Consider the following 60948-nt stretch of genomic DNA (forward strand, 5'->3'; position numbering starts at 1 on the left):
TATTATTGTTTTTATATGTGTTACAGTATAAAGTGTTTTAAATGAAATGTAAGCAAGTGTACTTTCCTGTCTATTTTTCTCCTGATGGCCTCTGAATGTTTTCACCACTCTATCTGATTAAGGAACTTTTGTATCAAACAGTGTGCCATTTTTTTCCTGGTAATAATGTGCCACAAATAACATGAGAAAAACTGCTTGACTTGAATAGTCCTGTCCAAATATTAATAGATTCATTTCTCAATAGTTCTTGATCTGTTGAAAAAAATAAAAACAACCTCCTAGCCTATGACTTCATTAACTTTTCTGTGCCCCTCCTTTACCTGGCAAAACCCCACTTTGGGGAATGTTCTGAGAGCAGTCACCAAGTCATTGAGGAGTCTCTGACAGTGTAGCCTCAGCTCCTCAACCCCCTCAAACCCAGTGAGGGGATTCTCATGGAGATTTCCTTCTTGCAGGACTTTTTCACACATATTTCCATGGGAAGGGGTTGATCCAAGTCTACAATTTAACTCATTCATGCTGAACATACCTGTTCCTTAGATAGGAAACTCCATTAGTTCAAAACATCCAACTTAACCGTAGGCCTGTAAATGGCTTTGTGTTTGAAGGTACCCACAGTTAATTTTTAGAATTAATTCTGTCATTAAAATAATGTAAAGTTGAACAGTATAGTAGTATATGACAGATGCATTTATTTGAGTTTTTAAAAACTATTTTCTTTTTCAATTTAACAGAAAATTATTAACTCTTATCTGATTGTAATTTTTAGGAAATTGAGCTATCTCATGTGAAAAGTGAACTATTATCCCTTAAGGAGCAGCTTAAAATAGAGGTTGAAGAGAAGGTATGTCTTGTGGCATGACATGTAAAATTTTTTGGCTTAGCCTGTGGCTATATCATTTAGTACTATGGAGGAAATTTGGGTTGATTCCTCTCTCTCAGGACTTGTGTACACTAAAGAGCCTTTGCGAGTATAGATATTCTGGCAGAGCTATGCCAACAAAGCCCCCTGTTGGAGACAGGATATGCTGGCAAAAGGAGTCCAGCTGGCATAGCACTCCCCCAAATAGCATTAACTATGCTGACAAAACCAACAAGGAGTCCAGTGGCACCTTAAAGACTAACAGATTTATTTGGGCCTAAGCTTTTGTGGGTAAAAAACCACTTCTTCAGATGGTTCTTCTTCTTTTACCCACAAAAGCTTAGGCCCAAATAAATATGTTAGTCGTTAAGGTGCCACCAGACTCCTCGTTGATTTTGTGGATACAGACTAACATGGCTACCCCTCTGATACTATGCTGACAAAGCACTCTTCTGTCAGTATAGTTGTGTCTACACTGGGGGTTTTGCCACTATAGCTATGTCTGGTAGGGGGGTTCACTTTTTCACACTCCTAGCCCACATAGCAATGCTGGCAAAACTTTGTAGTGTAGACTAAGCCTCACTCTGTTCTCAAGAACTTGATGTGCTCTGAAGTCAGCATGCTTAGCTGAATTTAAGTCAAATTCCCATTGACCTACATGGGTCCAGGATTTCACCTTTGGCCTCTGAAGTAATCCAGTTGCAACTCTACAGAAGTTTTCTATACAAGAGTACAGGCATATGAAAAATGAAATTATATTTTGGACCCAGACATTTTAGCCTTTCCTTATCCAGATACAAACTGTTGGAGGAATGTTTGATGGTCTGAATCTTAGCATATAGATTGCTGAGCTTGTACCCTACCTTTTATTACAACTTCAAGCACTCTCATGGAATTTGTTGCTAAATGACTCATTCTAGCACAAGACCAGAACTGGCTAAACAATATGCAACAAATAATCTCATGAATTTAGCTTCATTTTTAGTTCATGACTTAGCTACAAACCGATTGCAATTTTTATTTATTTGCTCACTATTCGCAGTTGTTCAGTAGATTACTTGTGCAAATAAATTCTCTATTCATGTTGTGTAATTGTCAATGGACTGTTTAATGGGTCTGTTTATGTGCCTAAGTGCTTGCAGATTCAAGCCCTTAGTGAATAAAAGGGATCACAAATATTTGACAGAAAATTCATGAATACATTTTTGCTGTATTTACCTGACTCTGAAGAGGACAAAACTCCCTATGTGGCAGAACTCCATAAAAGTAAATGAATGAGAAACAGTCTGAAATAAAAAAAATCTTACTGCATAAATCAAAAACAAACAGTAATGAAAACTGGGTATGTAGGGACAGTAAGAGATGTATCCTTTCCCATATATAATTAAGATAAGTTAGTTAATTCTTATTTCCACTTTTTAAATATCTACTGAAGTCTGAAATGTAATTAAACGCTGCTTGTATATTGTTGTGTGTGTTTATAACTGAATGCTGAACATGTGTACTACTCCATTATTGTACAGAAGATATAGTCAGCTAAAATATTTGCAAATAGAGCATTTACTGTATCTTACACTACTCTGTTTTTTAAACAGGAAAACCTTGCAAGAGAAGCAAAAGAAAATGCGGTTTCTGAAAAAGAAAAAAAGCATAAGGTGGCTTTTTACTTTGATTTTTATAAAATGTGATGATTTGTGTTAGCAGGCATGTATAATTAAACTAAGGTTTCATACTAACTGAAAACATTGGCAAGTTGGCATTTATTAATATGTTATTGATTTTTAATATATTTTCATTTATTATTATTTTTAGAAAATACAAACATCCTTTATGGAGACTCCTAAAACCAGTTTAAAGCTTGCCTCTGCATCAGTTAATTCAAAAAAAAATTCATCCCAGAATTTCACATCTTTTAGAGAGAACAAATTGGAAAACAAAGAAATGTCTTCTTGGACACCTACTAAAAGTGTCTTGGTCACTCCATCATTAAAGGTCTGTTGCTTATTGGATAGTATATTATTTCCATGTTTTTGTTTTTATTTATTTTTTAAAATGTACTTTTCATTTTATTTTAAGGGCCCATGCTGATCTAATTGTCTCCGGAGACACTTTTTCACTTTTGATTAAGGAAAGCATAGGTTAAAAAAATTTACAGTATTTTTCATATGCGTATATTGGGGGATATTTAGGGAAGAACAAGTTTTTGAAAAGGGGAACAGGGCTCCAAGATTCTATTCCTGACTCCTGTTAGTTGTGTGATCATGGACAGGTCAGTTCACTCATCTCTGCCTCAGTCTACCCTTCAGTAAAATGGGGCTAGCAAAACCCATTTTACAGGGCTGTTGTGAGGCTTTATTTAATTATTGTCACAAGAGTTTTTTGACAATCTTGGTGGAAAAGTGCTGTGTGTCCTGCACTGCAGAAATGTTTCTAGTAAGTAGCAATAAATAAATACATTGCATGGCTATAATAGCATTACAGTGTTCATGGCTGTTCTATCATAGCCATAAAATAGGCTCTTTTTAAAATGTGAAAAACTCACATACAATTTTTACAGCATTTAACTAATACAATTCAAATATGTAAATAACTAAGGTCAACTTTATGCTGAATACATCTATGAGAATTTAAAATCAGCAATAAAATGTACTATTTAGAAAAGAAATCTAAAACCCTTTTCTCCTCTTCTGATAAATTTATAATATATTAAATGTTACCATAATAATAATTAATAAATAATAAACATGAAGGAGAATAAAGTGGCTAAGATGGTAAGTGTTAGCGTACTGTCTTCTGTATAATTCTTTGTTAAATGTGTTAACTATGTATTCATATTGTATACAGTATGAGGTAAATCCAGACCCTTCTTCTGTGGTTATGGTGTAGTTCTGCAGTACAAAATGAGGAGCCCAGAGCCCCTCTCCTGCCCACCCCCAGCCTCCCCACCCCAGCCTCAAGTCGCCTGAGCGCTCCCAACCCCGGAGCATTGGGCAGATGGGAACTGTGGCCTCCAGCATCCCCAGTGCTGGCTGGCTGGTGGCACGACCTGGAGGGCCAGGCAGGCAGCATGGCTCCTAGCTCTCCCAACCCCAGAACGCTGGGGGCAAGCGGGTAGCATGGCCCCCAGCCCCAGAGTACCAGTCGAGCGGGCAGGCAGCACGGCCCCCAGCCCCAGAGTGCCAGGCAGCGCACTCACAAAAGTAGTCCACCAGCCTCACTACCTAGATCTGACCTATCTTGGTAGATACTTTCTAAAGCCAGTAATAACGGTTTCAGTCATTTTAAGACAACAGCCAAGGATCGCTGATGAGAAAGCCAGCAGGTTTTTCCAAGTTTTTTGAACTTCAGTCCTATTGTATCTTCTATTTGTTTCCAAGATGTTCAGTCCTTTTGGACTCTTGCTGAAAAAAGAGTATAACAAAGCCATTCAATTTATGGCTTTGTAATGTCTTTTGAAGATTCTGCAGCTTGTATTAGCGCTAGCTGCACTAGATGGCCTCTTCAGTGTTTATAGGAGAGATTAGGGTTACACTTTTCTCTGAGTAAAGCTTGTACTCCACTGTGTCTTCCAGAGAAGTTTGTAGGTCCATCAAATGCACAAGCAGCCATCTGTTTGGGGTCCAATTGACAAGCATTTAACTCTTCTAAGATGTCACAGATGCAGCTGATGTCTTCTATAACCTGAACATCTAGAATGCATCTACTGGCCTAGCATGGACATCAAGATAACATACGCAGCGACTTAATACTTGATGCCTATTTGCATTGGTGCATTCATCAGCCACGTATGCACATTTATTGAATATGGTGAGAGAGTTCTTCACTTTTTCAACTGCTGAGTCTTTCACTGTTACAGCCCATGTTTCTAGACAGTCAACTGAGTTTTTTGCAGAAAGATAGCGAGCATTTGCCAGTCTTATTCGGAACTAGTGTCCAACTTCAGGGTTAATAAGTGACAATGCACTTAACATTGGCCTCCAGTTTGTAGTGTGTGGTATCTCTTGCTTAAATAGAAAGTATGATGCAACAGCCATGTTGGTTCACATAAACTGAGTTGTGTCTCCAACATTCTTAACAGCCTTATTAAGTACTTTTAAAACTGGGTTTGACAGTAACTGGCTCATAAGGCTTTCTGCATGTTGATGCGGTCCAGAGGCATGCTGTTTTGCAGCCTTTTCATGTAGGTTGTCAGTATTGGCTCTGCTGATCAGTCTGGCAAACCAAGCTCCTCCACTTGTACTATATAAATCCATGATATGCCCACATCTTGAATACTGCGTGCGGTTCTGGTCACCCCATTTCAAAAAAGATATATTGGAATTGGAAAAGGTACAGAGAAGGGCAACAAAAATGATTAGGGGGTATGGAACAGATTCCAAATGAGGAGAGATTAAAAAGACTGGGATTTTTTAGCTTGGAAAAGTGATGACTAAGAGGGGATATGATAGAGGCCTATAAAATCTTGACAGTACTTCTTCACACAATGCACAGTCACCTGTGGAACCTTTTGCCAGGGATGTTGTGAAGGCCAAAATTATAACAGGATTAAAAAAATAGATAAATTCATGGCGGTTAGGTCCATTAATAACTATTAGCCAGGATGGGCAGGTATTCAACACCGTGCTCTGAGTGTCCCTAGCCTCTGTTCGCCAGAAGCTGGGAGTGGATGACAGGGGATGGATCACTCGATGATTCCCTGTTCTATTCGTTCCCGCTGAAGCACCTGCCATTGGCCACTGTCGGAAGACAGGTTCTTCTTCAAGGAGTGTCCCTATGGGTGCTCCATTTTAGGTGTTTGTGCGCCCCTGCACTTCTAGTAGGAGATTTGCAGTAGCTGTGCCCCAGTTGTCTGTGCACGCGCGGTAGCCCTCTCTCACCCAGGGCCGGCTCTAGGTTTTTTGCCACCCCAAGCAAAAAAATTTTGGCTGCCCCCCACCCCAGCCCTGTGCTCCCCCCGGTGCCCCCCTGCCACCCAGCCCTGGGCTCTCCCCCCACACCTGCACCCTCCTGCTGCCCCAGCCCTGGGTCATTGTTAACTTGCTCCCAGGGCGGGTCATCAGCATCCCGCTCATGGCACTAGCAGGGGCGGAGGCTGCATCCACCTGACTCCTTCCCGGCGCCCAGGGGGGCCCTGACTCCGCCCGTGCCCCCCTCACCTCCAGCCGGTATGATGCTGGCAGGGTCAAGGTAAGCAGATGGGCTCTCAGGCCGCGCCTCAGCCCAGGGTCCCTCCAGCCGGGACTCCTGCCTCCAGGACCGGCCGGGAATTGGGAGGGCAGAGCCGGGGGGACCGCCCTGGCAGGAGGCTGAGGAGCCGGGGCAGGGCAGCCTCAGAGGGAGCGGCTGGCGGGGAACGGAGCCCCGGAGAGTGGGACGTGGGCCCCGCATGGCAGCGCCCCGGGCACCTTTCCCCTCTATGGCCCCTCTGCTGCTCCTGGCCGCCCTGCCGCAGTCCCTGGGCGGCTCGGGCTGTTTGGCCCAGCCCCGGCTGCGGCACTTGCAGGCAGCTCCGTGCGCCCTGCGGGGCGGCCCTCAGACCAAGTGTCCCGTGCTCCACGTGTCAGAGCCCGCTTTGGCCACCCGCTGCGGCTCTTCCACCTGGACCTAGGCGTCAGCTTGGAGGCCGAGACAGCGTCTACCTAGGTGAGTGCCCGCAGAGCTCCCCCCCCCAAAACAAACCAACCAACCAAACAAACAAACAAAAAAAGGATGGCCTGAATGCCGCCCCTGCAAATGTGCCGCTCCAAGCACCTGTTTGCTTTGCTGGTGCATAGAGCCGGCTCTGCTCTCACCACTCTGAGCAGCTACCCAGCGTGTGTGGACAACCACCCCCCGTTCTTTCTCTACTGCTGTTGGCTTCGGTCGGAACAACAACAGCGCCCTCAAAAATCTTGCTATTCCTTTAGTTCAACACTTATAGTTTTATCCTTTCTTTATTTACGTCTTCCTTCATTTTTTCTCTATTGAAAAAAAAAAACAACTCCCCCCTTTTCTCCCTTCTCTGGCGGAAATCTGCCTCACAGCCCAGAGGCACTTGGAAGGGACTATTCCCATTCCTTATTTGTGAACAGCCTCTTTGACATGCCTGGTTCTACAGGTTTTAAACTCTGCCTGACCTGTAGATTGTCAATACCAGTCTCAGATGGTCACTTGCAGTGTGTCCGTTGTCTGGTAGAGCGAGACATCGCACAGAAGTGCCACCACTTTAAAAAGCTGACAGTGAGGACTAGAAAAGCTAGGAATCTCCAGTTAAAACTTATGATGATGGAGAAATCCCTTCGACCTGCTTCTGATCCTGAGCACAGGACCCCTTCCTGCTAGCACTCACCCGCGGCGGCATCGGACATGGGATCATCTTCAAAAACAGCTGCAAAGGACCCAGTCCCGCAGAAAGCCACAAAAAAGCGGTCTCACTCCTCGCCTCAGCAAGAATCACCTCAGTAAAGGCGATCTCTGATCACCAAATCTGCTCCAGTACCGTCGGCACCCAGAGCTCCGGACCAAGAGGCACTGGGATGGCCCAAGGAGCAAAAGACCCCCCGCAGTCTAGCTCTAAGACAGGCACACTTAACAAAGCTAAGCCTGCTACCTTGGCACCAAGCAGCGCAATGGTGCCACCTCCTGCACCAATACATTGCAGCAAGTCTACAGCACCGGCGGCAATCACAATGATTTAGAACCAAAGCTTTCCTCCTCTGTTGGCACCGAGCCTACCCGTGCTGCAGCAGTTTGTTAGCCAGGCAGACCTCTTCAACACGTCTATTCCAGGAACGCCTCTATTTGGTACTGACAGTACCCCATGGTACTAATACACCTGCTGGCTCAGCCCCTCCTCTCTCCAGCGATGAGGAGGAGGAAGTAGGGGAAAGAATGTACACCCCTCACCATTCCTCGCCCAAACCTGGACCCTCACAACATCAAGACATAGCGTGGCAACCTCCGCAATGGGTGCGATGGGTGCACCCCCCATGGTCCTCCTACCTAACTGGCCATATTGGGAACCATGGGCGTTATACAGAACCCAGAACATGCAGCCCTCCAACCCATCCAGGTTCAGAACACCAAGATCACAGAGATCACCTTCACCTTCTGCCCCAGCCTCCCCAGAAGCTCTCGAGGAGGAAGCAGAAGCAATTGAAGAGCCACCAGACGGTGACACCATCCCACCCACCTACATCTCCTCTTCGTTTTCTGATGAAACAATAATGCCTCCTCCACCCACATCAGGCGATGACTTTAAATCCTTCCAGGAATTATTTAAACGAGTGGCTGACTCCTTCGACCTTCCCTTGGCAGAGCTGCTGGAGACACAGCATAAACTGACAGATGTTCTCCATACATTTCCTACTGCCAAGATTGCACTACCCATCAATGCTGCTATCATGGACCCGGCAAAAACTGTCTGGCAGACACCAGCTCCACCTTCTTGTAAAAGATCAGACAAGAAGTAGATCCGAGTTTTTGTTCACCCCCTGTACTCCTAATTCATTGGTGGGGGAGGCGGTTATTCAAAGGGGAAAAACAACATCTGGCTAGGACCACCCCTTATGATAAAGATTGGAAACGCCTAGATCTCTTTGGCAGGGTAGCCTGTTCTTCGGCGACCCTTCAGTTTCACATAGCAAACTATTCTGCGTTACTGACCAAATACACACGCAACATTTTTGCACAAATGGCAACTTTAATTGAACATCTTCCAACAGATAAAAAATAACAATATAAAGCTAACATAACAGAAGGCTCCCTCATTGCCAGAACAGCCTTACAGGCTTCCTTGGTCTCTGCTGACAAGGCAGCCCACTCCATCGCCACATCCATAGTCATGTGGAGCCATGTCCTGGCTCCACCTTTCAGGCTTCCCCAAGGAAGTTCAGGCGACGGTAGAGGACTTACCTTTCGAAGGTAAAAACTGTTCGCGGAAGGCACAGATGCAACCTTACACACACTCAAGGATTCCCATGCCATATTAAAAACCCTAGGAATATATGCCCCTTAGAACAAAAAGAAACATGGCAGATTTTATACCCAACGCTTCCCCGTATGCCCAACCTCAAAGAGATTATGACCAGCGCTGCAAACAACGTCAGATGAGATGCCAACAAGCCCCAGAGCAATCATCGACGTCTCAACCATCCACTTCCAGACAAGCATTTTGAAGTGTTGGTTGAGGACACGAGAGCCCCACATACTCCACTGCAGGTGTAAGCACTTAGACCTGATTATCCGTGATTTCAGTTCTAATGGTCACTTAACAAACCAAAAGACTCTCTATGGAGCTGTAACAGGGTCAGCACCCACCTTTCGTGGGCATCCCCTTTTCTTTGGCCAATAGTGCCTGCAAACATCGTTCTTTTCATGGAGGGGCACCCATCTCTCATGGATGGCCTCCTTTCTCTTGGTTAGGTTTGAGCCTGCTTTTCTTTTTTGGTCTTACATCAGGCTGGCGCCTGCTCTCACAAACACCCCCCTGACCGCTGGTTCTCTTGGCTGGTCTTAGGCAGCTCAACTCTGAGCCTTATAGGGGGCCACAAGTGGGCCCCGGGAAGAGGGGCAGGTCATGGACCCTGTTACACCTCTCCATAACAATCCCTGCAGGGAACATGGTCCCTCTGACTCCAGTTCCACTTATTATGATTAATCATCCCTATTTTGCACAACATTTTAATATAATAATTAAAAAACAAATAATTGATACCAAGACCCCTACTCTGTATCCCCTGAACCAGAGGTTGCTAGCACATAGTCGAGTTGGAGTCTTGTCTTTACCACAGAATCTGCTGGTTGCATAGTCTTTGAGATAGTTTGGTCTCCTCAAGAGGCAACCACACCAGAAGTGACCTATCTGTCTTCCTGTTATCAAGTCTAGCAAACTTGCTCTCTCTTTCGAGTCTTTGCCCTCTTGGTGTGGCCTCCGGATGGTTCTCTGTCATTGCATTATGTGATAATTATGTATTTCTGTAGGCTTGCTCTGGGTGTTGTGTCTCCTGGTTCACAAATGGCTCTTGTTCTTCAGATCAATTGTCCCTCTGGCATAGTCACCTCATATGACCTTCGTGCCACTGTGCCCCTCACAACTCTTTTAGTCCACTCTGTCTCGTTAATGTCTGTGTCCTTACAGGAGTACCTGTTATGGAGGAGAGTCTAGGAAAACATGGGCCCTCTGACGGCAGTTCCACAAATCACAATACAATTCAGACTTTGTACTCTGCTCTGGGTTTGGTCCTCCATTTATGAAATTAGCGTAACAACATAATCTTAAATATTTGGGTTTTTTTTTCTCCCCCAGACATATACTGTGAAGACTCCTCCAAAATATAAATTGCAAAGAGAAAGCATGAATCCACTTTCAGAAGAAGACATGAAGAAAAAAAGAAAAGTGCTTTTAGAGCTGGATACTCACTCAGATAGCTCAGAACACAATGACCTCCTGGTAAAAATTTCAAAATGAATAGCATCTATCACTGTTTATTCTGTCTGCACTCTTTGCTGTATCTCAGAATGTGTGTCCACCATTCAGGATATCATATACTTTACAAAATAAAAATATGTATGTGTGTGTATATTTAAGAAGTAACTTAGATTGTTAGTTTAGGTGTACATAATCAATAACTCTAGAACATGATCAGGGCACATCTACAGAAACATTATTATATATTCAGTTAATCATTGCAATTGCACTAAATAATATCTCTGGCATTTAACTGAATGTTGTTGAATTCATCAGGATGTATAGTAATTTTTTAACATTATTTTTCATGATTGAATGTTAATAAATATGGTAGCATAGAAAACATATATAGTTTATTATGTCTTTGATTATGTAACTTTCTTTTTAATTTAAGAGCATAGTCTCAGAGGAAGAAATGTTTAAAAAGCTGTACAAAAATTGTCCTCAAGCTTCTCGCTTATGTGTCATGACACCAAAAAAGGTATCATCTTAACTTTACTTCAGATCAGACTGCATACTTGAAAGATTTGGTTACAAAAATAAATGGATAGTTTTATTTTTGTTCTTAGATATCAACTCTGTCAACCATAAAATCTACTGGTGCTGCACTGAAACTTACAGCTATGAAAAAGATGCGAGAGACTGGATGGACTGCAGTTTCTAAAATGGACAGGAAAAGAAAAATGAAAGAAGCTGAAAAACTCTTTGCCTAAAATTAAAACTGAGCAATCAGTTAGGAATTTTCTGTTCATATAAAATCTTTTACAGTAGAATTTATTAATCCTACACAGTTAGCACTTGCAGCATATTACTGGTTTAGGGCTAAATCCTTGAAGTGCTATGTTTGTGGAACTCCTGTTGATTTCATTGTGGTTACTTTGTTCCACCACAACTTCGTCCTCTGGAGGACTCTTCACATTGGGTTTACACCATCATAAAACAACATAAACCTGGGAACAAATTTGGCCCATTTCTGTTTTGAAAATTGATAGGAAAAAATAATGTATGGTGTGTTAAAATTGAAAAATATGTTGCAAAATTGTTTGAAGTCATTTCAATAACATCCGTTTTTGTTCTTTAAAGTTTACTGTCACTTTTGCAGTATCTTATCCATAAGAGTATTGTTTTATTATTATTGATATTGTTGAACTACATTCATTTAATTGAATACTTATATTTGAATTCACTACTTTTTTGTTCTTTTGATGTATTCTTTACAAATATTCTTTTAAAGTAGTTGGTTGAGGCATTAGCCTGGTTTTCAGTTTGTAACAGTATTGAAACATTTAAGTGTTGAACTTCTAACAATATTGATTCAAATCTTATTTCTTTTGCTTTTTGGGAATCTAGTTTTATAATAAATGCCATATGTAAACTTGTTCTTTCAGATTACTGAAAACACACTTTCCGAATGTCATTAAATGGTTAATCTGAAAAAAGTTTGAGAAAGTGTTAGGCTAAATAACAAGGAGTCCGGTGGCACCTTAAAGACTAACAGATTTATTTGGGCATAAGCTTTCGTGGGTAAAAAACCTCACTTCTTCAGATGCGTGGAGTGAAAATTACAGATGCAGGCATTATATGACACATGAAGAGAAGGGAGTTACCTCACAAGTGGAGAAGGAGTGTTGACAGGGCCAATTCGATCAGGGTGGGTGTAGTCCACTCCCAATAATAGATGAGGAGGTGTCAATTCCAGGAGAGGCACCTCCTGGCTAAATGCTTACCTATAAAATGATGAGCTCATCAGTAGTCAAGTTAGCACCAAACAGGTCTTAAAGCAAAAATGTTGTTCATATTCAGGTAGCAGAGAATTATCCTAATTTGATCTCTGAATGTAAATAGATCCACAAATATCAAGGAAAATAAAAATCTTTGGATGAAACCTTGGCCCCATAGAAGTTAATTGCAAAACTCCCATTGACTTCACTGGGACCAGGATTTCACTCTTGTCTAGAAATTATTATTATTGGGTTTTTTTGTTTGTATTATCATAGCACCTAGGATCATTGGTCATGAACTAGGACTGCATTGTGCCAGGCAGTGTGCAAACACAGAACAAAAAGATGGTACCTGCTCCAAATAGTTTATAATCTAAGTATAAGATAAGAAATAGATGGAGAAAAGCAAACAAACAGGTGAGTACATGGTCAACATGATAGACAGTGGTCTCAGCACATCAGCAACCTAATTGTTGTCAGGGTTTTTTTGTATTGCTTGTTTGGGGATTTTTTTTGTATTGCCTAAAAAAGGTGTTTAAGGAAGGCTTGAAAAGATAATTCAGTAGTTTTGAGGATGTTTATGGGGAGTTCCTCCCCAACTGAGGAGCAGAATGGGAGAAAGCATAGAGGTGCTTGTTTGAAAATTTAACAAGTGGGTTATGGTGGCTGATATCATAGGTTGATCAGAGGCGGGAACCAACATCTCAATAGTGGATGAGAGATAAGTACATAAGAATCACCATACTGGGTCACACCAATGGTCCATTTTAGCTCAGTCTTCTGTCTTCTGACAGTGGCCAGTGCCAGATGCTTCAGAGAGAGTGAAGAAGGCAGAGCAGTTTATTGAGTGATCCATCCCCTGTTGTCCAGTCCTAGCTTCTAGCAACTAAAGGTTTAGGGACACCCAGAGCACGGGGCTGAATTCCTGAACATCTTGGTTAATAACCATTGATGGACCTATCCCCCATGAATTTATCTAATTCTTTTTTGAACCCAGCTGTACTTTTGGCCTTCACAGCATCCCTTGGTAACAAGTTCCTCAGATTGACTCTGCATTGTGTGAAGAAGTACTTCCTTATGTTTTTTTTAAAACCAGTTGCCTGGTTCTTGTGTTGACCCTTGATTCTTGTGTTATGTGAAGAGGTAAATAACACTTCCTTATTCACTTTCTGCACACCATTTATGATTTTATAGACTTCTATCATATCCCCCCTTAATCATCTCTTTTACAAGCTGAACAGTCCCAGTCTTTTGAATCTCTTCTCAGATGGAAGCTGTTCCATATCCCTAATCATTTTTGTTGCCCTTCTTTGTACTTTTTCCAATTCTAATATATCTTCTTTGAGATGGGATGACCAGAACTGCATGCAGTATTTAAGGTATAGGTGTACCATGGATTGATAAAGGGGCATTATGATATTTTCTGTCTTACTATCTATCCCTTTCCTAATGATTCCTAACATTGTTAGCTTTTTTGACTGCTGCTGCTGCACATCAAGCAAATGGCTTCAGAAAACTATCCTCAATGACTCCAAGATGTCTTTCTTGAGTGGTAACAGCTAGTTTAGAACCCATCATTTTTGTATGTGTAGTTGGGATTATGTTTTCCAATGTGCATTTCTTTGCATTTATCAACACTGAATTTCATCTGCCATTTTGTTGCCCAGGCACCCAGGTTTATGAGATCCCTTTGTAATTCTTTGCAGTCAGCTTTGGACTTCACTCTCTTGAGTAATTTTGTATCATCTTCAAACTTTGCCACTTTCCTTGTAGGGTGGTAATAGGCTGTGAAGTGTAGACAAGTAGCCTTTCTTTGATGCTTTAGAGAAGGAGGAGCCAATGGAGGCATGCAAAGAGAGTTGACATGGTGAAAGTGAAGGGTTAGGAAAATGATCTTTGTAGAAGCATTCTGAATGCATATGAGCAGGGCAAGGCTAGAGAGAAGGCTCTTGCAGTAATTGTGATGTAAGTTGATGAGAGCCGATTCAAGAGTTTTAGCTGTGAGGGTGAATAGGAAAGGCTGTGTCTTAGGGCTTGTCTACACTGGCAATTTACAGCGCTCCACCTGTCTCGCTCAGGTCTCGTGGAGGTGGTTTTTTTAGAGCGCTGGGAGAGCTCTCTCCCAGTGCTGCGCTGCGACTATACAAGCCACGTTAAAGCACTGCCGCGGCAGCACTTTAATGTTGCCAGTGTAGAGTAGCTCTTAGAAATGTTATGCAGAAAGAATCTGCAAGTTTTAGACATAGCCTTGTTTTGAGGACCTAGAGCCAGGTTTGAATCAAATACAACACATGGGTTATGGGTCTGAGTGGCAGGCAAGATATTACTGATGTCTTCAGTTAATCAAAACTCCCATTGACTTCACTGGGATCATCATTTCACTCTGTGTCTAGAAATTAGGCTGCAAACTTTGGTCCTGATATATTGCCTATTGAGCAATGACGCTTATGTCATTATAACTGTTCCAGTGCATAAAGCTAAAGCAGATAAACATTTAACAGAAGAGGATTTAAAAGATGTACAGTATCTTCAGAATGTTGTGACTGGAAGGTAGGGAGTGTCCCAGTTTCTGAGTAGTTCATTTGCAGATGGGTTTTTTTTTTTTCAGGAATGTAGTGACTTGACACACAGAATATTGTGTTTTATTCTAATTTTTTTCAGTATATATATTTTTAACAGATATATTAGAAGGCAATGCACAGACCCTCTTATAACACAGACAGCAGCTGTTTCCTAGAGACTAATCTCTCGAAATACTGTAAAACTCTCTGTTTTAACCTTTGCCAAATACATTAATTAATTTTGTAGAGCCATGTATGTGGGCTGTGACTTAAAATGAACTATTCCCCTGCAATCAGTTAGTTTGTTGACAGTCAAAACCACCTATGGATATGGGTATTAGTATTGATACATCTGTAGTTGCTTTGCAACAAAAAATTAATCCCCCCCCCTTAAATATAAAATGTGAAATCCTGGCCCCATTAATTTTGCCATTGACTTTAATGCGGCCCAGATTTCACCCAGGGCTCCAAGTATCTGCTATTAATTACCATTTCTAGGGAACTAAGAATAATGGTTGGCCTGTCTCTTTTATGATCCAGTTATAAATCCATGCATTTAATAATTTTGCAGCAGTAAGATTTAAAATCCATGTTTAACCTTTACTAATCATTTTATCAGGTTTCAGAGTAGCAGCCGTGTTAGTCTGTATCCGCAAAAAGAACAGGAGTACTTGTGGCACCTTAGAGACTAACAAATTTATTAGAGCATAAGCTTTCGTGCACTACAGCCCACTTCTTCGGATGCATAGAATGGAACATATATTGAGGAGATATATATACACACATACAGAGAGCATGAACAGGTGGGAGTTGTCTTACCAACTCTGAGAGGCCAATTAAGTAAGTGAAAAAAAACTTTTGAAGTGATAATCAAGCTAGCCCAGTACAGACAGTTTGATAAGAAGTGTGAGATAGATTCAATGTTTGTAATGGCTCAGCCATTCCCAGTCCTTATTCAATCCTAAATTGATTGTATCTAGTTTGCATATCAATTCCAGCTCAGCAGTCTCTCGTTGGAGTCTGGTTTTGAAGTTTTTCTGTTGTAAGATAGCCACCCGCAGGTCTGTCATTGAATGACCAGACAGGTTAAAGTGTTCTCCCACTGGTTTTTGAGTATTATGATTCCTGATGTCAGATTTGTGTCCATTAATTCTTTTGCGTAGAGACTGTCCGGTTTGGCCAATGTACATGGCAGAGGGGCATTGCTGGCACATGATGGCATATATCACATTGGTAGATGTGCAGGTGAATGAGCCCCTGATGGTATGGCTGATGTGATTAGGTCCTATGATGATGTCACTTGAATAGATATGTGGACAGAGTTGGCATCGGGCTTTGTTACAAGGATAGGTTCCTGGGTCAGTATTTTTGTTCAGTGATGTGTGGTTGCTGGTGAGTATTTGCTTTAGGTTGGGGAGTTGTCTGTAAGCGAGGACAGGTCTGTCTCCCAAGATCTGTGAGAGTGAGGGATCATCTTATCCTGAAAGATGCTCTATACTACTATCATTATTACTACATTATAAGTGTTATGGTGGTGACTGAAATCTATCAAAGGTTGGGGAAAGTCCTTTATAATTTCCCCCAGATAAAATTTCAAGTCTGAACTTCCCAGGTCTGGCGCCAAATGGTAAGTATTCAGCTTGAAGCTCATCATTGTCCAGTACAGTCATATTGGGGTTATAAACCCTTGGTGCATCATATAGTCCTCCTGATATCATCAGTGTGTCATCTGGAGTAGTGTATATGTCATCTGTAAAATATTGAAAGCATTATTAAACATTATTAAAGTACTATGGGGAGAAATGTAGCATAGTCAAGCAAATCACAAGGTCTAAAATCTTCACTGGGCAAAGATGTTGTCACATTGTACTACAGTTTTGTGTATCTGTGGATTGACTGTATATGTTAAAGTAAAAATGGAAATATAAACAAGCATCACTGTTCCAGGCACTAATCCAAATCGCATAGGAGGCAAATGAAAAATAGCAAATGAAAAATTAGCAAATCTACTACTTTATAATCTATGTTTTGGTTTGTACATTCTTCAAGTAGTAAAGTGGTAGAAATTATCTGTTTCTAACAAATTGTGAAGCTGATCAGAGTATTAATAAAATAACCTTAAATAAAAGAATAGAAGTACCAGAAAACACTGAAAGAATGCCAGGTTGTTTTGGGTGAGTGGCATTGAAAAAGAGGGGGTATGATAAATGTAGAAGTACTTTGACAAATCTTCACATGTTTTAACAGGGAATATTTTCTCAGTCAAGACCTGAGTGAGAGACCACCCAGATGTGTCATTTTAATACAGAATTTTATTAAATCCTTAATTGTCAGCCAGTTGCTCTTTCAATAGTCCATGAAAGATGTTATAGTAAGTACAAAAAATATTACTATTATTACATGGGAATATGGTTTATTTGTATCCATTTAGTCAGGAAAATAGAATATTTTTAGAAGTTATAATTTATAATATTGAAGCATTTAACTATTGAAGCATTGATGCATTTACCTGTGCATTTTTATTTAAGTTTTTAGACTAACTTCTGCTTGGTTATCCCAGATCCATGTTATGTGTCCAGTCCCATTCAAGTCAAGAAAATTGTGTTATTCTACCATTATCTGCAAGAAGTATAAGCTGCACAAGCATATCTCTAGCTGTCATTTTCTCAATGCTTGTATGTATTAGCTATACAAAGAACTATTTGGGTGATTCTCTGTCAATGGCTTTTTAATTCAAATTTATATTAGTGATTCTGTTGACATCAATTTATTAGGCATATTTGTGATTCACCTCCTTTAACTCAGCTAATTTATACCTGAAGTACATACACATTATACATTTGTTATATTACATTTTATTTTGTGAACTTAATCCACCTAACCAGTTCTCAGGAGGATATAGCCTTTCAGAACCTGATCTCTAAAGCATCTCACCAATTAGAGATAGGCACAGTTTGAAAACTATAACCTCATTGTACCTGCAGATACTAAATAATTACTTGTTTTCACTAAGTGACCCTAATTACCAATGAAAAATTCTGATAAAACGAATTATCAAATTTATTATCCAAAAATAAGTTGCCTGTGTTGAAAGTGTAGTCTCATTTGCATTTGTCACCACTGTTATAGTCAGTAGAAGACAAAACAATGATACAAAACAAGGACTAGAGATAAAAAGAGCACTGAGAGGGAAATCTTTCTTAATTGTTCTGGGGACTTTCTCACTAATGCGTCCCTATTGTAAGCTAAACAAATAAATATATTGGAAGATTTCCAGATTTATTTGTAGGATAGTGTGCCCGTACAAAGGATTCTTTGGCTTGTTACAATGTCATCAGCAGCTCTGAAGATTCTTTCTAATTATACACTGTGGCAAGATTAACAAGCAGATTTTTGCCAAAACAGTCACTGGCTGTCTTTTCATTTCCCACTTCATTTAAAGTTATGGAACTATAAAACTTCCATTCATGAAATATGCTCCAGTGGATGTAAGCCAAGATTCTTTAACAAAAAGCCCCTCGTACCCATATACTTTCTTGCTTTCATAAATGGCAAATATTATTTGCTGCTGTTCCTACTGCTGTGGAAGCACTGGTGCTAATGTTGACACTGGGTGAGGTGTGCATGTCATGCATTCTCTGGCCTTGTCTTTACTGCTGAAAAAGTTGTTTTACCTTGGGGTAACTAATAGGGTGACCAGACATCCCAATTTTATCGGGACTGTCCCGATATTTCCTTGTTTGTCCCGCGTCCCGACCAATGTTAGGTCAGGACACTGGACAAACAAGCAAATACTCCAGAGCCCAGAAGTGCTTGCACCCCCCCCGCCCGACTCCGCCCCCCTCTTTCCCCCATTGGTTCCCTCCCCGAATCCCCGCTTCTTCCCCAGGCTCGCCATTCCTCCTCCCTCCAGCGCTTGTGGAGGGAGGCCTGGGAGACGCTGGGGAAGCGCGGGGCCAGGGTGAGTGAGAGTCTGGCCTGGCCCCAAGTGCAGGCAGGACTCAGTCGGGCGGTAGGGAGAGTAGGGGGGCGGCCTGCGGGACCCGAGCGGGATGGGGGGTCTGGGGCCTGCTGCCCCCACTCCGGGGCTGCCCGCGGGACTGCACCAGCTGGGCAGCCAGCTCAGATGCGACTGGCCAGGGGCTGGGCACGCGCAGCGTGCGTGCTGCTGGGTCCCCGCAGCAGGCCCAGGCTCGGGGGGTTCGGGCCTGGGCACCAGAGCCGCAGCCACCAAGCTTAGCCATTGGCTGCTTCCTCCCACCACGGCAGTGGGAGCTGCAGCAGAGGCTGCTCCCGAGTCCCGCTGCCCAGGGGGGGAGAACAGCCGCCGCCTGGCCCCGTGGGCCACCCCCCTACTCTCCCTAACGCCCTACTGAGTCCTGCCTGCACTCGGGGCAAGGCCGGACTCTCACTCACCCCAGCCCCGCGCTTCCCCTGTGTCTCCCGGGCCTCCCTCCGGCGCTTGTGGAGGAAGGGGGGTGTGTGTTTGTTTGTTTTTTTGCCCTGCTCCCTCCTGACACCCCCCCCCCACGTCCCGATATTTGACTTGGGTGATCTGGTCACCCTAGTAACTAAAGCTATCTTGATATAAACACAGTAAAAATGGGGCACTTTGGTTTTACTGCAAGGTAAACTAGGTGAGGTCAATGCCAGATTGGGGTATAATGCTAACCTCTCTAGTTTATCTTGCAGTAAAACGAAAGTGCTCATTTTTTATTGTTTCTCTAGTCTGAATTTGACTAGCTGTTTTAAGCATCTAAAGATGCAGATACTTGCCTAATGGTGTTTTTTTTTAAAGCGCCTAGGCAGGTTAGATGTGTAAATACCTTTGAAAATCTGGCCCTACGTGTTTAAGGATTTTTCATTGTTGCTGTTTCATTTAACATAATTAATTTCATTTAAACATAATACACACACAAATAAATATTCATATTCAAATATTCAAATATACATTCTGGGTGAAATTCCAGTTTCAAAACCCACCTGCCTAATTGTCCACAACAGTTGTAATTGGAAAAGATGGTAAGTTCTCACTTCCTGCCCAAAAGTCACATCTTCAGCAGGTGTAAATTGGTGTATTTCCACTGAAATAATTGGAATGATACTGCTTTACAACCACTGAAGATCTGGCACTTAGACCATTGTGTAGCATTACTTTACCCAGTAGTTCTCAACCCGTGGCCCACAGGCTGCTTGCAGCCCAGTCAGCACACAGCTGCAGCCCGTGTGACACCCTCAGGGCTATACAGGTAGTATATATATCAGGGGTCAGCAGCCTTTCAGAAGTGGTGTGCCGAGTCTTCATTTATTCACTCTGATTTAAGGTTTCGCGTGCCAGTCATACATTTTAACATTTTTAGAAGGTCTCTTTCTATAAGTCTATAATATATAATTAAACTATTGTTGTATGTAAAGTAAATAAGGTTTTTAAAATGTTTAAGAAGTTTCATTTAAAATGAAATTAAAATGCAGAGCCTGCCGGACCGGTGGCCGGGACCCAGGCAGTGTGAGTGCCACTGAAAATCAGCTCACGTGCCACCTTTGGCATGCATGCCATAGGTTGCCTACCCCCGATATATATTGTGTGGATGCAGTCCACATAAGACATAGAGAGCTGCAAATGTGGCCCACAGTGGTAAATAGGTTGAGAACCACTGCTTTACACTGTTAAAAAGTTACCACCTTCTTCCTCAGGGGTTGCTGCATTTCATTACTGGGGGAAGTGGTTGTCTTGAATAAACAATTTGTAATGTGCACATGTAGAATGCATGTTTGTTATATGATACAGCTTATTAAAAATATGCCAACCTGTTTCAGAAGAGGTGTCATATAGTGGGTGATGGGAATACTGAGCTCTTCTCTTCCTGTACTTATCAAGACTGCATATGACAATTGCTAGAACAGCAAATGTGAGGATGCTGCTGAAAATAATGATCAGAATGGCCTCTGAATTCGTTAGATGAATTCCTCCTGTTTCAATAAAATAATGTAGAAAGTTGTTCTTATTTCACAGCTACAAAAACAACAAATCTCAATCTTTAGGTTTCAATATGTCAATAAAGAAGGTTTTCATGTGCTAAGTATTAAAGAGACAGATTCAAATTCTAACCTCTCCCTTAAAAAACCTCCCTAAAATAGACTTGAATTGCCTTAACTTCCAAGTTGCCATGGGACAACCCAACAGCAACACACCCAAGATGTTTATTGAAATGAGTCTTGTAGTAAAGTCTGGTTATTTTATTATTATTGTGGTGAATTTTCAAAGTAAATGTTTCAGTTTGGGTTTGACCCTTCCAGGTTTACTGTAAATATATAAAAGCAAATCAAAGATATAGCACATGGTCAAAATTTATAAAATCAGTACCTAAAGTTAGTCAACTAAATCCATACTTAGGTGCCTAAATTAAATTGACCTGATTTTCACAGTGGCTGAGGACCTGCGGCTTGCATTGAAGGCAATAGGAATTGTGGGTGGTGAGCCCTCTAAAAATCAGGTCATTTTGACGAAAGGGCCTAAATAAGGATATAGTTATCTAACGTTAAACCACCACACTTTAAAATGTTGGCTTATGTGATTATTTGTCTTTGTTATGTTGCTAGCATAGATCCCCAATACCTGTTCCATCAACCTGTGTCTACTTTTCAGGAGGCATGGGTGGCCCTCTTTCTCATACTCCTTGACACCTTGGCTCAGTATGTCTCTTTGTTTCTGTCCTTTCCTGTCTCTGCTTTCCACCTTCTCATCTTGAATTTTTTCTTTTCTGTGTAATTTTCAATCTTTGGTTTTCCACTAAATTTTTTTCCCCTTTCCCCTCCCAGGAAGACTCCTTCTCCTCAAGTCCTCCACTCAACAGAAGTCACATACTTTTGAGTGTCCAATGGTAGCTCTTGCAGCTGAGCTGAGTTCATGGGAACAGAGAAGAGAAACTTGAGCTGATGGTCTGTTCCCAGGACCTGAGGCCCTGACCACGTAAGCTGGGAGGGAATGTTGGTGCCCAGAAAGCAGCTAACGCTGGATACTTGTTGACACATTCGTTGTGTGTACATGATGAACCCCAATGCCTGATGCAATTGCTTCTTTCCAACAACTGGGTGCACACAGTGAACTAGTCTGACACCACAGGTTAGGAAATGCTGCCATAGAATCTAATGACACCTACCTGAAGCGTGTGTTATAGAAACTGAATCCAAAGCTTTGCTAGTATTTAGTTGTGTGGCTGTAGAAGACTGAGTTGTTGGTTTCAATGTGATTGCAGACGTTCTGGGATTCGAATCTTTATCAGTTGCTCGATTAAAGGTTGAAACTGTAGGTGATGTCACAACAGTGTTGAATCTAATAGTAATATCTGAAGGGCTGCTAGTGTCTGTGTTGAGGGGATGTAGAGTGCTTCGTGCAAAATGTGACAAAGTTGTTAAAGCCAATGAACTAGTTATCTTTGCTGTCATGGCAATTGTATTCCCACTGGAACTTATATTCTGCACTGTGGTTGTATTAACTGCTTCTTTATCTGAAATGGTTGTCATTACAGTACTTCTAGATATGGTTGTATTTCCAGATTCATTGGATGCTGCTTCTGTTTGCATGTCTTCATTCACGGGGGGAGTCTGATCTGAAGCCTGAACAGAAAACATCACTACTGTATGACAAATCAAAAGGAGCTTGACACACACACGTTGTGTTCCATCCATTATGGCTTCTCACTCTTCCTGCTCAGCTGAAGATTTACCCTTCTCTGTGCAAATATACAAACAAAGCCATGAAGATAAGCAAAATAGATTAACTTAGTATCAGTGGGCTAGTTCCTGCAGGAATTTTGGGTGATGGCTGTGACAGTAGCTGGGCTTTATTACTTGGGATTTGAGGGCTTGCTTGTCTACGCAGGGACACTCAGGAAAGTAAAGATGAATTAAGTTAGTAAAGTTCAAATTAATTAAGGTGTGAAGTTAAAGCAAATATTCTGCAATATTCACTTAAAATTAACTGTTTCTGCAAATTTTCTTGTCAGTAATATTCACTGTTACCACTGAACTTATTTTCTAGATTTGCAGAAAACAAGGGTGGGCGGGGTGAGGGGGGGAGAAGGGAGGGGAGGGTTGAAGGAAAACAAAGTTGAAGGAAATTTTGTTACAAGTGTGAACGAATATTAATGCAGAATTGTTTGCAATACTCAGCTACTTTCTGTGTTTACCATGGGTTCCTGTTAAAATATTTAACTGTCAATCACTGTAGTTTCTATTATTATCACCTACAAGCCTTTTTTTAAGCATGGAAAATTGGAACATTACCTATTATTGCAAAATTATTAGCTTGCTTTCATTGCTTTAGCCCAGAATGCCAGTATTTTGGGATTTAGATATCAGGGGTTTTTTTGTTTGTTTATTTGTTAAACAATAAAATAAACTAGAGTTGATAGAGTACCTACACAACACTACACACTGTAAGTCAAACCAGCAAGTTGTCTTAATAACTGCAAAGAAACCCCAAATTTACAAACTCCAAGTGAAATATCAAACACTTTTGGAACTTAAAACTAAAGTGCAAACCAAGCATGTCCAAGTACTTCCGGGTGACTCGTAGCTGTGAGCCGACATTAATGACGCAGTTACATTCCACACACTTTGTATTCTCTGCCTTAGTGTTCAAAATAAGTGGAATTTTTAATTGCCATACGTAAATATCAAATCAGAACAAATTTTATCAAAATAATACTTTCGGAACTCACCTAGCCTATGAAACACGGTGGCACTTGTACCTGCAGGTAGTTCTGAGTAACAGATACACTGTCTTAGCATGTTCCTGTTTATTCAGACTCTGGAATACACTCCGTGGAGGGCAGGGTGAAACACTGAGGTGTCTCTATGGTAACCAATGGAGTTGCAGTGGAGTTTCGAGATTAGTCAGGGATAACTGCACTAGGGTTGGGTTCACCTGTCTATGAATCTATCCAGGTCACATTACAGGGAGGTGTGTTTGTCACGCTAGCAGTTACCAATAACTTAATTTCACAATAGTTTTAAAAAGCAGCTTTTGCAGACCTAGAGATAATTTTAGACTCTTGTAAAGAATATATGTAGCAATCCCTTCAAATGTTTTCCCTCAGAAGTGGTGTAGGTGTTTAAATCTTCTTGCTAATAGCAATACCATTCTCTGATCAGAAGCAGTGAGTTTTAGAAAACCTATCCGACATGCATGATAATTACAGTAAAGGACAAATTAAACCCAGAACAAAGATAATACTCAATGCAACTTCTAAATACAAAAGGACTAAAAAAAATTAAGGTACAGGAAATAAATGAAAGTAATAAAACAAGACCCAGGAAAAATGAAGCTCCATTATCACTAGACTCCAGGGGCTCTTTCCTTCTTGTGGGTGTCGGTATTATACCCAATTCTTGACTGCCCATTTCTTCAGCTAAAGCAGATTTCTCGGCTTTCTCTTTGTCTCTAATTGCCTGTGTTTTTGGAGTCGCATTTCTTGGAGATCAACAGTAAAAATTCAGAATTGGGGAAGGATGTGAATTTGATGATCTGCAATGTCTTTTCCATCTATGTTACTCCGAAGAAGGTGCAGAGATGAAAATCCAGATTCTCATTTACACTAAGATCACTTTATATCATTGATAGCACAAAGGGGCTTTAAGATGGGAATAAATTATAGTTAGTATAAAAGAAAATGAGTCTCAGAATCTTTAGGTGAGCTGGTGCTTGTAGGTTGGAAGTAAAAAGCAAATCTGACTGCATGTTCTCTTATTTAATGTGACACATTGGGGTACATGGAAAGATAATAGGCTAAGTTCTGCTCTCACTGATCCTGAAGCCAAAGGAACAACTCTGGGTTTAGGACAGTGTCAGTGGTAGTAGGTTTTTGCCCAGTGTGAGTGTCCTGTTTTCAAGGCCAGGTTTCTTCTCTTTATCCATCTCATATGCTAGCTCTCTGGGAGAAACACAAGTTTATCACAAAAAGAACAGGAGTACTTGTGGCACCTTAGAGACTAACAAATTTATTAGAGCATAAGCTTTCGTGGACTACAGCCCAATGCATCCGAAGAAGTGGGCTGTAGTCCACGAAAGCTTATGCTCTAATAAATTTGTTAGTCTCTAAGGTGCCACAAGTACTCCTGTTCTTCTTTTTGCGGATACAGACTAACACGGCTGCTACTCTGAAACCTGTCATTATGCAAGGCACTGCATTTAGCCGTATGGAGTGGAAATCCATCAACCTCATGAAAAACTTCGTACAGATACAGACAGACATCATCTTCCTTTCCAAATGCAAGCAGATGGACATCATACCAAAAGGACTAAAGGTAAAAAATCCATTACAATCTACATATCACACAGACTATGCTGAGAGACTGTGTCACACACTCTCAAAGAAACTGCGAAACCACCTGATCAGCATCCTATACAGCAAACAGGGAAAGATTAAGAATGAGCTCTCAGAACTGGATACTCTCATAAGAAACCAACCTTCCACACAAACTTCCTCATGGATAGACTTTACAAAAACTAGACAAGCCATTTACAAGACAAACTTTGCCTCTCTACAAAGGAAAAAGGACACTAAACTATCTAAACTGCTACATGCCACAAGCAGCCACAACAGTAGTTCCCTTAACCCACCCAGCAATATTGTTAATCTTTCCAGCTATACTCTTAGCCCAGCAGAAGAGTCTGTCCTATCTCGGGGCCTCTCCTTTTGTCCCTCCAGACCCATGAATATGATACAGTTCTGCGGTGACCTAGAATCCTACTTTCGACGTCTCCGACTCAAAGAATATTTCCAACATACCTCTGAACAGCATACTAACCCACAGAATCCTCCCTACCAGCACTACAAAAAAAAGGATTCTGCATGGACTCCTCCGGACGGTCGAAACAACAGACTGGATTTCTACATAGATTGCTTCCGTCGACGTGCAAAGGCTGAAATTGTGGAAAAGCAACATCACTTGCCACATAACCTCAGCCATGCTGAACACAACGCCATCTACAGCCTCAGAAACAACCCTGACATCATAATCAAAAAGGCTGACAAAGGAGGTGCTGTCGTCATCATGAATAAATTGGAATATGACCAGGAGGCTGCTAGACAGCTCTCTAACACCACATTCTACAGGCCATTATCCTCTGATCCCACTGAGGATTACCTAAAGAAACTACACCATCTGCTAAAAAAACTCCCTGACAAAGCACAGGAACAAATCCGTACAGACACATGCCTAGAACCCCGACCAGGGGTATTCTATTTGCTACCCAAGATCCATAAACCTGGATATCCTGGACGCCCCATCATCTCAGGCATTGGCACCCTAACATCAGGCTTGTCTGGTTATGTAGACTCTGTCCTAAGACCCTACGCTACCAGCACTCCCAGCTATCTTCGAGACACCACTGACTTCCTGAGGAAACTACAATCCATCGGTGATCTTCCAGAAAACACCATCCTGGCCACTATGGACGTAGAAGCCCTCTACACCAATATTCCACACAAAGATGGACTACAAGCTATCAGGAACAGTATCCCTGATAATGTCACAGCTAACCTGGTGGCTGAACTTTGTGATTTTGTCCTCACCCACAACTATTTCACATTTGGGGACAATATATACCTTCAAGTCAGCGGCACTGCTATGGGTACCCGCATGGCCCCACAATATGCCAACATTTTTATGGCTGACTTAGAACAACGCTTCCTTAGCTCTCGTCCCCTAACGCCCCTACTCTACTTGCGCTACATTGATGACATCTTCATCATCTGGACCCATGGAAAAGAAGCCCTTGAGGAATTTCACCATGATTTCAATAATTTCCATCCCACCATCAACCTCAGCCTAGATCAATCCACACAAGCGGTCCATTTCCTGGACACTACTGTGCTAATAAGCGATGGTCACATCAATACCACCCTATACCGGAAACCTACTGACCGCTACACTTACCTACATGCCTCCAGCTTCCATCCAGGACACACCACACGATCCATTGTCTACAGCCAAGCTCTAAGATATAACCGCATTTGCTCCAATCCCTCGGATAGAGACAAGCACCTACAAGATCTCTATCAAGCATTCTTAAAACTACAATACCCACCTGCTGAAGTGAAAAAACAGATTGACAGAGCCAGACGAGTACCCAGAAGTCACCTCCTACAAGACAGGCCCAACAAAGAAAATAACAGAACACCACTAGCTGTCACCTTCAGCCCCCAACTAAAACCTCTCCAGCGCATCATCAGAGATCTACAACCTATCCTGAAAGATGATCCTTTACTCTCACAGATCTTGGGAGACAGACCTGTCCTCGCTTACAGACAACCCCCCAACCTAAAGCAAATACTCACCAGCAACCACACATCACTGAACAAAACCACTAACCCAGGAACCTATCCTTGTAACAAACCCCGATGCCAACTCTGTCCACATATCTATTCAAGTGACATCATCATAGGACCTAATCACATCAGCCATACCATCAGGGGCTCGTTCACCTGCACATCTACCAATGTGATATATGCCATCATGTGCCAGCAATGCCCCTCTGCCATGTACATTGGCCAAACCGGACAGTCTCTACGCAAAAGAATTAATGGACACAAATCTGACATCAGGAATCAAAATACTCAAAAACCAGTGGGAGAACACTTTAACCTGTCTGGTCATTCAGTGACAGACCTGCGGGTGGCTATATTACAACAGAAAAACTTCAAAAACAGACTCCAAAGAGAGACTGCAGAGCTAGAATTGATATGCAAACTAGACACAATCAACTCCGGTTTGAATAAGGACTGGGAATGGCTGAGCCATTACAAACATTGACTCTATCTCCCCTTGTAAGTACTCTCACACTTATTATCAAACTGTCTGTACTGGGCTAGCTTGATTATCACTTCAAAAGTTTTTTTTCTCTTAATTAATTGGCCTCTCAGAGTTGGTAAGACAACTCCCACCTGTTTATGCTCTCTGTATGTGTGTATATATATCTCCTCAATATATGTTCCATTCTATATGCATCCGAAGAAGTGGGCTGTAGTCCACGAAAGCTTATGCTCTAATAAATTTGTTAGTCTCTAAGGTGCCACAAGTACTCCTGTTCTTCTTTTTGCGGATACAGACTAACACGGCTGTTACTCTGAAGTTTATCACAGAGCATGAAGCCTTTTGGGGGCCAGGTTTCATCCATATATCTACCTTGGATTCGGGCACTAAATCAGCCCTTTTCATTCTGAAAAACCCTCCTGCAAAAAGGCCACTGCTCTTGGCTCATTCTCTCAGAATAGCGCTATTTATATCTTGGATGCGAAAGAAAAGGAAAAATGAACTTACCAGTAGAATCCCCTTCCTGATTTAAGAGAACATCCCTTACCTGTGCTAGAATAAAGTACTAAATATCCTCAAGCCTATTAACTGACTGAACATAATAATTGTTTTGGCAACACTCACAGGTAGGTAAATCATTAACATGCCATTGTGCGTTCATAGTACAAGTGGGAAAGAGGACCTTTCGTTTTCCCAGGTAGTTCAGGTCAAACTGCGGCACCTGAAAAGCAGTGGGTAAAAAAATCATATTTGGATAGATTTGGATAGATAAAGGGCTGACATACACCTCTACCCCGATATAACGCGACTTGATATAACACGAATTCGGATATAACGCGGCAAAGCAGTGCTCGGGGGAGGGGGGGCTGCACACTCTGGTGGATCAAAGCAAGTTTGATATAATGCGGTTTCACCTATAACACAGTAAGATTTTTTGGCTCCCAAGGTCAGCTTTATATCGAGGTAGAGATGTACTACAAAATGACTGTCAAATTTTCACTGTCACAATGTCACTTGACAACTCACATATCAGATTGTAATTAAAACAACTTGTGAACAGCAGTCCAGTTGAAATAAACACATGAAATCCAGAATGGCCAAAGCAGAAAATATTTTGCCATGTTTGTTAACAACTACATTTAGCAAGGCAGGTTGAAGATAAGTTTGGAAAGTTACTTAATTTATAATAAAACCCAATTTGAATAAAAGTTGGTATTTTTATTTTACAGAGACAGTAATATAAGTTTCCTACCATTGTATTAATTTTTAGACAGAGTTTTTCAAATAAATGTTGGTATTTGCATTTCAGTTCAGAATAGTTTATGGGGCATAGATAACCTAAAAATGGAGCATACCTAAATTGTCACAGAGGGAAATGCATAGAGTGCTTCCAAAGCTCTAAGACACCCACTTTCCATTGTTCAACAGCTTGTTTTTTAGTTTGTTAAAAGGCAACAAAATAAAAGGGAAATTTGTTTACACATTGTGCAACTAATCTGTAGAATTTAATGCCACAATATGTCATTGAAACCAAGATCTTAGCAGCATAAAAAAGGATTAGACAGTTATATGGCTACAGAGCACATCCACAGTTGCATTACATGGGTTAAGAACAACCATACCGGGTCAGACCAATGGTCCATCTAGCCCAGTATCCTGTCTTCTTACAGTGGCCAATGCTAGGTACTTCAAAGGGAATGAATAGAACAGGTAATCGTCAAGTGATCCATCCTGTATCGCACATTCCCAGCTTCTGGCAAACAAAGGTTAGGGACACTTCAGAGCATGATTTTGCATCCTCGCCCATCTTGGCTAATGGCCATTGATGGACTTAACCTCCATGACATTCTTTTTTGAACCCTGTTCTAGTCTTGGCCTTCACAACATCCTCTGGCAAAGAGTTCCACAGGTTGAATGTGCATTAGATTTACTTCCTTTTGACTTACTAATGTGGATTAGGAAGAAACTTCACGTATGGGCAGGTTTCTCCCTAATTACCCGCTAAGTGGTTTCTTGCACATTCCTCTGTAACATTTGGCGTTGGTCACTGTCAGAGATGGGACTGGACTATATGGACTCCAGTCTGGAAATTCTTGTGTTTTCTAATCCATTGAAATATGTAATTGCCCTTTTTAAACCGATATTATTCTATTCCCTTTGTAAGGAATCAGCATAAATAATAAGGCTGAGTAGTGTGAGTATGAGATACTGACTAGACAGAGAGTGTGTGCAGACAGAGAGTTGGAAATTAATGGAAGTATCACTCAGGGACATCACAGATTAACAATTCTACCATAAAGAAATGTTGTAATCTTAGGAAGTATCACTCAGGGACATCACAGATTAACAATTCTACCATAAAGAAATGTTGTAATCTTAGGAGTCAAGAAGCCTCTCTGAGGGGAATTTTGCTCTTTTTCACATTGTGATGGGATGTATGCCCCCACAGTTAGTGAAATGGTTAACGTGGGTCTGCAAGGCTAATCACTCCATGTTGTTGCAACTGAAGGGTGGGCCTGCCCCAATTACAGATGAGTCCCAACTTCAGAATGAGTTAGGTGGTTAATATAAAGAGAGGAAGCACAGACTAGAAGGAGGCTTCAGGGATAAATTCTGCAGTGTTTCTTTGCAAGATTCCCAGTTGTATCTCAAGGCAAGACAGCAGATAGAAGGGTAAGAGGCAATCCTGGCTTCCAATACCTGTATCTGCCTCTGATTTCTAGTTCTGAAGGAGAGATGAACATTCACTGGTACTTCCAGCTTGTCCTTCAGAAAGAGGTGTAGTGTCCTCTCCTTCCCAAATACATGTGCACACAAAATACCCAAAGATAGGACACATTCCACTGAAGTTCAATGGCTTTTATGAAAAGAGGGGGTCAAACTGCAAGTACCTTGAGATTGGTGCATAAGAGCAATAGAACTTTACAGGCTCAGCCTTCTCTCTGGACAGATTAATGTGCAGCAAGAATGTTTTATTGATAGCAGATCTAAATACATACTAAAATTACAGTTGTGATCAGTGATGAAAAGTTGGGTAGACAAGGCTAAAACCTCAGTTCCAGTCATTCTGGCTGCACACTGTGCTGTTCTGTATAAACAACAATAATTAAGCGGATTATGTTGTATTTTCAATATCTAAATGGAGATAGTTATCATATGCTATGCAACGAAGAGAGAGTATTAGTGTTGAAATCCTTGGTTGGTAAGGAAATACTGCAGCTAATCCTGGAAGCGGAGGAGCAGAACTGTGATCTGTGAATCTTTGATTACAAAAGATTAGAGCTAGAAGAAAACATTAGAAGAGATTACTCTGAGAGCCTGCGATGGACAAATGGACTTTGAAAATTCATCAGCCACAAACATTTTAAATGTGAAAGCTAATGTGTCTGTCTCTTTGCTAGGATCTTATTTCCCTTTGTCACTGGAGCTCTGCATTGGCAACGATTCCCCCACGATAACTGTGATCCTGTTCCTGACATTTTTCTTCTGCTCAACCACCTAAACTATCCCAATACTTTGGGATCTAGCTGCCTTGTTGCTAAATGTTGGCTTTGTCTCCAATTCCAGTATTATCTGCTGTAGTAGGTCCTAGCCGGGGCTCGACCCTTCTGGACAGGAGGGGAGCCACACCGACTCACTGCTGTGGGAACAAGTAGTCAGTTAGTCCCGGAACTCCGGCTCTTTAGTGCAGAGTCGGAGCAGCCACAGTTAAAGCTCAGGCCCTTGACTGCAGGGGCTGAGCGAGCAAAGAGTTCAAAGCCCAGGCCCTGGATCAGGGCGGGGCAAACACGGTTGGCTCAGGCCCGGGTTTGCAGGGGCTGAGCGAGGAAACAGTTCAAAGCCCCGGCCCTGGATCAGGGCGGGGCCAACACAGTTAAGCTCAGGCCCTTGTTTGCAGGGGCTGAGCGAGCAACTAGTTCAGAGGCCAGGCCCTGGATCAGGGCGGGCCAACACAGGTAAGCTCAGGCCCTTGTTTGCAGGGGCTGAGCGAGCAAATAGTTCAGAGGCCCACGCAAGGCACGCCTAGGCTTGCTGTAGCCGAGTGTCGGGTGAGGGGGATGCCTGCCACCCGTGAGTGGGGGTGGCAGGGGGGAACGCAGGCCCACCCACTCCACTGCGTTCCAGCCCGGGGCCCTAACAGCGGTTGCTGCCGCTGCTGGTCAGTGGGGTATCCAGACCGCAACACACTGACATAGGCTCACATTCAGTTGCAGCCGGACCGGGGTCGGCTATCCCCGGGCCACTTCCGTGATCCCCCTCAGATCCTACCTCGCTCGTCGCGCCGGGCTCAGGCCAGTCCACCTGCATGGGCTCCTCTGGGCCGGGGCTCGGTGGCAGGTCCGGTAGCTCTGCCGGGAAGTCAGGCCAACGGTCCTCAGGCGGCTCCTCTGGGTAGCAGCAGGGGCGGAGGGGTTCGGGTACAGTCTCACCCTCGGGGTTGGTGGGGTGAGGCTCCCAGGGATTCTCCCAGTAGCGGGCGTGAACGGGCTCCGGCGGCCCCTCCTCGTAGCGGGCCCGGGGTAGCTCAGGCCAGCTAGGGTCTTCGACGGTCTCCTGGCCGGGAGCTCCCGGCCGCACGTCTGCTCCCTGTGGTGGCTGGCCGCCGACTGAGCTCTGGCGGCCGGCCTTTATACTTCCTGTCCCGCCCCTTGACTTCCGGGGGGCGGGGACAGGGGGTGGTGGTCCCACCCACTCTGGTGCCGGCACGTGGGCTCCCTCTTCTGGACAGGAGGGGAGCCACACCGACTCACTACATCTGCAAACATGGATATTTTTAAAATTCCAAAACCCAGAATCTTACCTATAATAGTAAGAACAGATTTACTCACACTGATTTTGGGCTAGCCCACTCATAACACCTACAAAGTTTTCTGTCATTGCTTTCTCTTGTTAAGCTAGCTTTCCATCTGCCTCCTTCCTCCGACTTGATATTCTCTTTCCCGACTCTATCTTGACATTAGGCATTGGTCTCTGTTGTAGATCCTTGTCAAATGATTCAGTGAATGCCAATGTATGTATAGAATGTCTCTGGCCTACCAGAATCTCTCTGACAATCCTGCATACGAAACCAAATCTTTTTATCCCTTATTTGGTTCCTTCCATTGTGATCACCCATAACATTTCTTGTGTAGCAGCAGCTACACTTCATGAAAGTGTAGATTACTGATGTCAGAGAACTAATTGTTTTGGTTAGCAGAAAGGCTAGAGATAAATAATTCACAGTGTGACTGACTGTCACTGAATGCAGCTGGGAGCTCGAGGGCTGCAGTGGCACATTGAGAATCTGTATAACTGAGCAGGCACCAGGTCAACAGTGGGTCAGCAGGCAAAATGGATCTACAGGAGTCTTAAGAGTAAACTCTGGACTATTCAGGGAGATGCTTGCAAAAGCAGCCTTGTGAACTTACGGAAATGCTCTTAGACCAGCACGAATCAGAGAGGCAGTCAGCCAGGGACCTAGCTGCAGTGAGAGGAGCCCCAAGTTTAGAGAGAGGCCCAGGGTGAAAGGGAACTAACGACTGTTAGACTGTTAGTGCACAAGGGAAGGCTGCACACCATCAGTTTAATGGCTCGTGTAAGTCACTGGAGAAAACAGCAGACTTATATCCTGTCTGATGAGGCCTCAGGTACTTCAATGGTACAGGCAGAGAATTGAGCCCAATGGTAGCAAGGGTGAAAAAGTCACTAGTCGGGACATTGAGTTGCAATGAACAAATGTACCACAGAAATACCACCAGGCACAGTGATGAATTATGCTCCACTGCTCTTCATACACCATGGCCGGCTCTGTGCAATGGCGTCCTGTAGCACTGAATTTATTCATGGAGTTCAAGGTCATCTAGTTTGTCCTGTATAACACAGGGCAAAGAATTTCACCAAATTATCTCTGTATGGAGACCAATAACGTGTTTGGCATCCATTCTTGATACAAAGACATCAAGAGATGAAGAATCCATCACTTTCCTTGGTAGTTTGTTCCAATGGTTAATCATTCTCCCCTTTAAAAATGTATGCCTATTTTTTATTTGAATTGTTCTGGCTTTAGCTTTGAGCCATCAAATCACCTCCATACTCCTACTCATTGCTCCCATTTCTACATCCAAGGGTCACGTTAGACTTTTTTGCCACAGTGTCAAACTGACAGCTTAGGTTGCATTGTTTGCCCACTGTCTCCTTTTCAGAGTCATTGCTTTCCAGGAACAGTCCCCCATTCTGTAGGAGACATTTGCTCCTAGATTTCTGAGCTTGCATCTGGCTATATTAAAACACATTTGTTCGAAAGGGACCAACTTTCCAAATGATCCAGATCATGCTGTATGACTGCCCTGTCTTCATCGTTATTTGCCATTCCACCAATTTTTGTGTAATCTGCAAATTTTATCAGTAATGGTTCTTTTTACTTTTACTTCCAAATCATTGATGAAACTGTTGAAAGCAGTAGCCTTAGAACAAATCCATTTGTAACCTCTCTAGAAACACCCTCCATTTGATGGCGATACTCAACTGACAACTGTTGTTAGTGTTGCTAGTGCTGCTGTTCTTGGAGCATCTGTGTATTCTGCACCAGCGTAGACTGTTGATTCAGCACGCCTCAATGTTACTCCTAAAGAACGCCTGTAGGCTCGGTTCAATGGCGAAGGCTCAGCAAAGGTTTATTGTCAACAAAGCACGGTATCAGAGCCCCACATACCAAGCTGCAGGTTCACTAATGCATTTTCTGCACTTTATTACTTCCAATTTAAATTGATTGCTACTTGATTTCCCTTTTTCCATTTGTTTATATATTTCTAATTGCTGCCTTTATTTCCCCTCTTAACCAGGATGGGCTTTTAACCCAAGTTTTCCTCTTTTGTGATTGTAGAATTGTGGCTCTTTTGGACATGTAATGAACTCTTCTTAAGCAACTACCAATTTTCATTCATATTTTTGTGTCTAAAGGTTTTCTCCCAGTCAGTTTCACTCATAATATTCTTCATCTTTGGAAAATTATCCCTTTTGAAGTACTTAGCATATACCTTTCTGGTTGGGTCTGTCCTCTGTTTGCTCATACTAAATGTAAACAGCATGTAATATGGTGAGGGCACATTCATTCCTTATCCTTAAGGGTTCCTTATGTCAGGACCAGCAGATACAAGCACAACCCCAACAGCCTGGGGTCCTATATGTAAAGGAATTTGAGATCTGTGGGTAAAAGGCACTAGTTGCTCCCCAACTGCACCCTTTGCAGGTATGCTGTGAAGGTGACAGGTTTCAGATGCCAGTGTTTTGACTTGTGCAGGACTGGAAGAGGGAATAGGACAGGTGGCTATGAAGCTTTTGCATCTCACTGGATTTTATCTCCCCCTTACCACATTTTGGAGGAAATATGTTTTCTCTTGCATTGACCTTTTCTATCCTTCCTGGATCTCAGTAGAAACTCCAGTGTCCTTGTGCATGCTTATAAATATTAGATTTTCTCAGGCAGGAACTTATTCCCTGAGACTAAAGTTTTATGCACATACACTCACATGTATAAAATATATGTACCCACACAAACAGTATATCTAGTTACATTTTAATTATATCAGGATAAGAAAGAGTTAAATAGTAATAGGAGCAAAATATTATAATTTTACTGCTGAGGCAGCATGGACAGATGTTACTGAGAGTACAATTAATACTACACTCCTACCCTTAAGCCAGAAAGAGTCATACCTAATTCCTGGCAGGTTATATAAAGAAACCCATTTTTAGAGACCCCTGGGAAATGAAGGGGGAGGAGTAAAAAGTGTTTTTTCTGACACTATGGTATAATTGAAGGACTACCCCAGGACAAAGAGACATGTGCTGCAGTCTGAAGTCATGACAGTGAGGTAACCTAATGTGCCAGTGAGTGGAGTAGCGTGGCACTAGTCTGGGCTAACTGGATCCCTCCTGCCCAACTCACCATGTGCTCACCAAAGTCAAGTTAATCTTAATTGTATTGTATTTCTCATGTCCATGTAAATGGAGAACTGGGTTGTTGCTATGTGATATGTTATGGATCAGATTCATGAAAACTTAACGGCTGCTAGTGGTTACTGAGGATGCGTCTAGGATGCTAACAGTGGAGTAAGAACCAGCAAAGCTCTAAGGACAAACTAAATGAGATGGGAAGGCAGGTTGGCTACTGATGAAGCAGGAGAGCGCAACAGCCCTACTAGAAGTGAGAATGCACACGTCTCATCGAGGCCAAGTCACGTGCAGCCATGCAACCCCCTTAGCCACCCAGACTGCTTCCCCAGGATCTGTCCAGTCTCCACTGGGACCTGAGCACTCCCATTTCTAGACATTCTTCAGTCATAGTTATTCTGTATGGTGCTTCTAGCTATGCTGCATAGAGCTGTTTATAGAGACTTGATTCCCATTGGATATGACTAACTTCTGAGTCATTTATTGCCATCAATCTTTTGCAAAATAGGTTCAATGCCCAAATAATGTCTGTATCTACTTGTGTGGGTAGATTAAAACTCCTCCTCCCATGTGAAATGGTGGAGTGATGGAGGGAATTTTTTCAAATTAACTACAGTTTGAATCTTACTAATTTTGGACTAGATTCACAAAAGGACTTAGGCATCTAACTGCCATTTTAGGCAACTATATTCCAGAATGAAGCCCTACTGGGATTCACAAACCCCATGATCTGCCACTGAAGCCAGTAGATGTCAAAACTTGCTTGGCACCTACATTTTTGCAGTAAGCATTCTCTATGTGCCTACATTTCTGCATGTGCACTGCAGCCCCACCCCAGGCCTCTGGATACCTCAGCCCCAGAATGATGCATGAGCTGGGGGAATATAGGCATTCCTCTGCCAAAGTTGCCTGTGGGGATTGATCCATTAAGTGTGGTCATAGCTCATCTACTAAGTTGGACCTCTATAGGGGAGCTTACGTAAAATGGCTGGGTGGCAGAGAGGACCTCCCTTCTAACTTTCAGCTTGCTGGTTAGAGTACTCAACTGAGATGTTGTGAGATGCCCCCCGCCCCCCAGTTCAAATCCCCTCTCTCCTGAGAGGGAGAAGAGATTTGAACAGGGTTGTACTACCATTCAGGTGAGTGCCTACACACAAGGCAAGGGGATATTCTGATGTGCGTCTCCATCAGTCTCTGCTGTTGAAGCTGTTCCATTGTGAATAAATAATTTTAAAAAGTCATTGGAACAGAGAGACTAGATCCTGGGTCTCCCAAGTAGAGCTCTAACCATCAGGATAGAGAGTCATTCTCATGCTTGAGATCTTTCTTGCTCTGGCCAAGTGACTCATTATTTATTTATAGTAGAACAGGTTCAACAGGACAGACTGAAGGAGCCCCCCATATCAGAATATCCCATATATAGCAGGTGAGTGGGACACTCAACTGAGAGATGGCAGATCCTTTCTCACCTCAGGTGGAGATAGGGCTTGAGCTGAAAATCTTTCATATCCCAGGTGAATACCCTAACCACTTGCTAAAAGTTATGAAGGAAGGTCTCCTTGCAAAAATGTTGTAGTCACCTAACCACAAGAGAGAGTTTGCAGCTGAAAATCCCAAGCAAAGTGAGGTGCTGAACTTCCTGAGTGGAGCAGAGCTTAGGATACCTCCCTCTTCTTGGAATCCCCCATTGGCTAATTGAGATGGGGAACTGCCTAGCATGCTAGCTTTTGCGAATCCCATTCTGGGATGCCTGTCTCTCCCCATTCATTGTACAGGGAGCCCCAGTGCCTGACTTAGACTTCATTAATCCCAGTGATTTTTTAGGCACCTGAAAGTTAGATGTGGTGAGGCTGAGTGGCACCATGCCTAAGTTTCTTCGTGAATCTAGCCCTTTCTGTGCATGCTACTGCCTCTCTTTGTTATGTCTGTCCGGTTTCTGGTCACACTGCAGCCAGTGGGAGCCAGAATTAAGTCCTTCTCCAAAATAAACAATTAGGGAAAAATAACCATCTGTAATTCCTATAGCAGCCCTCAGTTCTAAGCATCCAGGCTGGCTATATGTCCATGGTAGTCTTTTTGTTGTGATGTTATTGTCCTGTGTAGTCACTAAACTCATCAATAAAATCTTTTTTAAAGCAACATTTGGTTTAAAAGGCTGAGAGGAAAATGAGTGTTAAAGTAATTAGATTTCCAGTCCCAGTTTCCATGTGAGGATATAATTGGAACATTTGTTCCAATTACATTTGCTTTATAGTTCAGTATGAATTTTCAATAGATAGGTTTGAGATAAGAAAGCAGCAATTCAAATGCAATTATATAAACAGTACGCTCAGCCTGGTATTAGCTTGGAGAGTATAAAGCACGGTGAGAGCTTGTGCTAGGTCACAGCCTCTCCAACTCCACAATGCAGACTCAGGCTCCTGTATTGAGGAAAGATTCAGCTGCCAACAGGTTGGTCTTTGCAGGTTCAGCATTGTTGCCGCTACTGGGTGTTGTAAACTGGACAACATAATGGCTTTGGCTGGAGAAACTAGACACTGAGAGAATTCAGAGGGTGATGTCCATAAATTTGTAGACACTGTCAGTTCAACTTTGTACTTTGGAGGCTGTTGAGCAGACCTTGGAGCTAATAAGAGCTTCATTCTAGGGATCCCTCAGCATGTATGGGAAAGGTCAGCAGCTCTGGTAGATGGTTGATTGAGTTGAACTCTTTACTGATCTGTCATTTGTTGTCATTTACAAGAATGTTACTTAATTACTGGCAGTGTGTATATCTCGCCAGCTCGTCAGTGGGCCTCTAATTAAAACAGCCAATTGGAGTGTCAGAAATGTGATGATGTAGTCTGTCTACATAGCCATTTCTTTTCATTCTTTCACCATTTTATAGGACTCGCTTTCTTTAAAGCCAATGGGATTATTTTAGGTTTTGTGTTTGAACTCTAGAGCTCATTGTTTCTTCCATGTGTCACATTTCTTAGATCCTTTAGTAGGGAGGGTTGGGGAAACTTCCTGCTATTTTATTGTATCAGCATTTTAGGACTCATTAACAGAAAGCTCCATGTAATGGGATTTAATAGGAGGAAGTGAACATGAGATTTGCCTCATTGTTCCATGTTTTGGCACCCTGCCTCTGGCAGCAGTCAGTACTATTTCAAATAAAGGAATGAGGGTAGTGGAACTTTGTCAGGTTCTTGTTAGATATAATTTCATTGTCTTTCCCTTATGTGAATAATATAACTGGTTCCCCAGTGGCTTTTCAGAACATGGCAGAAGGTCACATCTAATGCTTTCTCCTTTGATATTTTGTCTTTTCATCTAGCATGAGTCCCATCTTTCTGATGTCCCTTCTCTTTGGCCTGACTTTTGGGCAGGCAATGTCTTTTTGTGCGCCCACTGAGTATATCATCCACGTGGAGAAGAGAGAATGTGCCTACTGCTTGGCCATCAACACAACCATCTGTGCTGGATTCTGCATGACACGGGTACCAGGCGCTATTCTGTTCTAGGCGGGTGCTTCTATTGTGCCCACTGCTGTGGTATGAACATCTGAGCTCACTCATTATTTCCTCTAGAAAATCAGCGGGACAAACCATTCATCTCTTACGTTATTTACAATAGATAGAAAATCACACACTTGCCACATTTGGCAAATCATTCAGACACAGAGGCGATGGGGGGAGGGAGGAGAAGCATTCTGATGGATCTGGTGCCTATAGCAAAAATGTTGTAGTAGAAGATTGGCGGCTGCTGCTCTCGTTGCAATGGCTTCTTCTCCTATGAATTTGGGGGTTAGGATGGAAAAGAGGTTCTTCTCCCACTTAATGAGGGACAGAATTTTTTTTAAATTAGTAAGCGAATTGTTTCAGTAACTTCTGCCTCATCATGTGTGCAGCTGGTAAGTCAATGCACTGATCACAGTGATGGCAGCACAGTGTGGGGAGAGAGGTGTCTCTTACATAGGCAGGTCCCATGCTACCCTTAGAGCCAGGACCTAAAATTCCACCCTTAAACCAATAGGCAGTCAGTGCAGGTCACGGAGCTCTGGTGTCACTTGTGGGTTTACCTCTGAGCCAGGCAGCAGGTGCAGCATAATGTGGAAATCTTCATAGAGATGTGGAGACTATTCACATGCAGATTTTCAGTGAGGGATCTCAGTAGAACTACACTAGAAATGCAGCCATTAGTCTGCACGGAAAGATAACTGCCTTCTGAACACAATCAGAATGACTCAGGGAGGTCTTGAGTCACTGGGTCACTTGTGTATCCTTCAGTAAAACAGAATAACATCTCTCTTTTTTTTTTGTAGGACAGCAATGGTAAGAAATTGCTCCTCAAAAGCGCCCTGTCCCAGGATGTGTGCACGTATAAAGACCTGGTGTACAGAACAGTGGTACTCCCTGGCTGCCCACGACACATCGTCCCCTATTACTCTTACCCAGTGGCGACGAACTGCAAGTGTGGTAAATGTAACACTGATTACAGTGACTGCATTCATGAGACAGTCAGGACAGACTATTGCACTAAACCACAGAAGTCCTATAATGTGTGAGCTTATTACTGAATGAGGTAGAAATGTACCTTCTGCCCCACAGTTAGCTAGTGGCTATCTATAGCTGAATCATGAATAAAATTGTATTTCACAACAGATCTGCAAGTTGGTCTGTAGCATTTTTTAATCTAAAGGAATCCTAGCAAATTTACTGTTGTATCACCTTGATAGGACAAAGCAACTGCAACACTGGAGGGCACTGGTGGAAGTGAAGGGAGGCAAAAAGGATAAAAATAATTGGTGTGCAGGGAGGAGTTAGGCATTGCTAGGGGGATGCGCCCTGGCCTATTGGATGATGTTCTAAGATGTGGTGATGCTGCTGTGTCATCCCCAGGCTCAACACCTGATTGTGATGATTTATTTTTGATCTGTTCCATGCCCTTTCGTGCCTTCTAGACTGGGTCACTGCAGTGTGCTCATTTCCACTTTGCTCTCAGGTGCTGTCATCCATGTATACAGCTTAATACTGTCTGTCTGAGAGATGCCTCTCCCCATGTGTAGTGTCCTTGGGTGCGCAAGCTCTATGTCCGTGGCTTTAAACATCTGGGGCTGGGAATTCCAGAATCAAGGACTTTGCATTGAAAAACCCCCTTCCCCACTTGACTGAAGGAGCCTGAGTTTGTTGAGCTTTATGGCTTATCTGTAATTTATGTTGAAGGGTAAAGGGAGTGGGGGCAAGTTGAACCCTCTGTTTGAGTTTTGTTTGTAAAGATTACATGAAATGTGGTTCGGACATATTGGGCTTGGTCACTTTAAAAAAATAAATAAAATAGGTGGCACATGGTCCTCTCCCAATGTACATTAAGTGGAATTACACATGCCCTGCTCCTCAATTTGGAGTCTACACCCACTCTGTGCACAGTAAGTGGCAGCCTTCTTTTAGGTGCTGAGCAGGCATGGGTGAAGAGTCTGTGCCCACTCGTAGGGAAGTAAGATTAGGTGAGTGAATGAATTTTTGCCTCACTATGAACCCCTGCAGATGTGAAACTGCAACAGGTGGCTCAATGGTAAGCTATAAATAAAACAGACCAAACACGCCATGAAAGGGCTAGGTGGTTTCTAGCAGGTCGTTCACAGCAGGGGAAAAAAGCTGCAGAACCCACGTATGGAATTTTACATCCCTAGCATTCACACATCTATTTTATTATCAGAATTGGAGAAGTCAGAGCTGGAAGAGGGCCATTCAGTCCCTTCTCTCCTCTGCCCAAGCCAATCTCACTCCTTTCACTTATCCAAGGACTGTGCGAGGGCCACGCAGGGCTGCAGCAAAGAAAAAATATGCCTCATTAATACAGAAGGATCACTAGCTTTTACTGCAAGGTGGTATGGCAGGCACAGGGTACGGATGGCTTCTACAAAGTTGCCATTAATGTCATAGAGGGCTTCAAGCTTTCCTTGCACCATATACATTTAAATTGCAGACTGCACACAGTGGATTTGGGGAAGGGGCCAAAGATACTGATCAGTTTATTCCTGGTTTGTTGCAAACAACAACGAAGAAAAAACTGGGATCAGCCATTACATGAGCTCACTGCCAAGGAGAAGAACTGGCTAAATATAATCAAAGGTAATATTTGAACATGGTTAAAAACTCCTGATCCTGTTTTATCCTCAGGTGCAGCTCCTAGCAAATTCAGTGGTTGCACTGTATGTTTGTTTGAGGGAAGAACTGGTCTTTTATTGCTGAGAAGTTCAAGTATGGAGTGAGTTATGCTATCAAGTTCAAGTAGCACCTATGTCTCTGCTGAACAATTAGGGTTTATGAGCATACAAAATCCATTCGGGGCTCACTCTAGAACCCATATTGTAAGTGATAAGTAGGCCTTGTACAGGATGAATTTCAGACTGAGTGCCTATCTAGGATAGTTTGCCTACTATGCATGTATGGTCTGAAATGGCTTCTGTTTTTAGCAGTCACCAAAGCAACCACCTTCTTTACAAGGAAATGCTCCAAGTTGTAAACTATGACTTTTTATAAGCCATAGCCTTCTGTTCCCAATTAATTGTAAAGAGTGAATTAATGAAACAGCATTGATGGAACAGAGAACAAAGAGAAATACCAAGACAGACCTTTCTAGTCCGGTAGCTGGATAATCAAGTGCAGCTAATAGAGAAAGACTTGGCTCCAAACCCATTAGAAAATGTGATGTTCATGTTCCCTTCATTAAATATATATATATATATATTCCTTCAACAGCATGTCCTTAACCTCCATGTAAGACTGAAGTCTTTAACCTGCCCCATTAAATTCCACCACCTACTGAAGTTCCAAATCAACTACCCCAATGTCTGATCACGCTACCCTCTGAAAAGTACACAAAATTCAGTAAAGCAGCAATGGTCGTTTCACATATAGAGATTTATATCTCTTAGAACCCTTAGCACTGGGAGACATTCTCATACACTAACAATATGCAGACTCCTGTACTGCACTGGTTGTTGGTGTCACAAGTCTGACTCTTGGTGCAAAAGGATAATAGAAAATGCCATGAAAAGGAGACGTACAGCATCCCCAAGCTGGGGTGCAACACTGAGCAGCAGCCCAGGGGATACGTTGTCCCAACTTTCCATTAAATTTAGTTGATTAGTAACAGTGTATTCAGGGAACCCCAGATTCACTAAGAATGTAAGTAAATCAATCTGAGTTGCCATTTGTTTCTTGGGTCCTCTCTATATCGATGATTCTTGCAGGTTCTGGTCCAACATGTCCATGGCATGAGGAGTTAGGATGAAAATCTGCCATATTGGGAAAGCTCAACAAGGAACTCCCCTACTCCAATAAAGTAAATGACTTGGGATACCAAAGAGAGGAGCAGTGACTAATGCTCTGTAGCCAGCCCCTCTCAGGAAGGCAGAGGGACCCTCCTTCCATCAAATTTTCCTGAAAATAGAAGACAATATATATTGGTTTTGTTACCAGGCTCTCAAACACGTCATTTAACACAGAACGGTTTTCCCTATACACGTTCAGCTTTCATGACAGAGAGAGAAAAAACACAAATGTAAACTTGTGGCAGCAGCATGTCTATCTAATTCAGAACTAATGCTTCACAATCTATTAAAAGCTAAGAATATATTCTAATGGTCGGAGTCCTTAGATCACTGGCAAGACAGACTTCCAGCCCCATGCCACTGCACTGAAATCAGTGGAATTTAGAAACCTAAATGCCTTTGATCTAGGTGAAAGTGTATTGACATTTATATCATGGCAGTGAGCTAAGAATGGCTCCCACTTGTATAGCTCACCAGTGCCATTTCCCTCATGGGTGCACACAGCTGTCGATACCTAGGTGGCAACAATACAGTGATGAAGGATATCACCACATTTTTGTCGGTGATATGATCTTTGAGCTGACGCAGTTCATATACAGGCAGTGGCTGATTCCCAGTCCTTCTGCACTGAGGGACAAGACTGTTATTACTTGTGTTTTATCAAATAAGAAAAATTAATTCACATTCAGCAAAAAATATCCCATTTATAAATGAATTGGAATATTAACTCCCGGGCTGTCTGCCTAGTGCTACAAAACTAGTTCACCACTAAGAACTCACTGATCTCCACAATTACACAAAATGACTCAAAGCCACAAAGAGTACAATTTTCAAGGCTGCCCAAGTCATACAAACCCCTAATTAGTCACTTTTGAAAAATACTGCCCATCATCATTCGTTACCTTACACAGTCAACTAGTCCGCTGTAGCTGTCCTCACTTGTTCCTTTGGTTAGTGACTGGAGCCGTGTCTTTATTATTGGAAAATCAAAATGTTCCATGGTAAAGCATAGTGTTGGCTTGAACAGATTTATACAGGCAGGGCCAGGAAAGGACCCCTGAATGCTCTTTGAAGACACACATCTTGTCAGTTATCCATACTAAGACTTTTCTTGCTTTATTTTAGTAGACAGCAGAGACCAGAACGATCTCCTCTGCCCCATACCCAGAAGGATGAAGGCAAGTGTGTTAAATGCTGTTTGACTCCCCTTCTAGCCTAAAAAAAGTGCCACGTATTTCCACTGACCTGGTTGAACACTGAACAGTTATTTGTACTGTACAAGAACATACGGACTGCAACACTGATCAGACCATTGGTCTGTCCAGTCTTGCCTTCTGCAATAGCCAACACTTAATGTTTCAAAAAAGGCAAAAAGACTGTAATACACCTACCAAGATATTCCTCCTCCTTTCCAAATCAATAGGAAGTTTCATTCATGTCTGTGTGAAGTAGCATATATTGACCTTTAATTTCCATTGAGTTTTCCTGGAGCCATCAGCATTCTTTGTTGGGATATCCTAACAGCACTCAAGGACTGTTTTTAAGGTCCCATTGATACAGCCACCCTCCTCAAAAACACCTCTTTACTACTCTATGGTACAGCTGTTGAGGTGCCTATCTCAAAGCACAGACACGAAGGGGATTGTTCTTCAAGTGACAGTCCCTATGTGGATTCCAAACGTGTTATAAAAAGCCTCTTACCATCACACGGATTGACACAGACTGCTGCCACAGAGCCAGCCATATAACCAGCTAGAAATAACTGATAAAATGGGGCTCTGTCATCCAGAGACTCCTGTCCTCCTCTGTTCAAATGTGCAAATAATGGAAAGTAGATGATGGAGAAGGAAACATCCCTGACAAAAGAAGACACCATGTTTACATAACACCCCTTGATCAGCAGTTCTCACCAATGAAAGGAGAAAATGAGAAATGTACCATTACCACCTCAATAAAATGGCTCCAAGACTCCTGTAGAGTCCCTTAATGCCTTGCGTATGCAGAAGTGCATCTGCTATGTGTGTAGCAGATAATCTGTTTGTAAGTGCAGCAGGTCCAATGTTGTATGCTCTAGTCAGGGGAGAGCTGACAGCTACAAGTTTGCAGCCAGAACTTGAACAGTGGATTCCACTCACAAGCTGTTGAGATGCTGAAACGAAGCCGGAAATGTCAAGCTTACTTATTTCCTGGCACTCTTCCTGAAGTTTCAGATCTAGTTCTTCATCCTCAGTTCAGATGAGGCTGGAGAATCTGGTCATGGCCACCACCCAAATCACCTTCTTACAGGAACTGGCCTGCACTCAAGAAGTCTCATACCAAAGCTGCTACTTCTCGATGATCTTTCCCAACCACTGAACGGTGCTCCGACCTGACAAGACATTGTCAATTCTATATTACCACACCCAATCAGCCACAACAGACTGACAGAGGATCAGTACAAGATTCCTCTTTGTCCTCCATTCCCCTGGGGCCAAAGTGTTGTACAGTACAAAGATTGATCTGCACTGATTGTTGCTCTCAGGCAGTGAGAGCTAAAACCTGAAATAAAATTAACAGCTCCATCATTCATGACTTCAGAGATCTGTGTGTAAATGAAAATGTGGCTCTTTAGCACAGACACATTAGCACCCAGAAATTGACACTCAAAGCCAAGCACGTTGTAAATGCTCAATTACCTACTCTCCCTGATTCCTGTAGTTGGATTTTCAGCATCTCCATGGGAATGGTGATGATGACCTGGCATGTTCCAGCACCACAGCCTGCCACCATCTCTCTGGATATGGCCAGTCCCGTTCTAAAATGGAGACAAAAAGATTATGGGATAGCAATCTCTGTTTAGACCACAAATCATACAGAAGCAACAGAATACCTCACTGCCAATCTCATCATCTGTAACCTTATTCCAATGCAGAGTCTAAAAGGTAGTAACTTCTTCCAATCAACAAGTTAATTGCCTGGCACTATGCCCAACACTGTGCTGCATCTGCTACTTAACATCTTGGGCAGCATAAGGTGCTGTATATAACTAGCAGTTTTGTTAAACAGCTGAGTTACTTTCAGTTCTGTTCAAAGCAAGGGGGGAAAGTTAAGATTAATAAAACTGGCAGAAAAAGCCATGTCTACCCTATGAGAAGAAGTTTTCTTCATTTTCCTCCACCATACATGTTTTATGCTTCTAGCTGCTGTGTAATGATGGCCAAACATTACAAGTGTGTTTGCAACCTAACAGGGTATTGTAATATTACATTGTTATGAACATATTAGTTCAGTTTTTAAAACTTTACTAATTTTGTGCCCTTCTGTACACATGTTCAGAGTTCGAGAGAAGCTGGCCTCCATTTATTTCAGCGGGACTACCTGATGTGGGACTGCCTTGGTCTTACCTCTGGAAGCCATTCCACTTTAATTAACTAATAACAGCCAAAGCAGAAGTCAAGTGTAAGAAGCCCTCAATGATAGGGGGATTTGGGTACTAACCTGGGCTGTTGGAACCTGTGGGTCAATTCCTCCAGCTCTGGGGTGGGGAGTTGAGCGTTTTCTCTTGAAATTGTTGTAATTAACTATTAACTGGGCCAAGCATAGTTTGAGAAACCCTGTGTGGTACAGTGGTTAGAGTACCCTCCTAGGGGGTGGAAGATCCAGGTTCAATTCCGCCTTGTGAGACATACCCTTTTCTCTTGAAGCTCTTCCACTGTAATTAACTATGAATTGGGCCAAAGGACACTTCCCAAAAGAGATGCCTTCTGTGGTGTAGTGGTTGGGGCTCTTGTATGGGCTGTTAGAGTACCTGGTTCAATCCTTGCTGTGAACAAGGGGTTTACAATGCGTATTGGCTGCCTGCGGGGCTGTTTTATTTAAATATTCCTTGAGCTACATTAAAAAAGAAATCACTCTCTTGTCCCCTGTGGCTAGGCTACCCACCCAGGCAGTGGGAGACCCCAGGTCCATTCTTAACAGGCTGAGAGAGGTGTTGGAATAAGCTCTTGCACTTCTGAGGTCAGCAGCCTATCAAGCAATTCTGAGCCTTTCACTGGCCCAATTCATAGTTCATTAAACCGGAACAGCTTCAAGCTGCTGGGCATTCCCTGTCGAAAGCCCTTCTCCTTGGCAAGCAGAGGTGGCAATTGAACCAGGGTGTTCGACTGCCCAGCAGAGCTCCCCTAACTACCGTTCTGTAGCAGGCTTCTTGTGCTTTGCTACTGCTTCACACAAGTCATACAATTGAAGTGGAACAGCATCAAAAAGAGCAGCCCACACCAGCCTATCCTTTAGCTCAGCAATTAAGGCACTCGCTTGAGAGATGCCAGACCCCCTTTTACAGACTTTCTGCTCATCAAGCAGATGGGGGAAGTGACCCATGGTCTCCCACATCAGGTCCCTAATCACTGGGATGGGGGCAGACAGCAGGCTTCTGCTGCCTTCCCCACACTGGTTTTGTATGGTGTTGAGGTGTCTATGGGTGTGTGAGAGGCACTGTGGAGCTCCCTTTCCTCTGCACCCCTGCGGGGGTGGGTGTGGAGAGAAGAGCTCTAAACTCCGTCTCCACCCACTTCTCTGGGTGCTCAGCTGCTGTGTTCAGCCATCTGTTCCCATGCCACTGAAAGCTGAAGTGGATTCACATCCACTGGCCGCATCAAGCACAATGTCTATTCCCAGCTCCAAGAACAGCAATATTTTGGGCACATCAATGCAACCTGAGTCCAAGCTCCACCGTAGCATCCTGTTTGCTTTGCATGAGCAACATACAAGAACATGAGTGACTCTGTTTGCTTGTGATGTGCTTTGGATTCTGGTATTGCAGCATGGGTGCCAGGCCCTACTCTCACTGCTCGTGCAATGTCATGAAACTCACCAGCAAGGTGACAGGCTCTGCTTACACATCACAGTCCAGTCATCCAGGAGACTGTTTGCAATGTTAGATTTATTCTTTGACTTTGAATGCTTTGGATTAAACCCAGCCCCTATGTAGACATACCCTATCACAGTGGGTCTCAAACTTTTTTACTGGCGACCCCTTTCACATCACAAGCCTCTGAGTGTGACCCCCCCCAATAAATTAAACACACTTTTTAATATATTTAACACCATTATAAATGCTGGATGCAAGTGGGGTTTGGGGTGGAGGTTGACAGCTTGTAACCCCCCCATGTAATGACCTTGTGACCCCGAGGGGTCCTGACCCCCCCAGTTTGAGAACCCCTGCCCTATCATTTCAGTTACATCAGCTGGCTCCAGTACCAACACACTGTATCAAAGGCAAAGCCACTGGGCCAAAGTATTGTGTCTTCTCGCCAGGCTCTGCCCAGTCCCCTCCCACACTGTTGCCTGGAGTTTATTGGCAAAGGCTTAGGCCTGCTCTGCTCTAGAGAAGGTATCCAGGGCTGTAATTATTTTACCCCTGTAGCTACACTGGATTGAGCCCTAGTGTGGATGCAAGTTTATCAGTCCCAAGGTGTTGGCTAGCTACACAGCTCGTTTTGCTTCCTAAACCAGACTAAATGTTCATGCTGATATCGCTGCAGCCACTTGGGGAAAGAGCTTATGGAGCCGGGTGTTGCTTCGTTAACTGCACTGGACTAGTTAATGTGGCCCCGCTTTTGAGTGTAGACAAGCCCTTAACTGAGCTGGTTTTCACCGTGGTGCCCATCACATCAGGAATCAGAAGTCTTGTGATTTGTTTTCTGTGGTGATGGTTTGCACCTCATTACAGTGGGGCAATAACCCAAACAATGGAATTTTGTACAGCCCTTTTTCCCCCAATGAAGAAGGAAAGCTTGGTGCAGGCTTATCTGTGGTGGCACACCAGGGTTGGGGGATGAGCTAGCAGTGCGTGTTGTGGTCATGGGTTCCTCACCTACGGCCCTCCAATAAGGAGTAGACGTTAATAAGCAAAGTCCGCTAAAATCCACCCATCTAGGGAGTGTGGCTTGAAACCTGCGCTAGCATAAGAAGGAACCAAGTAGAGTGTAGAGGCTCTGGAGCTGGGGGGCCACCCACGCCCAGCCACTTTTAAGCATGTGTTGGGGTTGCCACCTAGTCCTGGCTGGGCTGGTTTTTCTACTGCCTTGTTGGTTGCAATATATCCCTTGTTAAACACTGGCACATTGCAACTGTAAGCTGCAGGTGTGCACGGCTGCAATGGGGAGTCGTACAGTAATCTCCCTACTCTGGCACACAGGCCACGTGGCCAGGAGCATGGGCAGCATGGCACCCGGGGCCCACTTTAAGAGCTGGGCCCTCAAGGTGCCAAAACTGCAGCAGCTGAGGTTCCTGCTCCTCTTGGCACCGGGATCTTGGCAGCAGGCTGGCTGGGCCCAAGGCTCAGCAGCAGGGGGGTAAGGAGTGGGATGGGGATGGGAGGCAGGGGCAGTGGGGGGCTGAGGCTCCTGGGAGTGCATGGATCATGGGGGGAAGGCACGGGCTCCTGTTTCTAGGGGACTGCAGGGAACTTCTCCTCTCTCAAGTGCTGAGGGAGGTTCCTGGGAGCGGGTGGGCCTTTAAAACAGATGTTTGGCAGAGAAAGAATTTACATCGAAGTTAAGGGAAAAATTCTTTACTGAGAAAGTAAACACCTAAAGCTAGGCAGTGTCTACAGATAGGAAAAAAATGGAACTAGGTCTGTTTACAATGGTAAGCAGCACTTCAAAACCATTAAACGTTCCATTGTGGTTTGACCAGATTGACTAGCCTTCAAAATTCACAGGAGCCAAGGTGTGCATTATGAAAAACACAGATGCTACAACAAACATTCTACTTTGCCTAGATATTAGCAGTAAAAGTCACTGAGGGAAAATAATTAGGATGCCTGCCTTTATATTTTTCTTAAATTCCATATTAAAATGCTGGCTTTTGTGTTAAGGGATCATTTATTGATTAGTCTCCATTCACATGCTCTGAAAGCTTCTTTTCCTTGGCAAAGATTTCTGCACTATGGGGTTTTGGCTCCTAAAAACTAAACTCTCTTGAAGTAGATTTATCAGAGGGGAACATTCTTTAGGTATAATGAACCTGTGAACAAAAAGTAGCTACCTTAGGAACTAACTTACCAATTTGATAAAAGTGGATTTATAGAGGATCCTGGCATACCCATCTCCCTCTCTAACACATCCCAATCCTGGATGTGAATCCTTCCCTGGACATGAACTGATAGAAAGGCATGGTATATGCAGTACATAAAGGACCCTCATATACTACTTGGCAGAGTCAAAACCCTTGCTGTAGTGAGTGTGTCCTTAAATTTTAATTGGCCTCCTCTTAGGTATGGATATCATGATTACATTCGGTATATTAGGCTCACAAATCCAGACGAGACCTGAAAACTGGATCCCTCAGCTGCTTTTAACTAACTGCTTTGTGCCCATAACTGAGTTCCTTGCTTGCCATCTGGCTACCAGTACTTGCACATCAGAGCATGGAAACAATAGAAAGTTTGGATAAAATGTATAACAACAATAACAACAATTTAAAAAACACTCTAAAAACTTCCAGTCTTATGCGATTTTTTTCTAGTGGTTGGTATTGTTCCACTCTTATGTCCTGAAGATAAAGGGCCAACTTTTCAAAAGTGGCCTCTAATGTTGGGTACCCAGCTTTAGACATGTTGGGTCTGATTTTCATAGCTTCTGAGTACCTGCAACTCCGATTGATATTAATACCTCTGAAATATTGGTCCCGCCCTCAGCCCCGCCCCACTCCACCCCTTCCATGGGGCCCCGCCCCTGCCCTGCCTCTTCCCACCCCTTCCCTGCCTCCATTCAACCCCTTCCCCGAAATCCCCACCCCAACTCTGCCCCCTCCCTGCCCCCAGGGGGCACAGGAGAGGTGTGGGGTGTGGTGGGGGCTCAGGGCAGGGAGTGTGGGGTGCAGGAGGGGTGCAGGGTGCAGCAGGGGGCTCAGGGCAGGGGGTTGGGGTGCAAGAAGGGTGCAGGGTGCGGCAGGGGGATCAGGGCAGTGGGTTGGGGTGTAGGAGGCATGCAGGGTGAGGCACGGGGTTCAGGGCAGGGGGTTGGGGTGCAGGAGGCTCAGGGCAGGGGTCAGGGTGCAGGAGGGGTGCAGGGTACAGCAGGGGGTTGGGGCGCAGGAGGGGTGCGGCATGGGGCTCAGGGCAGTGGGTTGGGATGCAGGAGAGGTGCGGGATGAGGAAGGGTCAGGGTGCAGGGTATGGCAGGGAGTCGGGGTGCAGGAAGGGTGAGGGGTGAGGCAGGGGGTCGGGGTGCAGGGTGCGGGGGGCTCAGGGCAGGGGGTCAGAGTGCAGGGTGCGGCAGGGGGCTCAGGGCAGGGGTCAGGGTTCAGCAGGGGGTCGAGGTGCAGGAGGGGTGCGGCATGGGGCTCAGGGCAGTGGGTTGGGATGCAGGAAGGGTGAGGGGTGAGGCAGGGGGTCGGTGTGCAGGGTATGGCAGGGGGTCGGGATGCAGGGTGCGGCAGGGGGCTCAGGGCAAGGGGTTTGACTGCAGGAGGGGTTCGGGGGGCAGGATCTGGCCCGGCATGTACTGTGGGCAGGGCAGGCTCCCTGCCTGGCTTGGCCTGCCCCCGCAAGAGGCTGGAACGTGGGGAAGGGGGGGCGGAGGGGCGGTGCGTTTCTGTTGCTTGAGGCACTGCCTCCAGTAGCTCCCATTGGCCGCGGATCCCCGTTCCCGGCCAATGGGAGCTGCTGGGGGCGGTGCCTAAAGTAACAGCCACGCACAGCCCCTCCACCCCCCCTTCCCCACGTTCCAGCCTCTTCCTGGAGCTGCGCAGGGCAGGGCAGGCAGGGAGCCTGTCCTGCTCCCAGTGCACGTCGGGCTGCCACTCTGGTAAACACTGTGGGCTGCAAGGGGCTCGCGGGCCACAGAAAATCACCCCGCGGGCAGGGCCGGCTTTAGGCCGATTCAGCCGATTTGGCTGAATTGGGCCCCGCGCCAAGAGGGCCCCGCGCTGCAGCTCTCCACCCCGCCCCCAGCTCACTTCCCCCTCCTCCCCTCCCTCAGAGATTCGCGGGAACTGATTCGCGGGAAGTTTGAAAAGAAGCAGGGGTGGGCCGGCAGCATAAGGTAAGCTGGCGCAGCGTGGCCCCGGCCCGGCCCCGGCCCGGTCCCCGCGGCCCCGGCCCGGCAACCCCGGCCGGAGCGCGGCTCGATTCCTGGGGGCGGGGCTTGCAGCAAGCCCCGCCCCCAGGAATCGGGCCCCACTCTTGCTAAAGCCGGCCCTGCCCGCGGGCCGCGTGTTTGAGACCCCTGGTCTAATGAATACCCAGCATGACACTAATATAGTGGTGTGTCCCCCTTTGCTTAACTAAATTATGAATTTCAAAAGAGGCTAAATGTTAACACAGTTTCTAACATTTCTTGAAAGGGCTTGTATTCCACAAACTTCTTGTTGGTGGCAGTGTCTCCAGCATACACATACAAACTCTGCTGTCTTCAGAATTCATTTCCAAAGTTCACTTACATGCTTTAGTATGCTTGCTGTCCTCTCCTCTGGTTCTGTAACCTGGTTTTAGTCAGATCAATTGGAAAAACAGAGGTAACGCCTGTGATCCCTGCAACTCCCTCATTGATGAGTTTAGCAGGCAGACTGAACAAGAGAAAGTCCTTGTGAAATGAAAGCAAATGAAGCAAGTATCTTTATTTCCCAAAGCTCGCCTGTGCTACCTTTTCACGCTGAACTAGAAAAGCTCAGCATCTACTTAGAGTTACTTAACATAATCTCAGACTCCCTTTCAACTTGAACTAGTGTTTGGAATTGTGTTGGTTTTGCATTGCACATACAGCCCTTGTTCAGTCATTACTACTATCACAATCAGTCTGCTCTGAAGCGCTCTCTATTCCTTATTTAGATTTAGTGCTACACTTCCTCTGCAGATAGCTTACATAACCATATACAAAAACCAAAGAAGTTCTGAACACTTTACGTGGAACCTCCAGACAAAGCTGAATTCTCTGAATAAGTGCAATAAAATGTCAATTTTAAATAGTACTATTGTCAGACCTTTGCACTTTGTAGAGACATGATTTTGCAGACTATATCCACAACATCCACTAGCATATTACAGAACATTTTAGTTACAAATGAAAATTTGTCAAAATAAATGAATAAAATACATTTTTCGATCTATTTGATTTTGATGTATCTTGATCATTTAAAGTATGCTTGTTGGCTTACTCGCTAATTTCCAAACTCTAGCAAAGGATCTCACAGTTTTTAGCGTGAATTAGTGAAGTTCTATTGTACCCACACAGGAACACACCTAATACTTTCAGCAGTCCTGCTTTTTAACATTCCAGAACCATGAGACCTACCCAATGTGTTTCTCAGCCATTTTCTTTGAAATTCACCAAATGAAAAGTGTTTGCACTTTTTGGTCACTCAATACAGATGCTGCTGGAGAGAAGTTGGTTGTTAAGCAGAAAATCCCAAGTAGTCTCTGTGAAGTAAAATGAAGCTTTAAAACCTTCTGGTTGTTCTATATACAACCCAGCATTACCTCACTGGCTGTATGAGAATAAAGCTATTTCAAGCAGCTCCATGCCACTCAAATTCCGTGTGCAGGGAACGTGTAACTAATCAGCACCCGCCCCCGCTGCAGAGGGACAGCTTATCAGTGGACACAAGGGGGGGCACGTGACCTCCCCATGTGACTCCTCCCCGCCCCCTCCATGCTTCCCCTGTCCCCTCCAACACCTTCCTTACCCATCTAAAATTTTACAGATGCAGATGTTTAACAGATGCAGTTGTAAAATGATGCTTTGGGCCCCTGGTGCCACCTGTACTTCCAGGTGTCATTGAGGATCCAGCAGCATCCCAAATTGAAAACTTCTTAAATGAAAGAAGGATGGGAAGGACGATCACCCCACTTTCCCTTAACACACTATCAGTGCCACCCTTATGTCCAAACTAAGCTTCTGCCAGCTTACCTTTATCTAAGGGTATGTCTCCACTACCAACGTTAAAGCACTGCCATGGCAGCGCTTCAACGTGGCTGTGTAGTCACAGCACCAGTGCTGGAAGAGAGCTGGAAGCGCCCCCCCCCACCTCCCGAGGGAAGTAGCTTCCAGCGCTGGTGCACTGTCTACACTGCCACTTTACAGCGCTGAAACGTGCATCACTCAGGGGTGTATTTTTTCACACCCCGAGCGAGAACGTTTCAGCGCTGTAAAGTGGCGGTGTAGACAAGGCCTAAGTATTGCTCTCTGCCAGGCACTAGGAAAGCAAAGATGCTGCGCCATCTGGGTTTGATGGAAAAGAGGCATAGAACTGTGTGTGCCATGTGCATCTTGATAGAACTACAACCCAAATTGTTTTATTATTTTCATCAGCATGACATACAGGAGGGGCAATCAAAATCAACCTGGCAGACTGTGCATGACAACGGTCTCTGGACAGATAAGCAATTGATCAAAATCACATTCTCTGATCTCTTGGGGGCAAATCCTGTTCCCACTGAAATCAAAAGAAGTTTTGCTGTTGAGTTCAATGGGAACAGACTTTGACATTTGGAGAGGAAAGAACAAAACCACTCAGGCAAGGGCTATCTTGCTTATAACATAGTATCAAAGGCTGCTGATTCATATGAGAAAATCCGCAGACATCTGATCTTTGTCCATTGCAAGGGAGAAATCAGCAATCAATGAGGCTAGAACAGTCTTTGTACCATATCCAACTCGTAAGTCCATCTGCAAAGGATCAAGGAAATATGAAGGCTCAAGATTACCTTAGATTCCTCAGTCCCTTGGTTAGAATGCTCCCATCAGTAGATGTTCATAGTCCAGAGGCTGGAGCAGGAAAGAGGCAAAATGGAGATGTTACCAGGCCAGGGCCTTTTAGCTTCTGCCAGTAAAGGAAAATCTGTTCTCACTGTGAAAGATGGTGTTTGGAGTCACATGGGCAAGTTACATGTCCATCACCCCCACCCATATTCTAGTTAGAATGTTCACAAAAAGACCATTAAGTGTAGACAGGCGTTTTCCAGGGACCATTGTGAGCTAAGTGTTCCTTAGTGGGCCATTCAACTTGACTTGTCCCTTCATGTGTTACCTTGTGGGCGTTACCACAGGAGCAAACATGTAGTAAACATAGCTAATATTCATAACTTCAGATACCAAGATGAATACACATGCATACAAATAGCATAATCATAAGTACCAGCTATTTCCCTTACATGACTATTCCCAAAAGAGATTCTGAAAAATCATACCACATACCTGAGACCCTATGTGCCAGCACCATGCCCCACTGGAGTTTCGTTATCTGTTATGTAACAACAGAGATGGAGCCTAAAAGGGCAAGGTTAATTTTTAGCTGTTCAGGTGTGACTGCACCTTTAGTCATTGAGGGGATACTGGCTAGCACACATTCAGGTTAATGGGCTTCAGTGTTCCTTTGCACTAAACTTTTTAATATTCATAAATCTAGTATGTGCTGAGGTGGTTTAAAGCATAACACAGGTTTTTAGGTTTGCAAATCTGTGAACCTCTGCCTCTTTGAGATTTTATTATAATTTTTTTTTTGCTGGTCATAAAAGGGTATCCTCTCCGCTCTCTGCTCATGAGGTTATATATGTGTCTTGTAGCACTCTTCTGAACACCAGTTGGAAGGAATTTTTTTTAAAGTGTGGACTGATTCTTTTCTCTTAGAAGGCATTTAATTTTTTCAAGTACACACTGATTAACACAGAAAACAATTGGGGCTGTCAATTTTCTAGAGAATTTGAAGAAAGTTTAAGTTCAGCTATATTTTCCAGTACAGTGATGAAATGGGTGTTTGTATAGACAAATATCAACATGCTTAACTACTCACTTTCCCCGCAAATGTGCAGTATTTCAGTCTGTTTATATGGTATATGGGAGATAGGTGAGGAGCCATTTCAGCATATGTATAACTTATTAAAAGACAAATTTTAAGTAGAACTGTATCCTAAACTGCATTACAGTATTGTACTCAATCATTGCATTTCAATGGGAGATTCAACTTCCTTTCTAGGAACAGAACAAACACCTGAAACTCTTACCACAAAAGTTGTCCATAGTCATGCAAGTAGTCCCATTTGTCTTCAATGGGATTGATCGAATGATTAAGGGTTTACAGGATTAGGTTCCAAGTTTGTAAATTGTTCTGGATGAAACTGACAAGGCCTGAGCTCTCAGATCAAGAGCGTCATTCGAATAAAGGTGGGCAGATGTGTGATAAGTCAGCTCCGTTGCTAAGATGAGGAACATATTTTCAGCAAAGTTCTTGGCAGATTCCTGAGGCAGCTGGTTGAAGCCTGTCAGTTTCCAGCATTATCATCTTCACTTATTGTTCCCTCACCCACAAAGCTGGAAAATGAGGCATTTATTTTCTTTGTTTTATTGCTCCAGTTCCAGTTAACAAAAGGCAGGTTAGACTAGTTTGGCTGCAAAGAAGAATTTTATGTACACCGGGGACAACACCTGATTCCTGTCAAGCTGCAGAACTGGGCTGACATCAGAATCCAAACATCCTCTGGTCAGTGCAAGCAGAGGCATTCCTCTAATGATTTGGACTTCATGTGATGCAGTTTGGATGTCATGGATAATTCAGACTAATGGGGAGAAACAGAATCAAAAACACAGTTTAAACACCTTCCGTCCCCCGCACTCCTCCTGAGGACTAGCAGGGGCTGCACCCCACCCACCCTGCGGCCCCAGCCTGCCCCTAGTCCCAGGCTGCTGAGACCCAGACCTCACCTGTCCAGCATGTGCGGCTGGGTGTGAAGAGGGGGCGGGGCAATAACAGCACCGCGGCCCCCTGGGATTCGGTCACGCGCCCAACAGAAACTCGCTTTCGCCTTCACTGCCAGCCCCACCTGCATACTGTGCACATGCGCAGTACGGCCGATAGATGGCGCTGCCCGGAGTGAACGAGACTAGGGAGAGATAGGGGTATGAGTGACAGGCGCAGTAGCCAATAACGTGCGAGAGGGTAGGCGCCATCTCCTCCGGTCCTAACATACTAGAAACAGCGTCCTGCTCTCGAGCGCACTCATTCGCTTCGGCGTCGTCCGGTCCCGTCCTCGCTGGCGCCGCCGGCTGAGAGCATCGCGCCCTGCTGACAGGGGCCGGACCTGCCGCAGGGGTGCGCGGTGATTGGCCACAGCCGCCACTAGAGCTGGCCAATGCGGACCGGGCGCCGCTTTTTGCCCCACCCATTGCCCATGGTAACGGCTGGGGCTAGTTCCCCGCGTATGGCGGCGGAGAGTGGCGCGTCCTTCCTGTGGTCCGTATCCGTGACTCTGCCTGGCGCCAGGCGCTAAAGAGGGAGCGAGCGGAGAGAGCCCGTAGCCACGCCCCCAGTGCCGGGCAGAGAGACCCCGCCCATAACTCCCCTTTCCCTCCACGCCGGGCCGAGATAGCCCGTAAGGCCCCCACGTCCCCTCAGCGTAGAGTAGAGACCCCGTAACGCCCCGCCCTTGCGAGCGGGGCAGCGAGCCCGTAAAGCCCCTCCGTGCGGGGGACAGAGACCCCGTAACCAACTGCCCGGCCCCTCAGCGCCGGACAGAGAGACCCCGAACCCCCCTCCGGGCGGGGCACAGAGACCCCGTAACCAACTGCCCGGCCCCTCAGCGCCGGACAGAGAGACCCCGAACCCCCCTCCGTGCGGGGCAGAGAGACCCCGTAACCAACTGCCCGGCCCCTCAGCGCAGAGTAGAGAGACCCCGAACCGCCATAACGCCCACTCCCCCTCCTGGCCGACTGAGAGACCCCGTGGCTCCCCTTACCTCAGTGTGCCCAGCAGCGTGGGCCCATAGCCCCCACACTGCGCCCAATGCCAGGCCGGGCTCGCCCCAGCTCACTTTCCCACCGTCTGTAGAGTGACCAGACGTCCTGATAAAATTGGGACCGTCCCGATATTTAGGTGTTTGTCCCGCGTCCCGACCGATGTTGGGTTGGGACGCAATTTGTCCCAATATTTCGCTTCGCCGGCAGCACTGGTGTTTGTTTTTTTTTCTCCACTGGCAGCGCTCGGCTTTTTTTTCTGCTCCGCCGGCGGACCCCCATGTGTTCTGATATTTACTTCCTCTCATTCTGGTCACCCTAACAGTCTGTCACCAACCTGGCTCTCTCTTGTTCCCAGCACTCAGTCAGGCATTCTCACAGGGAAAAGGCTGGGCTTGTTACCTCAGGCTGGGGATGGGTAAGAGGGGACACGGTAACTATACACACAGAAATGTGGTCTAGCACAGCAGTTCTCAAACTGGGTTGTGACCCCATTTCACCAGGGCTGGTGTTAGGCTGGCTGGGGCCTGGGCCAAAGCTGAAGCCTGAGCTCCACTGCCCAGGGCTGAAGCCTGAGAACTACCACCTCAGGTTACAGGCCCTCTGCCCCGGGATGAAGCCCTTGGGCTTTGGTCCCTCCTGCCTGGAACAGTGGGACACGGGTGGGCTCAGGCTTCAGTCCCCCTCTCCTGGGGTCATGTAGTAATTTTCGTTGTCAGAAGGGGGTCGTGGTGCAATGAAGTTTGAGAACCCCTGGTCTACAGAAAGCAGCTGAGGAACTTGTTCTCTAATATAAGAACAAGGGGACAGTCAAACACAAACGAGACAAATCAAAATGGATGAAATAACTTCCTTTGACAATGAGTTCCACAGTTTAAGTATGCGCTGGGTGAAAAGTTATCAAGGCCAGAAACCAACTGAGATTCAAAGAGACTGGACATTTATATGGATAACATATATCCAGAGTTACAGTAGTTGATGCTAACCAATTTTGGAAGGGGTGTTTACCCTCTTTCTTCAAGGTTTAAGCCAATCTCTAACTATTAGAGGACACCTAACATAGGGGACTGAATATCCCAAATTTGTAGAATGCAGAGTATCTATTGTATCTTCCTCTGAAACTATCGTAGTTTAGTGTCAGAGACAAAATACTACACTAGATGGCCCATAGGTCTGACCCAGTCTGACAATTCCTGTGTTCCTATGACTCATTCACACACTCAAAGAGATCTTGGAGTTATTGTGGCTAGTTCTCTGAAAACATCCACTCAGTCAAAAAAGCAAATGGGATGTTGGGAATCATTAAGAAAGGGATAGAAAATAAAACAGAAAATATATTGCCACTATATAAATCTATGGTATGCCCACATCTTGAATACTGTGTACCAGGGACATGGAACAGCTGCCATATGAGGAGAGATTAATAAGACTGGGATTTTTCAACTTGGAAAAGAGACGACTAAGGGGGGATATGATAGAGGTCTATAAAATCATGACTGGTGTGGAGAAATAAATAAAGAAGTGTTCTTTACTCCTCATAACACAAGAACTAGGGATCAGCAAATGAAATTAATAGGCAGCAGGTTTAAAACAAAAGGAAGTATTTTTTCACACAACACACGGTCAATCTGTGGAACTCCTTGCCAGAGGATGATGTGAAGGCCAAGACTAGAACAGGGTTCAAGAAAGAACTAGATAAGTTCATGGAGGATAGGCCCATCAATGGCTATTAGCCAGGATGGGCAGGGATGGTGTCCCTAGTCTCTGTTTGCCAGAAGCTGGGAATAAGCGATGGGATGGATCACTTGACGAACACCTGTTCTGTTCATTCCCTCTGGGGCACCTAGCATTGGCCACTGTTGGAAGACAGGATACTGGGCTAGATGGACCTTTAGTCTGACCCTGTATGGCCGTTCTTATGTTCATTCTCTCCCCCTCTGACTAGTTGTTCATTTGCACACTTGTTTCTGATTCACTCATGCAGCTGAACACTGATTCTCTGATTCACCCAGGCATTTGTTTAGACATTAATTCTTTCCGGTTTGCACCCATTTCTGCTTTTTGCGCGACCACTTGGTAGCAGTTCATTGTGAAGCCAGCAGCTGCTGAGGCTATGCTCTGCCATGCTGTCTTGGCTGAGGATTCACTGAATGCACTCCATGTCCTGCATGGCACTGACTGCAACTGCTCCTGTGGCAAGGGTGCTATCCAGGGTCGGCTCCAGGCACCAGCGCAGCAAGCAGATGCTTGGGGTGGCCAACGGAAAGGGACGGCACGCCCTGCTCTTCGGCGGCAGGTCCCTCTGTCTCTCTCGGAAGGAAGGACCTGCTGCCGAAGAATGAAGCGGTGGCGGTAGAGCTGCCGCCAAAGTGCCGCTGATCGCGGCTTTTTTTTTTTTTTGGCCGCTTGGGGCGGCAAAAATGCTCAAGCCAGCCCTTGTGCTACCCTATGCGGGCTCTGGGCTACTGTCATATGCACACATGGATCATCTAGGAAACAGGCTCAATTTAGCTCATTGGGGCAGGGAATGTCTTCTATGTAAAAGACCACTGCTCATCCCTGTGCGAAGAGCTCAGTCCTTATCCTAGCACCAGTTCCCACCTTCTTTTCAGATCCTTCTGAAAACACAGTTCTTTCCCAAGGCTCCCAAATGTCACAATCTCATGCCATTGCTACATCACCTCACCGCATTTCTGAGGTTATCTCTATGCTTAGAGTCCTAGTATCTGTGTGCTCTTGGCAGCTCAGGCAGGGGAACCAGGTCTCTGTATATTGTACAGGGCCAAGCATATTCTCAACAACTAACAAACAGTAAGGGTGCTATCTACATCATTAATAGTAATCTGGAGCCAATGGGGCTGCTTGTAAAAACTGTTATTTTTACAATGATTTATTACTTATAACAAATACATTTGCCATTAACCGGGTCAAATCTACCAAAATGTCCTAAAACTCACTCTTTTATTCCATACCCAATTCACTCTGTCGCAGGACAGTATCTTGAACCTAAAGTGGAACAGACAGGCTGATCTAGTAGATCGTGTCTATGTCTAAATTCATTCCTTAGTCAACAGTTACAAACTACTCCTGAGGTTTTCCATGACAAAGTTACTCTGCAGTCATGGATGAGTGGCAAGTCTCTTGATTTTCCAGGCTAAAGGAAGTATTCTATTGCTTTTGTAGGGTGATGTTGATGTTAAAATACTATAAATACTTGGGCCTGAATGGGCAGAGATTGGTTGAGCCACCAGAAAGGGAGGAAGCAACTAACCTCAAGGTATGGTGGGAGAATGATAGCATAAATGGTCCTGCAATTCCTAAGAGGGTTGGAAATGGAGTAGTTTTTTTGAGTGTTGCTCATTTAGTTAGGTCAAATAGGGACTATATTTTTCACCCTAAGTAAATGAAGTGTTTTGTTCAGGCAGAAATGGGTTGTGGTGAAGTGTGGAGGTTTATCTTTTTGATGTTTGTGGCGCCTCTGTAGATTGGTGTAGGGCATGTAGAAATAGTCTTGGAAGAATTTGTGTTTTTAATAATTTTGATAGACATTGATTTTATTTTAAGCAGTTGTAA

General features: G+C 44.1%; 3 protein-coding genes and 1 long non-coding RNA gene across 9 annotated transcripts in view; 2 read left to right on the plus strand and 2 right to left on the minus strand.

Annotated features, from left to right (window-relative positions):
• The window catches only part of SYCP1 (synaptonemal complex protein 1), a 75955-nt gene extending 64285 nt beyond the window's left edge, over positions 1 to 11670 (plus strand). Inside the window, 6 exon segments of the mRNA XM_034767065.1 lie at positions 770 to 844; positions 2458 to 2517; positions 2675 to 2854; positions 10149 to 10292; positions 10705 to 10791; positions 10880 to 11670. Of these exon segments, the coding sequence (XP_034622956.1) occupies positions 770 to 844; positions 2458 to 2517; positions 2675 to 2854; positions 10149 to 10292; positions 10705 to 10791; positions 10880 to 11023 (690 nt within the window). The 3' untranslated portion in view covers positions 11024 to 11670.
• A 4280-nt stretch (positions 11671 to 15950) lies between these two features.
• LOC117875727 (mucin-5AC-like) lies at positions 15951 to 28014 on the minus strand. 3 transcript variants are annotated; one of them, XM_034767059.1, is made up of 4 exons: positions 27919 to 28014; positions 21753 to 22325; positions 20401 to 20562; positions 15951 to 16342 (listed from the first exon to the last, which is right to left on the minus strand). In XM_034767059.1, exons 2-4 carry the CDS (start codon positions 22279 to 22281, stop codon positions 16119 to 16121), a joined length of 915 nt encoding a protein of 304 aa, XP_034622950.1. In that variant the 5' UTR covers positions 22282 to 22325; positions 27919 to 28014; the 3' UTR covers positions 15951 to 16118. The 3 variants fall into 3 exon arrangements, with proteins under 3 accessions (XP_034622950.1, XP_034622952.1, XP_034622951.1); XM_034767061.1 differs by having other exon boundaries at positions 21753 to 22209; positions 27919 to 27954; XM_034767060.1 differs by lacking the exon at positions 27919 to 28014 and adding an exon at positions 23316 to 23418.
• TSHB (thyroid stimulating hormone subunit beta) lies at positions 21421 to 39961 on the plus strand. 3 transcript variants are annotated; one of them, XM_034767063.1, is made up of 3 exons: positions 21421 to 21562; positions 38663 to 38825; positions 39650 to 39961. In XM_034767063.1, exons 2-3 carry the CDS (start codon positions 38664 to 38666, stop codon positions 39890 to 39892), a joined length of 405 nt encoding a protein of 134 aa, XP_034622954.1. In that variant the 5' UTR covers positions 21421 to 21562; position 38663; the 3' UTR covers positions 39893 to 39961. The 3 variants fall into 3 exon arrangements, with proteins under 3 accessions (XP_034622954.1, XP_034622955.1, XP_034622953.1); XM_034767064.1 differs by lacking the exon at positions 21421 to 21562 and adding an exon at positions 22381 to 22488; XM_034767062.1 differs by lacking the exon at positions 21421 to 21562 and adding an exon at positions 37696 to 37794.
• Positions 39962 to 41062: 1101 nt separating this feature from the next.
• On the minus strand, positions 41063 to 56930 carry LOC117875731. Of its 2 annotated transcripts, XR_004645340.1 has the most exons (6): positions 56347 to 56930; positions 55650 to 56201; positions 45340 to 45458; positions 44612 to 45032; positions 44366 to 44520; positions 41067 to 42773 (listed from the first exon to the last, which is right to left on the minus strand). It is a non-coding gene; the product is annotated as an uncharacterized LOC117875731 (long non-coding RNA). The 2 variants fall into 2 exon arrangements; XR_004645341.1 differs by lacking the exon at positions 55650 to 56201 and having other exon boundaries at positions 41063 to 42773.
• Positions 56931 to 60948: the final 4018 nt, after the last annotated feature.

The sequence above is a fragment of the Trachemys scripta genome, chromosome 4, assembly GCF_013100865.1.
Source record: "Trachemys scripta elegans isolate TJP31775 chromosome 4, CAS_Tse_1.0, whole genome shotgun sequence".
Classification (NCBI taxonomy): Eukaryota; Metazoa; Chordata; order Testudines; family Emydidae; genus Trachemys; species Trachemys scripta.

What these genes read in the sequence shown, in the direction of transcription:
- TSHB (XM_034767062.1), top strand. Translation starts at nt 37,748, where the DNA reads ATGCAGACTCAGGCTCCTGTATTGAGGAAAGATTCAGCTGCCAACAG. An exon ending in AAAGATTCAGCTGCCAACAG is followed by an intron (nt 37,795 to 38,662) that starts GTTGGTCTTTGC and finishes CTTTTCATCTAG; the next exon opens with CATGAGTCCCATCTTTCTGA. An exon ending in CTGGATTCTGCATGACACGG is followed by an intron (nt 38,826 to 39,649) that starts GTACCAGGCGCT and finishes TTTTTTTTGTAG; the next exon opens with GACAGCAATGGTAAGAAATT.
- LOC117875727 (XM_034767059.1), bottom strand. Translation starts at nt 22,281, where the DNA reads ATGGATGGAACACAACGTGTGTGTGTCAAGCTCCTTTTGATTTGTCAT. An exon ending in TTCTATAACACACGCTTCAG is followed by an intron (nt 20,563 to 21,752) that starts GTAGGTGTCATT and finishes TTATTGAAACAG; the next exon opens with GAGGAATTCATCTAACGAAT. An exon ending in TGACACCTCTTCTGAAACAG is followed by an intron (nt 16,343 to 20,400) that starts GTTGGCATATTT and finishes AATATTTTACAG; the next exon opens with ATGACATATACACTACTCCA.